We start from the raw sequence: 66,277 nt of genomic DNA, 5'->3' as shown, positions 1-66,277 counted from the left end.
CTCCTCTGTAATTGCCCCTACAGCCGCTGCTCTGATCCCCCTGCTGTCCGGGGGCCCCCTGTGTGCTGGGACCCCGTGGTACCCCCTGTTGGTTGCCATGGGGGTATTGGAGGGAGGAGGATTTGTGCTGGTAGGGGAATAAGATTTGTAATAGGAGGGGATGGGGATAATGGCACCCCAATCTCAAAGCGAAACTTCTTTTGGGTGACAGGCATCCCACGATTCTGTTAATGTGATTTTGTCGCATGACAAGCGTGGCAAAATCGTGCCGCGGTTAGGGTGCCATGCCATGCGCCACTAAAGTGTTCGGGTTTGGCTTCAAGAAAAGGTGGCAACCCTAGAATAGACCCATGACTGCCAGGGCACAGGGAAAGTGGGTTCAGAATAGGACTTTCTGCAGAAAGGGTGGACAGACATCATTGGATTAAAGTTCAGTAGTGCTGCAAAAGCTGAATTGATATTATTTTTCTTTAATTGGGCTGTCTTTTAACTGGCATTCAATTGGGATGCGCATTGGGAGTATTTTTGGTATGTCTTTGTTTCTGTTAAAAGGAGCTTTGTACGGTCTCTCTCTACTTACTGCTTTTAGAGAGGAATTGTTTTTTGGCCTCCTAACGTTGCAGACATTCCAGAGAACCTAGAGTCTGACTATGACTGTGGGAAAAATCATATTTGCGGGCATTCAGGGTGGGGCAGAGGTGCCTGCAGGCAAAGAATGTAAGCTTTGCTCTCTGTTTTCATAGACTAATCTGTCGTCAACACACTGGCAACCTTTTTGTGCTAGAATGGACTATCCCTAGTCAGCATACAAACATCCCAACCTGCAAAAACTAATTTCAGGGAGGTGGCAAACTCATTTCAGGGAGGTGGCGATTCGCGCCCGCAACCCGAACTCCACCCATACGAAACCCACGTCACTTAAACACGCCAAAATATATATATTTTTTTTATTTTTACAATTCAATTTGTTTTAATAAAAAACTTACAATGCTGTTTGGGGGAGGGGGTTGGAGCAGTGTACAGTGTTGGTAGGGCAGGGGAGAGTCCTGTCAGTAGTTTTATTTTTTTACACTTTTGTTTTTCATTTTTAATTATTTTTAAAATCCTTATTTATTTATTTATTTATTTTTGGGGCTTTGGTGAGATGTTAGGGGTCTAAACAGACCCCTGACATCTCACCTTTGAGACAGACAAATGGATTGAGGACAGAGTTTCCCCAGTCCCTTTATCAGCACTAAAGATGAATGAACAGGAGACATAGGCTCCCGTTCATTCATAAACTGAGCAGAGTAAACACAATTTACTCTGCTCGGTTATCACAGGCCACAGGAGCGATCTCGCTCACTGTGTCCAAGTCCTGAGAGGAGAGGAGTCTGCTGCGGGGGACAAGGGGGGGAGGCGGAGGAGGAGGACAGGGGTGGCAGAAGAGAAGACTGGGCCGGAGGAGAACAGGGGGGGGCGGAGAAGGACACAGAGGAGGCCCAGGGAGAACGGGGGCGGAGAAATACACGGAGGGGGCCGGGGAAGAATGGGGGGCGGAGAAGGACATGGAGGGGGCTGGAGGGGGAGCACACAGAACAGCAGGGAATGATCGGTGTGGTGGCAGAAAACAGCTGTGAACACCGATCTCCCTGTATAGCTTTTTAGCAGTTTAACATTATGTGCTGCAACACATGCTTTCACGTTCTTTGAGAGAAAGGGTACCCTTCCTGTACTTGCACTCCCTCACAGCCTATTACTTTGCAGCCAGTGACCTGGGGGTGGAATAATCTCACTTCCTGAGTCATTTAACAGTGCTTGGGCCTAATTATTGGATCCTAGGCCCCCGCACTGTGTCACATTGGAGCAGGTCAAAAGCTCCTCCATATCTAGAAATGCTAGATAGTGTCACTGGATCAATATATAGTGGGTGTAAATCACAAAAACAATTGTTTAACCACTTAAGACCCAGACCATTATGCAGGTTAAGGACCTGTCCCTTTTTGCGATTCGGCACTGTGTCGCTTTAACTGACAATTGCGCAGTCATGCGACGTGGCTTCCAAACAAAATTGACGTCCTTTTTTTACCACAAATAGAGCTTTCTTTTGGTGTTATTTGATCACCTCTGCGGTTTTTATTTTTTGCGCTATAAACAAAAATAAAGCGACAATTTTGAAAAGAAAATGCAATATTTTTTACTTTTTGCTATAATAAATATCCCCAAAAATATTAAAAAAAAAAAATGTTTCCTCAGTTTAGGTCCATACGTATTCTTCTACCTATTTTTGGTAAAAAAAATCGCAATAAGAGTTTATCGATTGGTTTGCGCAAAATTTATGGTGTTTACAAAATAGGGGATCGTTTTATTGCATTTTTATTAATATTTTTTTGTATTTTTACTTCTAATGACGGCGATCAGCGATTTTATTTATTTATTTATTTTTTTCGTGACTGCCACATTATGACGGACACATCGGACACTTTTGACACATTTTTGGGACCATTGTCATTTTCACAACAAAAAGTGCTATAAAAATGCACTAATTACTATGAAAATGACAATTGCAGTTTAGGAGTTAACCACTAGGGGGCGCTGTAGGGGTTAAGTGTGACCTCATATGTGTTTCTAACTATAGGGGGGCGAGGCTGGACTTGTGACGTCAGTGATCTGCCACAATGAAGAACGGGGAAACTGTGTTTACACACATCTCTCCCCGTTCTTCAGCTCTGGTGACTGATCACGGGACACCGGCGGCAATCGGGTCCCGCGGACGCGCTCACGGAGCTTCAAACCGGGTCGCGAGCGTGCCCCCACGGCTGGGCTTAAAGAGACACGTACAGGTACGTTATTGTGCCCAGCCGTGCCATTCTGGCGACGTATATCGTCGGTAGGGGGTCCTTAAGTGGTTAATCATCAATTAAAATATAGAGTGATGGAACACACGTGGTATTGTGTCACGCTTTGCTATTGATGTAAACAAAACTTATGATCAATCCGTCAAACATTGGAAACATTGCCTTTATATTCATCTGTCAGTGGGGAAGCCCGCTGACAGATAATAACTTGTGGTTGTTGACGCAGCCAATCCGAATTCTAATTGTTCTGAAAAGTTGGAATTCATTAGAAAATGAATAAACAAATTTTAACGTATTTCAATGAAATTCGTTGCGATTTCATTTGGAGATTCATATACCATTTATAAAGGCACATCCAGTGACCTCGCACGTTGGTGAGGGACATGGCTTGTTTGGGCCAATCTGTAAATTATATGTAGCGCCTGTGTACTTATCAGTACAGGTGCTATTGTTAAATCTAGTAGGATGAGAGACTTACTTGCTCTCATCTGTGTCGATTCATTTAAATTTGACTGTCGCCAGCCCTGAACTGTCCTGTGGGTCATTCTGTGTTTCAGAGATGCAGTTTCATCTCTGGGTGGCAGGTGGCGCCAGAGGGGTCCAGGCGGAGCCGCTTCTCCCCAGCAGCCAATCAGAGGATGTTTTCCCTTGCGGAGCATGCTGGGGAGGGGTATTTCTGTGGCGGAGGCCGTGGCTAGTGGTTCTTCGCGGGTTCCTGGTTCCAGGTGCGGCTCCCACCTTTAGGGTGTGCGCACATTGCTGACCCAGGCGAGATGGCCTACCAGGCCGGGGCGCACGTGCTACGCGGAGTTCCTTACTCTGGGCCCTCATGGCCCAGAGCACCTGTGACTTACTGGGGAACCCCATTCCTATGTAGAAGATCCCAAGCGAGTTGTGCTGTTTGGTGGGGGATCGGCTTGAGGAGAACCCGGAGGCAGGTGATCCAATAGGGCTTGAACGAACCATCGGGGATCTGGGTATCGGACACTGACAGGTTGTATGCAGCCAACTGTCAGTCGGTGGCCCCCAAACTACACACCGGGAGGATTCGCTCTACTATCTAACTTTTGAAGCCCTAGGCCTGTGACAGAGGTCTCATCTAGAAATCCTAATTCTATTAGAGCCAAGTCTTTAACCCTTTGATCACTGACCCTTTCCCAGACAGTGTCATTAGTACAGTGACAGTGCATATTTTTAGCAATGATCACTGTATTAGCGTCACTGGTTCCCAAAAAAGTGTCTGTCAGTGTCCGATTTGTCTGCCGCAATATCGCAGTTCCGCTATTAGTCGCTGATCTCTGCCATTACTATTTAAAATAAATAAATAAAAATTCCTTAAATATATCCCATAGTTTTCAGACTCTATGGGCCAGATCCACAAAGAACTTACGGCGGCGTATCTTTTGATACGCCGCGTAAGTTCTACAATGCGCCGTCGTATCTTTGTTTTGTATCCACAAAACAAGATACGCCTGAATGTGGGCTAGATCCGAATGTCGTACGTCTTAGTACGCCGTCGGATCTTAGGTGCATATTTACGCTGGCCGCTAGGTGGCGCTTCCGTTGATTTCCGCGTAGAGTATGCAAATTAGCTAGATATGCCGATTCTCAAACGTACGTCCGCCTGGCACATTTTTTTTACGTCATTTACGCAAGGCTTTTTTCGCCGTAATGTTACCCCTGCCTCTATGAGGTGTACGCAATGTTCGGTATGGACGTCGGGACAGCGTAAAATTTTCCATAGTTTACGTTGTTTTCATAAATCGTTTGCGAATAGGGCTTTGCGTAAGTTACGTTCCCGTCAAAAGCATTGACTATTTGTGACGTGATTTCGCGCATGCGCACTGGGATACGTCCACGGACGGCGCATGCGCCATTCGTAAAAAGCATCAATTACGTGGGGTCATACCAGATTGCCATACAACACGCCCACTCCAAGCCTATTTTGAATTACGCCGGCTTACGCGGCAGATTTAGGTTACGCCAGCGCACATATGGGAGCAAGTGCTTTGTGGATACCCTACTAGCCACTCTGAGTTACGGCGGCGTAGCGCATATGAGATGCGCTACGCCCGCCTAAATATATGCCCGTTTTTGTGGATCTGGCCCTATAACTTTTGTCCAAACCAATCAACATTGCTTACTGGGATTTTAAATGTTTTTACTAGATACGGTATGTATTTTTTTTTTTTTTTAATTGTCGGCCTTTTTTTTGTTTATAGCGCAAAAAATAAAAACTCCGTAGGTGATCAAATACCACCAAAAGAAAGCTCTATTTGTGGAAAAAAAAAGGACACGTGTTTTGTTTGGGTACAAAGTCACACGACTGCGCAATTGTCAGTTAAAACGACGCAGTGCCATTTTGCAAAAAATGGCCTGGTCAGCAAGGGGGGAAATCCGGACCGCCTGCCGTTGTTTTACGTCGCTACTTTGAAGAGGAATACTGTTCTTATGGTAGCAGCTAGCTGCCATAACCCCAGTATCCTCTTCAAGAGCGAGCGGTCCGTTTCAAGTTAAAAGTGTTCTCTGCGGCAGATTCACCACAAAATCACTTATCGGCGGCGGGAGAGGGGCCCCCTCTCTGCCACTTACTGGAGCCGTCGGTAGGTGGCAGAGGCGATTGCGTCCCATCCCTAGGCTAACATACTGTAGAGACGAGTGAGGGGAAGTTGGGGGCCCCCCCCCCATCTCCATGTCATTGTAGTGCGGAAGCAACATCAAAACTTCACTTCCGCCCAATGCTATTTTTTAAATGACATTAAATTATTATTATTATTCTTTTTATTGCATTTTAGTGTAAATATGAGATCTAAGGTCTTTTTGACCCCAGATCTCATATTTAAGAGGACCTGTCATGCTTTTTTTCTATTACAAGCGATGTTTACATTCCTTGTAAAAGGAATAAAAGTGACCCAATTTTGTTTTTTTAAAAGACAGTGTAAAAATTCTAAATAAAAGGTAAAACAAATAAGAAAAAAAAATTTAAACGTACCCCGTCCCACCGAGCTTGCGTGCAGAAGTGAACGCATTTGTGAGCAGCGCCCGCTTATGAAACCGCACATGTGAGGTATTGCTGCGATCGTTAGAGCGAGAGCAATAATTCTAGCCCTTATAGATTTTGGCATATTTCAAACCTTTGCCCTGATGAATAGATCTAGTAGTTCAAACACTGTACATGTCTACATTCTGCACACTGTAAATAACACATGTCTACATTTAACCTGAAGTTTCCGAGTGACACTCTGTCTGCTAGGCTGGTGAGAGAGTCCTATCCGGGTGCACTATACCCACTCTGGCTAGAGTGGTGAAGAAGTTTATCATTTGGAAGCAGGACTGTTTCCCCACCAATTAACCCTGAATCTGCCATTTCCGTTTCTTCTATCCCTTCACCTACTCCTATTTCTATCGGTTTTACTGGCTGGGTAATAAAAGCACAAAAAAGACAAGAGTCTTTCTTCACACCAGGGAACAGGCCTCCCATTACTGTGTGGAGTTACAGACAGAAGAACAGGAAGTGAGGATTTCTCAGAAGAAATAAGGACATTTAAAAGCAAAATGGAAGGATGAGGTAAGTGAAGGAGGACTGCACTAAGGTAGAGGAAGCTATTTAGGGAAAAAAAATTCCCTTTACAACCCCTTTAACTTTTGTATATATTGGGCCAGATTCAGAAAGAATGGCTTAAGTTTAGGCGGGCGTAGCGCATCTCATATACGCTACGCCACCGTAACTTAGAGAGGCGAGTACCGTATTCACAAAGAACTTGCGCCCTAAGTTACGGCATAGCGTAAATGGGCCGGCGTAAGCCAGCGTAATTCAAAGTAGGCTGGTAGGGGGCGTGTTGTATGGAAATGAACCGTGACCCCACGTAAATGACGTGCCTAACCAACGGCGCATGTGCGCGCATGCTCAGTATCACGTTGAATTTTCTCCCTAAGTTACGCCGGCTCAATGCTTAGTCGACGTGAACGTAACCTACGCCCATCCCCATTCACATACCATTTACACAAACGATGTAAAATACGACGCTGTTCCGACGTTCTCGACGTCCATACCTTAACATGACTTACCCCTGCTTTATGAGGGGTAAAGTTATGCCGGACGACGCCTTACGTAAACGGCGTAGCTAAATCCGACGGGCGCAAGTACGTTTCTGAATATACGGAAGCACCCCTAGCGGCCAGCGTAAATATACGACGGCGTAGGAGACTTACGTCAGTTGTATCTTGGCCGAATTCAAGCGCAACTGATTCTAAGAATCAGTCGCATAGATACAACGGCGCTCATTCGGACATACGACGGCGTATCTGGAGATACGCCGTCGTATGTCCTTTCTGAATCCGGCCCATTGCATCTAGATTTGATTTTTTTTTTTTTCTGTTGATAGTCCCCTGCAATTCCTATTTTGGCCACTAGATAGCGCTATTATATAACGCAGGAAACTGTGAGGTATTACTCGTCCTTTGTAATGTAGCTGTTTCATGTTTCCACCAGATGATACTCTGTTATACCAGTTTGCATTTTTAATTAACAGTATTAGTCATGTTATTGTTCAGTGTTGGCTCTGATCACCTTGAAATGACCTACATAAATGCGTATTGTTTATGTAGGTGTAGCGCTAACCTCGTGAGGGCCACTGATAGAACATGTACCCCACTGGTTGCCCCGACTCTGCACACCTCTGACACCCTGGGTTCAGTCATTATTACCCGTTGACACCAATAATAAGAAAACTTACACAATGCTGATGAAACAGATGCGTTCTTGTTTACTGTGGCAAAAATGACACAAAGGAATGAATAACGTAAAATTGTACGTCATGTGAATATCTTATCTTATCTTAAGGAAACAAATCTCTAGTAATCAGTGCAATTATACCATAAGGATTTCCATTAATAAGGCACAAATGCAATGAAACACAATGTGGCTAACAATCAAACCCTGGTTCAGTCATTGAAACCTATGTGAACAGGCAGCAGAAAGGTAGGGGACTGGCACTTTGACTACAGTATGTCAGCCCACAGGCACTAAAAGCGGAGGTTCACCCTAAAAACTATTTTCTAACATTACATTGACATGACCCTTGACAATGACAGTATGCCATTTTTTTTTTGCTTAACATACCTTTTGTACAGCTATTTTCTTCCCTGGCTTCTGGGTAGGGCCTCCCACGGGAGTGGGCGTTCCTATCCAGCAGGTGATTGACGTGATGACAAACACTAGCTCCCCTCGTCGCATAAACTTCTTGCAGATGAGTATTTCTCTCACAGCACTTACACCCTAGGACTCCGCGGGACGGAGGGAAGTTTTGCGCTTGGGCCCGAGTGTACAGCTTCACTCCTGACTCTGGAGGTTGTACATACATAAGAAATTATTTGATAATGCATATTGTATATTTGTATGCTTCTTCTTTTCCTTTTATACAGGGTTTTTTTTTTTTTTTTTGGACCTACCTACTATCGAGCACTGCGGAGAATGGGCAGCTAGATAGATAGGGTTGTGTATGCTGTATGTCTTTAGCCATTTTTGAGTATTGTAATACAATGTGTGAATTCTGTCCTTTCTTCTTTTCCTCCTTTTTTTTCTGTCTGGTTAGCAGGTATCAGGCCAGCATTCGGGCTCGAATGCTTTAGGACACTGGGGACAGTGTCAATTCAAGTGGGGGGAGTATGTAGCGCCCCCTTACTTTCAGTATGGGCACTACGCTAAAGTTAGTGGGGAATGGGAGAGTTACTTTGCTCCCATTCAAAATCTAGTTAAATTAGAACTCCTGTCATTTCAGAAATGTCCACTGGGTCAGTCTGTACTTCAGGGATGCAATATCATCCTTGGCCAGCAGTTGGCGCTAGTGGGGTTCTGACGGAGCAAGTTTTTCCCCAGCAGCCAATTAGAGGAGTTTTTCCCTTGCGGGGCATGCTGGGGAGGAGTATATCTGGGACAGGTGTCATGTGTTCTAAAATCTTCACGGGGTCCCCGTTCCAGGTGCGGCATCCACCTTCAGGGTGCGCGCATCCATGGACCCCGCTGTCCCACCTGGCCAAAATTGCAGACTACTTGGAACCTCACCCGGAGGTACAAGAGGACCCCAGTGGCTGGGTTCCCGGTTCTATTGAAAGGATCCCAGGCTGGGTGCCATTCGATTGGGGAGTCGGTTTGAGGAGGACTCGGAGGCAGGTCGTCCAACCAGTGGCGGCTGGTACTCAAAATTTTTGGGGGGGCGCAAACGAAAAAAAAAAAAAAAAACAATTGCAGCCTCACTGTACCTATCAATTGTCACCACTGTGCCATGCCATCAAATGCAGTCACTGTGCCATCAAAACGCAACCACTGTGCCATCAAAACGCAGCCACCGTGCCATCAAAACAGCCACTGTGCCATGCCATCAAAACACAGCCACTGTGCCATGCCATCAAAATGCAACCACTGTGCCATGCCATCAAAACGCAGCCACCGTGCCATGCCATCAAAACGCAGCCACCGTGCCATCAAAACGCAGCCACTGTGCCATGCCATCAAAACGCAACCACTGTGCCATGCCATCAAAACGCAGCCACCGTGCCATCAAAACGCAGCCACTGTGCCATGCCATCAAAACGCAGCCACCGTGCCATGCCATCAAAACACAGCCACTGTGCCATACCATCAAACGCAGCTACTGTGCCATCAATTATCACCACTATGCCATCAAACACAGCCCCCAATTGTCGCCACTGTTCCCCCAATTGTTGCCACTGTGCCCCCAATTGGCGCCACTGTGCCCCCAATTGTTACTGTGCCCCCAATTGTAGCCCCTGGGCACCCAATTGTTGACACTGTGCCCCCACTTGTAGCCACTATGCCCCCACTTGTAGCCACTGTGCCCAGTACCCCCCCCCCCCCCCGGCACTTACCTTTATGGCTTCTACGTCCCTCGATGTCCCTCGTCCCGCCCTCGATGACGCTTCAGCCAATCAGGTTACCTGATTGGCTGAGACGCCTGTCAGTCTTATCCTCGGACGTACGGCCGGTACGCCCCGAGGATGAGCTTCAGGAAGCCGACCCTGATAGGCACTTCCACACAGCCAGTCAGCTGCCGCTATTCAGCTGACCGGCGCTCAACTTCCGGCCAGCTGAATAGTGGACGGCAGCGGCGAAAATATACAGATTCATACAGTGTATGAATCTGTATATTTTACTGGCTGTGAGCGAGCCAGAGGGGGCGGCGCTCCTGCGTCCCTATGGACGCACCGCCACTGCGTCCAACAGAGCCTGAACAAACCAATTGGGGATCTGGTGACCAGAGTACTGACAGGTATGTTTGCTGTCATCTGGTGACCAATGCAAAAATCCTAAGTGACATCTCGGCTGCCAGGCCTGTCAGAGGGGTCTGTCCGGGGGCACTTTACCCACTCTAGAGGAGTGGGGACGAGTTGAAAATTGGTACTTCATAGAGCAGGACTGACTTCTCCAATAATATCCAGGCCTGATACTGCAAGGTTTACTCTCTCTCTTTCTTCATCAACCTTGTCCTTCCCAATTGATGTTGATGTTGGCCGTGTTGGTCTGGAAAATAAAGCATTGGAAAAACTGTCTGGACCTTCGCTCACTGTTTGTTTCTACAACTACACCCCCTGGGCCATATCAAGGTAACTCAATATGCCGATCCCAAAAACAAACCAGCGGCTCCTGCGGGGGTAGCGATACACGCGCATTCGTCCAAACGCCAAACTTTCAGCCTGTGTTACCAGAGACAACTGTCATCTATAGTGTTTTTTCTACCACTACTATATATGACAGGTTACTTCATCCTTTGTCAATGGTTGTTAAGGAAACGGCAGAAGGCAGCACACACCATTCTTTTTTTGCATGTTGAGAATCCCCAGCCATGAAAATAAAGAAACAGGGATAATGGCTAACATTGCCCAAATATGGCCACATTTAAGCAGTTGGATTGACCAAATATGTCAATGGCTATATTTATCCACCTGCCATCTGGGCCATTTTTTTTTTACATATTAAAATCATAATATTTGTATTTCTTTTTTGCTTTAAAATTACATAGAACCCCTAAACAGTATACATTTATTGAAAGCAAAGGCCCCAGAGAATAAAATGGTGGTTGTCACACAAAATATGCACAGCTGTTTTTAAAATGCATTTTTTTTTAAAAAAAATACACTTAAATTAATGTTGGTGCACACAAACACAATATAATAGCCTTATATTTTGATTATAATAATAAATATATTTAATAATTTTGATAAAGTAAAAAAGGTGATGTTGTGTCAAGTAACTAGATACCAAACATGGCACCCACATGAGACATACACAATCGTTTAAAAAATAACAATCTATATTTACAGTCAATAGTAAAAGATGCCACTGTGTATACAAATCATTAAAATCATGCAGCCCTCAAGACAAATAAGATAAACATACCCTAATTGCACCACAACAAAGAACAACTATATCATGCAATATGACCAATTAATGATGGTAAATAGGTCCTCATCCAACAGTCAATGCATTTCGCTCACTGCATAGCTTCTTCAGGACCTTAGTAAATGGGGTGTCTTTTTCTAAAAAATGAATAGAACATATATGACTTATTACTAATCATAAACATGTACCACATTATATTTGCAAAATATAAGATAATGTCTATATAGCACTCACAACATGGCAGCATGTCCACATGCAGTTTAAAGTATAACTAACGGCAAAACTTTAATTTTTTCATTTTTTCACCATCTGTGTCTCATTGCGGAGATTTCCCTTCACTTCCTGTCCCATGACCAAACAGGAGCGTCTTTTACTATTGACTGTAAATAAAGATTTAGATTTTTTTTTTAATAATTGTGTACGTCTCATGTGGCTGCTATTAGGTCCATACCATGGCGGGATACGTTTCTGTTAGAATATGTGTTGACTACCTAGTTTAGGATGTGGCACGGTGGAGGTCACACACTATGAAATGGCATCAGACTATGGCAACACTTTTAACTGCTTCAATACTGGGCACTTTCACCCTCTTCCTGCCCAGGCAAATTTTCCGCTTTCAGTGCAAACTTTTGCTGCCTCTGAACACACAGCCAGAGCTGAGAACTTCTATCTGTCCAGATTCATGTGCCAAAGGCACCCTCCAACAGGATCTTTCCACAACTATTCTTACTAGCAGGCCTGATGAAGGGGGAGTCGCTAGTCCCCCGAAAAGCTTTGTCCCCTTTTTATTGCTGAAACTTCAAATAAAATACTCATTAATCACCTCTTTGATCACCGGGTGCTCCTTTATCCTCATTTATTGTAATAGCTTGGGCAGTGACAGATACTCTTTATGGAAAGATCAGGTGTCTATTAGACCCCTGATCCCTCCTCTGCCCGCCAAGGCAACTGATCTAACACAGATCGTTTGGATCAGCTGCTTTCCTGGACAGTAACAACCAAAAGCGGAAGTGACAAAATCCTTGACGGCTTCTTTTGTCACAGAGGAGAGGGGCGAATGGATGTTCCTCCCTCTCCTCTGTAGGCAGCCAGCCTGACCACTTGCAGCTGTCCTCTGGAATTGAAGAGCCCAGGAATGTAAAAGTGATCGGGTGGCTATAGAGCTGTGCAATCACTTTTTTACATGAAAGCTGATCAGTGGCACAACATTTTTTACACCAGGACCATGGCTGCATCCAAGGGGACAGATCCACATATATCTGCGTTGGCGCAGCGTATGTGAGATACGCTACGCCGCTGTAACTTACTTTGCTATTCTTTGAATCCTTAAAGAATTTGCGCCGTAAGTTACGGCGGCGTAGTGTATCTCTCGCGGCGTAAGGGCACGGAATTCAAATACGGCGAGTAGGGGGCCTGTTTCATTTAAATGAAGCGCGATCCCGCGCCGAACGAACTGCGCATGCCCCGTCCGTCAAAACTCCCAGGGTGCATTGCTCCAAATGACGTCGCAAGGACGTCATTGTTTTCGACGTGAACTTAAATGGCGTCCATTTCCATTCACGGACGACTTACGCAAACGACGTAAAATTTTCAAAATTATACGCGGGAACGACGGCCATACTTAACATTGAGTACGCCACCAGATAGCAGCTTTAACAATACGCCGGAAAAAGCCGAACGGAAATGACGTAAAAAAATGCGACGGCCGCTCGTACGTTCGCAGATCGTCGGAAATAGCTAATTTGCATACTCGAGGCGAATTACGACGAGAACGCCACCTAGCGGACGTCGAAAAATTGCATCTAAGATCCGAAGGCGTAAGAAGACGTATGCCTGTCGGATCTAACCCAGATGCCGTCGTATCTTGTTTTGAGGATTCAAAACAAAGATACGACGCGGGAATTTTGAAATTACGCCGGCGTATCAATAGATACGCCGGCGTACTTTCTTTGTGGATCTACCCCAAGGTGTTTATTTAACCACTTTCTGTCCTGCATTTGTATGTAAAGTTTTTGGCCTATATCCCCGCCCCTTTGTGTAAATGTAAAATGACAGCTCGAGTGGGTGCAGACAGGCATGTTTTTGTTTTCTTGGGTTGCCAGGCGTTGTTCATCAGATGCACCAATGGACAACATGATTGATGCTGGATATACATTGTGGGACTTTTTATTTTATTTACTTTACTATTGACTTTTTTTGTGAATGAATAGGAGAACTTAAGGAGGAGGATGTAAAATTGGACTGTTTAGCTTCTTTTAGCTGTCTCTCATTTAGTTCCTTCTTTTTCGGGATGAAACTGGAGCTACATTCAACACCCACATTTTTAAAAAATTTTACAATTTTTTGTCACAACTCAGATCTTTAGCGTCACTTACAACATTTGAAAAATTGTGTAAGCATACCTTGGTTACCACTTTTTTTGTTTCAATTGTTTTTATTAATTGTTTTAAAAAAACATACAAAGAAAAAAGGGAGGGGAGGAATGAAAGAAAGCTGTAATGCCGCGTACACACGACCGTTTTTAATGGTCTTGAAAAAACTACGCTTTTTTAGACGTGATTCTTGTCAAGCCTGCCTTGCATACACACAATCGTGAAAAAAAAATGCTCGAGCAAAGCGCGGTGACGAACAACACGTACAACGGCACTATAAAGGGGAAGTTCCATTCAGATGGCGCCACCCTTGGGGCTGCTTTTGCTGATTTCGTGTTAGTAAAAGTTTGATGAGAGATGGTTCGCGCTTTTCAGTCTGTTACAGCGTGACGAATGTGCCATCTCCATTACTCTAGTTTTACCAGAATGAGCGCTCCCGTCTCATAACTTGCTTCTGAGCGTGAAAAACGACGCAAAATAATTTTTAATGCCCATTTTTCATGTCATGAAAAATGCTCTGGAGCCTACACACGATCATTTTTAATGACCATTTTAAAAAAAATAAATTTTTCACGTCATGAAAAACGGTCGTGTGTACGCGGCATAACAGTCAGCTTGGGATTTCTATGATGCTCCCTGGAAAATAGATAAACTTGTATGGAAGGGAAGAGCAAACGACTGGCCATAAACCTCAAATAAAGTGCAAAGACATCATGACCTCTGTGACAGACTCACCCGGGACATCCCCTAACCGTCTTATGTCTAAAATCATCCTATGTCCACTAGGGGCATAGGATGACTGAGAAATTATATCTTGGACTACCTGAGATGGGATTATTATGTAATTATTATCCACAATATATTCCAGGATATCTGTAAATAACTATTTACTGTTGATTCTGAACTCAACGGGTTAATTGTAAGAGAGACTCATTCATCATGTTGGGACACATACTGTTAGATGCTAATTGACCCTGCTATTGTGTGAAGATGTCCTGTGTTTACACTTATGATAATGTGTATTGTATAGCAGGTGAGCTGAGACGGGATGTCTACTCTGAAATGTCATATCTGAGTCGCCTAGTCTGGGTAAATGATTAGTTAATTAGCTCATGTTAATTTATGTTATGGTTACCTCCTCTTTAAACTGTATATAAGGTTGCATTCTTGGTTCTATTAAACACTCCATGTTTAGCACACAAACAAGTCTCGTCTCGTTGTGTGTTGAGGGCAGCTGGAATATCTGATATCTATATCCAGACTGATAGGAAGCGGTATATGACGGAAGCACTCAAGCGGAGTGTGGGACGTTCCGTTACAACCTCTAAAGAAAGTTACCACTTATATTTTATCCTCTCAGGTTCACCCTCACCAAAAAAAAAAAAGAAAAGAACAATCTTATGGGTGTTTTAACTTTTTTCTTTTAAAATTCCAGGGTCATTGATGGAGAAATGTTATATTTCCTTATTATTATTATTATTATTGAATACTAATGCATTCTAAGCCTGGTTACCTTAGATGAATTCATACTATAGGAATGTCATTACAAGCTGATCTAGTGACCAAACCCACAAGCTCCTTTTGGAATGTGTGCTATCTATTTTAAAAGGTACTATCACTTTCCAAGGGGTTATAATTAGTTGTTGTGTACCCACTAGCACTGAATATACCACAGTCAAAATTTGGAATAGTTAATCAGTACCAGAGCTGCTTATTATACGCGCCTGGGTCAATTTTGAAAAAAACACAATGGCCCGGATTCAGATAGGAGTGACTGATTCGTAGAATCAGTTCCTCATAGATTTCCCTGAGATCCGACCGGCGTAAGTCTCTTAAACCGTCGTATCTTAGGCTGCATATTTACGCTGGTCGCTAGGTGGCGCTTCCGTATGCGGGCCGGCGTAACGCAAATCTGCCGGCGTAAGCCCCGCGTAATTCAAAGCAGGCTTGGAGTGGGCGTGTTGTATGGTAATCTGGTATAACCCCACATAATTGACGCTTTTTACAAACAGCACTTGCGCCGTCCGTGGACGTATCCCAGTGCGCATGCGCAAAATCACGTCACAAATAGTCAATGGTCAATGCTTTCGACGTGAACGTAACTTACGCAAAGCCCTATTCGCGAACGATTTACGCAAACGACCTAAATTCGACGCTGTCCCGACGTCCATACCTAACATTGCGTACACTTCATAGAGGCAGGGGTAATGTTACGCTGAAAAAAGCCTTACGTAAACAACGTAAAAAAAATGCGCCGGGCGGACGTACGTTTGAGAATCGGCGTATCTAGCTAATTTGCATACTCTACGCGGAAATCAAGGGAAGCGCCACCTAGCGGCCAGCGTAAATATGCACCTAAGATCCGACGGCGTACTAAGACGTACATCAGTCGGATCTTGCCCACATTCAGTCGTATCTTGTTTTGTGGATACAAAACAAAGATACGACGGCGCATCGTAGAACTTACGCGGCGTATCAATAGATACGCCGCCGTAAGTTCTTTGTGGATCTGGCCCATTGTGTTTTTTTCAAAATTGCCGCTCTTTTTTTGTTTATAGCGCAAAACAAACAAAAAAACACAGAGATTATCAAATACCACCAAAAGAAAGCTCTATTTGTGGGGAAAAAAAGGATGCTAATTTTGTTTGGATACAGCGTCGCATGACCGCGCAATTGTCAGTTAAAGCGACGCAGTGCCGTATTGCAAAAAATGCCCTTGTCATTGAGCAGCCAAATCTTCCGAGGCTGCAGTGGTTAATTGAAGTAGATAATGTTTTGGCTATACATGCACCTAAAAATGTGAAAATGGTAGGCCAAGTTTCCTCATTGACTAACGAGGAAATAGAGAACATGGGCCAGATTCACAGAGCAGATACGACGGCGTATACCTCCTGATACGCCGTCGTATCTGTTGTTCTATCTATGCGACTGATTCATAGAATCAGTTACACATAGATAGCCAGAAGATCCGACAGGTGTAATTGTTTTACACTGTCGGATCTTAGGATGCAATACCGCGGCCGCCGCTGGGGGGAGTTTGCGTCGTAATACAGCGTCGGGTATGCAAATTAGGAGTTACGGCGATCCACGAAGATTTTTCCCGTCGTTGCGTCGTCACGAGTGTTAGATTTCCGTCGCAAAGCTAGGGCACCTTTAACATTGTGTAAAAGTACTCCACCATGTTAAAGTATGCCCGTCTTTCCCGCATCGCTTTTGAATTTTTTTTAAATTTCTTTTTCCCGGCGCAAGTCTTTTTTTCACGTCGCGATTCACAAAACGTCGGCGCGTTGTAATTTTGCGCAAAGCACGTCGGGAAATTTGCGTCGGGAGCATGCGCAGTACGTCTGGCGCGGGAGCGCGCCTAATTTAAATGGTACCCGCCCCATTTTAATTGGGCCGCCTTGCGCCGGACCTGTTTACAATACACCGCCGCAAATTTCCAGGTAAGTGCTTTGTGGATCGGGCACTAAATCGTGAAATTTGCGGCGGTGTAACGTAAACGGGTTACGTTACGCTGCGCCGCCGGACTGTGAATCTGGCCCCATGTTCTCTATTTGGCCCGACGAGATCCTCGTCGGTTTCCTCGGCCGAAAGTGTACAGACGACCGGGTTTCTCGGCAGAATACAACTCCGATCGAGTTTCTGGCTGAATTCTGCCGAGAAACTTGGTCGTGTGTACGGGGCCTCAGTGTGCGGGGTCGTAACTATGCGACTGATTCGTAGAATCAGTTCCGCATAGATTTCCCTAAGATCCGACCGGCGTAAGTCTCTTACACCGTCGTATTTTAGGCTGCATATTTACGCTGGCCGCTAGGTGGCGCTTCCGTAGATTTACACGATGAATATGCAAATTAGGTAGATACGCCGATTCAGAAACATACGTCCGCCCGGCGCATTTTTTTACGTCGTTTACGTTAGGCTTTTTCCGGTGTAAAGTTACCCCTGCTATATGAGGCGTATCCTATGTTAAGTATAGACGTCGGGCCAGCGTCGAATTTTCCGTCGATTACGTCGTTTGCGTAAGTACGTTCACGTCGAAAGCATTGGCTTTTTGCGGGTTAATTTGGAGCATGCGCACTGGGATACGTTCACGGACGGCGCATTGCGCCGTTAGCCAAAAACGTCATTTACGTGGGGTCAGCCTTCATTACCATACAACACGCCCACTGCATGGAGAATTTGAATTCCGCGGGCTTACGGTGGACCACATACGCTACGCCGCCTTAACTTAGGGCGCAAGTTCTTTCTGAATACGGAACTTGCGCCCTAAGTTAAGGCGGCGTAAAGTATCTGAGATACGTTACGCCCGCCGATAGATACACAATTGTATCTGAATCCGGGCCAATATTTTTTACTTTTTGCTATATTTAAATTTCTCATTTAAAAAAAAAAATCTCAGTTTAGGCCGTATTCTTTTACATATTTTTGGTAAAAAATAAATCGCAATAAGCATATAGTGACTGGTTTGCCCAAAAGTTATAGTGCCTACAAAATAGGGGACATAATTATGATTTTTTTTTTTTTTTTACTAGGAATGGCGGCGATCTGCGATTTTTATTGGGACTGCGACATTATAGCGGACACATCGGACACTTGACACATTTTTGGGACCATTCACATTTATACAGTGAACAGCGCTATAAATATGCACTGATTACTGTATAAATGTGACTGGCAGGGAAGGGGTTAACACTAGGGGGCGAGGAAGGGGTTATATGTGTAGTTTAGTGAGTGATTCTAACTGTAGGGGAGGGGGACTGACTGGGGAGGTAACCGATCTGTGTCCCTATGTACAAGGGACACAGCATCAGTCTCCTCTCCCTGACAGGATGTGGATCTCTGTGTTTATACACAGAGATCCACGGTCCTGCTCAGTTTTTTTTTTTTTTAAAGTGTAAATTTTATTGTACATGTTCACAGCATAACACAGGAGCTTAATACAGTACACATTTTCACATCTCATGGATCATAAGGAGTCACAGCGTCATTACCGTACATCATGTACACAGTATTCGCCAAGGATATTCCTTGTACCCATTTCTTTTTTTCATAACCTATCCCTGTCAACCTTAACAAGGGGTAAACTAAAACTGATACCGACAACACAAAAAAAGAAAAAGAAAAGAAAAAAAAAAAAAAACCCCTCCTTTTATTATTATTCTAGTATTAGTAATGAGGGGGAGGGGAGAAGGGCTATCCCCCCCTGTATCCCCTAGGCCCTTGTTCTATTTAATCCGGCCTCCAGTCAGTTAGCTAGTACCCACATCATATGTTTTGGCCTACCAATCACATCACACTCTTAAACTTCTACATCTCCCGAGACCTTCTCAATCCATCCCGCCCACACCTTCTCAAATTTTTTCGGGCAACCTCTAGCCGCGTATGTCAGCTTGTACATTGGCAGTGCGTTATTCACTATTTTCCTCCAACTCTGCAGAGACGGAGGGGATGGTTTACGCCAGTTCATGGCCAGAGCCTTTTTAGCGTAGCAGAACAGTATTCTTAACAGTGTTTTCTTTGATACAGATAATTCCTCCTCCTCCAGGTCCCCTAACAGGCACCTAGCTGGGGAGTATATATTAGGTAGTTCCAGGGTAGCCTCCAGGAATGTCAATACATCCTTCCAGAACTCCACCACTCGGGGGCACGTCCAGACCATATGGAAGAAATCTCCCTCCGCTGCCTGGCAGCGGGGGCACTCAGGTGAATCCCCTCTACCCATCTTGTGTAGCCGCTTGGGGGTGTAATACACTCTGTGTAGATAGTTAAATTGTGTAATTTTGTCCCTGGCCGAGATCATCGAGGGCACCAGCGACTCAAGGGCTTCAGCCCACGACTCGTCAGTGATCGAAGGTATGTCCGCTTGCCATTGCGCCCTAACTCTCTCCATTCTAGGAGAGGAGGATGTCAATAGCATAAAATAGTATCTAGAGATCAACTGGGAGTGATCTCCATCTGTAAGCAATTTCTCCATTTTGGAAGGGGAGAGCGCCACCACCCCCCCCCCCCGTATTGTGCCGTCACGGCATGCCTCAGCTGCAAGTATCGGAAAAAGAAAGTGTTAGGGAGCCCGTACTCTGTTTTTAGGTCTATAAAACTCCTAAATACCCCGTTCCTGAACAGTTGATGAGCATATTTGACCCCGTACTTCGCCCAGCAGGATCCGTCCGGTACCTTGGCTATTTCTTTAAGTCGGGGATTATGCCACAAGGGGGCGTTGGGGGAGGCTTCCAGACTAGTACCCCCTACCCTAGCGTTACAGGCGTGAAATATTTTATATGACATCTTCAGTATATCCCCTCCCTTCGCTGGGTATGGGCCGTTTCTATATAGAACATTAATCAGCCCCTCAAACGAATGAACCATGGCCGCCTGAGTGGCCACCGATGCATTATATAGGTTCGGGAACCCCCACCAGTGCACGTGTGTTAGCTGAGCTGCAAGATAATAACAATGCAGATTTGGCATGGCCAATCCTCCCTCCCTTATTGGCAGATAAAGTGTGTCCAGGGATACCCTTGCGGGTTTAAGTCCCCATAGAAAGGAGGTTAGCATTGTATTTATTTCTGTAAACCATCTTTTAGGGATATAGATCGGGGCATGCCAGAACAGATACAGAAACCTAGGCAAATAAATCATTTTAACTATATTAATTTTCCCCAGGAGGCCCAACGGTAGTGTAGCCCACGTTTTTAGGCTTTCCTTCAGGCGTAGCTTCATAGGGGTCAGATTATTACTCATATAAGTACTGCATGGCAGCTGGACCTCCACTCCCAGGTAGCGGAATTTGGACACCACTTTTAGTGGGACATCTGGGGGTAACCTCAGGGTGTCATCAGAGTTGAAGGGGAACACAATAGATTTGTTCCAGTTCACCTTGAAACCTGAAAAGTTCCCAAAGTCTGAGATTAATTTTAGCGCGCTGGTCAGTGATCCCTCTGCCTCCGCCAGATAAAGGAGCATATCGTCTGCGTAAAGGGAAGTCTTTTCCTCCAGCTCATTAACCATACATCCCCTAACATTTACATCTGCTCTTATCTGTGCTGCCAACGGTTCTATCGCCAGAGCGAACAACAGGGGTGACAATGGGCACCCCTGCCGCGTGCCCCTGGCGATCGGGAACGAGTCCGTGATGGCGTTGTTAACTCTAAGCCTAGCTCGTGGGTCGGCATACAGAATTTGGACCCACTTCGTGAACCTGGGGCCGAACCCCAGCCGCCCAAGGACTGCTATCAGGTAAGACCATTCAATGGAATCGAACGCTTTATGCGTATCCAAGGATACCACTACCCTATTATCCGGTGTGGGTCCCTCCGCCTGCAGGATAGTGAAAAGACGGCGCAGGTTAATTGCGGTCGACCTCTCAGGTATGAAACCTGTCTGGTCTTGATGGATAATGGTTGCAATTTTGGGATTTAGACGTTTATTGGTCTATAGGATTCGCATAGATCATGGTCCTTGTGCGGCTTAGGGATCAATACTATAAGTGCCTCCCTCATGGATTCAGGGAGTACCCCCCCCCGATATGCGTCCATATACATTTTGAGCAATTGCGGTGCCAGGGTGTCAGCGTATGTACTATACCACTCAGCCGGAAATCCATCCATTCCCGGAGTCTTATTCGAGTTCAGGGAATGTATGGCTGACACTACCTCCTCCACCGTAATGGGGAGATCAAGCTCCGACGCCGCCTCCCCAGAGAGTTCCAGGAGGGGTATCGGAGCCAGGAATGCCTGTACCTCCTCCCCACCATAGTCCACCTTTGAGGCGTATAAATCTGAATAGAAATCAACAAATGCTTTAGCTATATCCTCCTGTGACGTGCACATCTGCATCCGGGCATTATATATACGAGGGATAGATGTTGGTGCCTGTTGCGAATGGGCCAGGTAGGCCAGCAACCTGCTGTTTTTATCTCCGAATTCGAAGATGCGTTGTGCTTGGTATAGCAATTTTTTCTGCGTCTTTTCCACAAGCACCAAGTCTAACTGTCGTATACTCTCTCTCCACTTCATTTGCATATCCGGGGTAGGATTATCTATGTATGCCACTTCGGCTTCTGTAGCCAACTGTTCTGATTCTCTAACTCTCCACTCCCTGTCGGATTGGAACCGTTTGACCTCCCCCTTAATTACTCCTCTAAGTGTGGCCTTGAACGCATCCCATGTAACCCCTACTGGGGCCTCCTCTCTATTTTCCACCCAGAAATTATTAATGGACGTGGCAGTGGACCGTTCAAAGCACTCCTCCTTGAGCCACAAAGGGCTCAGCCTCCATATTGTGTACCCCCGGGGCCTCTCCATATCTAGGGTGAGCATTAGTGGGGAGTGGTCCGAAATAGCCCTTGGCAAGTACTGTACATCTACCACTCTTGGGAGAAGTGCCTTAGATACAAAGCACATATCTATTCTGGATAGGGTATTAAACGTGGCAGAGAAGCAAGAGTAGGTTCGGGCATCAGGGTGCTTCCATCTCCAGGCCTCCTCTAGGTCATACTGTGCCACACAAGCTTCTAGAGGTGAACTCCTCATTGCCGCCATCCCAAATCTATCCCTATCCGGGGACATAACTGCGTTTAAGTCCCCTGCTAAAATAATAGGCCCTTCCGCCACCTGCAGCACTTCCTTCATCACAGCTTCCCATACCTCCCCCTTAAACGGGGGTGGAATATATACTGCTACGAGCGTGTAGGGTTGGTTATTGATAGCCACTACTAGGATCACATATCTCCCAAAAGGGTCCAGTTTAACCGTTTTAGTTACACACAGGAGGGACTTAGCTACGAGGACCGAGACCCCCCTGGCGTAAGAGGAGTATGTTGCATGAAATGCTTTACCAATGAAGGCTCTATGTAACGCCAGCGTCTTGGAACCCACCAGATGGGATTCCTGCAAAAATATGATCTGCGGTTTATGTCTCATAATGTATTTAAATACCAGGGATCGTTTGATTTTTGAGTTGAGCCCCCTCACATTCCAAGACAACAACTTAAGTGACTGCGTCATGGGTTTTACTGGTAATTTGGCGCAGAGTGTTGTGTATCTTAGAGTGAAGGACCCCCCCTCCCCCCTCCACATCCCAGCATACATTTCCCTGCAGTGCCAACCTCAGGCTCAGTAGAGTATGGTAAGAGACATAACCGAGGCATGTATATACAGTCCACATAGTAATTTTAGATCCCTCCAAGAACCTTGTAGAACCCGGATTCTTATACAGTGGAGGCATGAAGGAGAGAAAAATCAAAAACAAGAAAAACAAAAAGTGGTCGGTTAAAAAAAGGAAAGAAAAAAAACCCCAAACTGTTCCAGATCCACAACCTAGGATTCCTGGATCCATACCCCCCTCCCTGCCTGTAGCCCCGAACATCCCACAGGCTTTTCCCCCAAACAACATGTCACAAAAGGTTGTCCCTAAATGGGGGTCAGCTTCCCTCACCAGCCGGTTCGGAAAGTCTAGGGACAAGTACGTGGTTTCTCACAGAGCGTTAATCCGGGCCGTGGGTATCTTTGGGTATACAGGAGTCTTTCAACAGTACTTGTATCTTGAAGGACCCAGGGAACCAGAGACGGCCATTCAGCATCCAGCAGTAACAGGGGTGTTGAGAGTGTATCTTTGCAAATTACTACGGTCATTAGCCCCTGGGGGGTCCCCCCCAGGTTCTCCATATATGGTGTCAACTAAGCAGCGCGGTACATATCTACCTTAACCGTGTCCCAAGGATTCCAGCCAGCGATTTGCTTCCCTAGGGGACAGGAAGAACTGCGTCTGCCCCTTGTGCGCCACTCTAAGCTTGGCTGGGTAAAGCATACTGTACGGCAGGTTGCGTTCTCTCAGGCGTTGCTTCACGCTTTGAAATGCCGCTCGCTGCTTCTGCGTTGCTGCTGAAAAATCCGGGAAAATAGTAATACGGTTGCCATTAAACATTAGCTCAGGCATATTGCGGGCCTTGCGCAGGATAAGTTCCTTATCTCTAAAATATAGAAATCGAGCCAGCATGGGCCTAGGAAACCTGCCCGGCGGGGGCGCCCTCAGAGGGATCCTATGTGCCCTTTCAATGGCAAATAAGTGGGAGAAGTCTGTTTCTCCAAAGGTCTGTTTAAGCCAGGTTAGCAGGAATTCCTCTGTATTTTTCCCCTCCGACCCCTCCGGGAAGCCTAGGAACCTGAGGTTATTCCTTCTCAGTCTGTCTTCAATGTCCCCCAACTTGGCTTCCTGGGACTTGTGGTCCGCCGCCATATCTCTCACCTGCACCACGAGGGGGTTAACCAGATCCTCCACCGATCCTATACGCTGCTCCGCATGTGTAACCCTCTGCCTGACCTTCTGCACATCATCTTTCAGTATGGCGAAGTCCACTCTGATAGCGTCCACCTGGGAGGACAGGGCGGCATGGCAGCTTTTAATGGTGTCCATTATTTCCATCAGCGTCGGTTGTCCAGACTGCACGCCGGAGCCCCCCTCCTCCCCGTCCGGGTGAGGAGACGCCGCAGGTGAAGCCAGAGGATCAGGTAGGCTCGGCCACTCACTATCTTCCTCCGCTCCCCCCCGGGCCGAGGGTACAGATAGGGCCCTGCGATCCGTGCGGGCGCCATTTTGAGCCGCCGCGTGAGGGAACTTCATGGGCCTCCCGGCCGGGTTAGGGTCCATGCTGGATCCGTGTTTCACCATCCTCGGGGTCCCGGGTCTCTCCCTCACCGTTTTAGGCAGTTTGGCAGGATTTTTTCCAAGTCTGGAGCTCTACAGGATGAGTCAGGATATTTCCACGGCCGGAGCTCTGAGGAGAAGCGTCTTCACATCCCGGAAGTCGGCCACGCCCCTATAAGTATCTCTAATGGGTGGCTACGGTCCTGCTCAGTTACTGGGCAATCGCGGGTGCCCGGCGGCCATCGCGGCCGCCGGCCACGCGCATCGTCTTCCCAGTAACGCGCCGGCTTTAAAAGACGAGGACGTCATATGATGTCCTGTCAGAACAATTGAGCTACTGTGCCACCGTCAATTGACGGCGGCCGGTAGTTGAGTGGTTAAAGTCAGGGCACCCATGCATTAATGACCTCTAGCTAAAGAAGGATAATCTATAATAAAAATGTATGGTGTCTATTTTATGTTACAGATCAGGTTCAGACTTCCAAAGCAGGTTTCAGTTTTTATGCATTTCTCTATGGGTAAGAAACTAAAGATCCTACAGTGGGTGTTTGGTAGGGATGAGCCGAACACCCCCCGTTCGGTTCGCACCAGAACCTTCGAACGGACCAAACGTTCGCACGAACATTTAGAACCCCATTGAAGTCTATGGGATTCGAACGTTTGAATTCAAAAGTGCTCATTTTAAAGCCTAATATGCAAGTTATTGTCGTAAAACGGGTTTAAGAACTCGGGTCTTACCCCAAGGAACATGTATCAATGTAAAAAAAAGTTTTTCCTGGAGCAGTGATTTTATTGATGCTTAAAGTGAAAAAAAATAAAATAAAAAAATTCCTTTTAATATCGTACCTACTGGGTGTCTATAGTATGCCTGTGAAGTGGCACGTGTTTAGAACTGTCCCTCCACAAAATGAAATTACTATAAGAAAAAAGTAATTTAAAACTGCTTGCGGCTTTAATGTAATGTCTGGTCCCTGCAATATTGATGAAAATCATTGAGAACAATAGCATAGGTTTCCCCGCGCCCCTCCCCCCAGGTCATTACCAGCCCCTTTGACCCTATATTCTTTGAACAGCAGTATACAGGCGGTGCAAACAAGACAGGGACTGTAGGTTTGTTGTTAAGTAGAATCTGTTTGTAATTTTGAACTGGTACTTCTTTAAACTGTAGCTCCAGCCATAAAATATATTTTTAAGCTTTTCTGAAAACATAGAGAAGGGTTATCACCCCTGTAACATTTGTTTTGCTGTCTGTGTGCATCTGTTCAGAAGATTGCAATTCACTTTCTGTCCCAACAAAAACAGACAGTACACACACCACGTAGCTTTAGGTGCACACTGCAGAGGACACAGACAGTACACCACGTGAAAGTACTTGCAGCAATATACCCTGCCTGTAGTATTAATATGAGCAGATCCCTGTTTCTAGGAGTAAATATGAGAAACACCAGCTTTACGTTAGGTGCACAATGTGCAGAGGACACGGACAGTACACACACCACATAGCTTTAGGTGCACACTGCAGAGGACACAGGCAGTACACCACGTGAGAATACTGCAGCTACACAATCACATGTCTGCCTGTCAGTAAATTAGGAAGAGCGGATCTAGCTAAACTATACAGTGTATAAATGTATAGACAACATCTGGGATCAGTGCCGGCCCAAGACATTGTGCTGCCTGGTACCAAGAATTAAATGCTGCCCCCCCCCCCCCCCCAAAAAATATAAAAAATCACGCCCAACAAAATGCACCCATATCCATTATTTTATATTATGGTAACTAAAGTGGCCCTGTCATGGCTCTATACATGTATATAGGAGTATAACGAGGACCTGTTATAGTTGTTTATGTGTATAGGAGTATAAAGAGGACCTGTCAGGGCTCTATTCATGTATATAGGAGCATAAAGAGGACCTGCCATGGCTCTATACATGTATATAGAAGTATAAACGGACCTGTGCAGGGTCGGCGGCTGCAATGTCAGCTGGCCACCTGCGATCGCTCCACAGAGAGCCAGAAAGGGGATCTGTCCATGTAAACAGACAGATCCTCATTCTGACAGGGTAGGAGAGACAGATGTGCTTTTCCTAGTGATTAGGAACAGAGATCTCTCTCCTCCAGTCAATCCCACCCCCCCCAGTTAGAAACACCACCCAGGGAACACATTTAAACCCTTCCCTGACAGCGACATTTACACAGTAATCAGTACAATTTTATTGCACAGATCGCTGTATAGATGTCACTGGTCCCAAAAATGTGTCAGAAGTGTCCGATCTGTCCACCGCAATGTCGCAGTCTCACTAAAAATTGCAGATCACTGCCATTACTAGTAAAAATAATAATAATAAAAATGCTTGAAGCGCATTATTTCTATTATTACATTGTTATATCAAAAAAGTTCAACTCACTGTAATGCAGAATCAGTGGGAGCCCCAAGCTTGTCACTTGCCACGTCACCTGCCTTCAGATGTGGATTGTCACTTGCCGCGTCACCTGCCACACATTACGAATTGTCACTTGCCACATATTGTCACTTGCCACATATTGTCACCTGCCACAGGTAGTGGATTGCCACTTCCTGAGTAAAGACAGGCAGCAGAGAGATAATGTAATCTCTCTGCTGCCCGCACAGTGGGGGCGGAACTGCAGTGATGCAGGGTGGGCAGTGAGAGATGATCTCACCTCTCTGCTCCCCCGCCCGCTGATTGGCCAGGTGGTGGATCTTGTTTTTTTACACATCTAAGGCCGGGGTGCTTGCGACGATAGCCGCCTACCCCGTCTGTCTCCTAGGGGGGGTGTGTGTGTTTTCGGCGATCGCCAGCTTCGTATGCATTGACTGACGGCCCTTCTTCTAGGGAGCAGAACGGACGGGCGGCAATTAGGGCTGGTGCAAGGATTTTTGACACCCTAGGCAAAACCTAATTTTGCCGCCCCCCCCCCCCCCATTGGATCACCCCTGACTCCACCCCCTTTGACCTGTCCATGTAAACGGTGGGCTAGGGTACTATACGAACAGGCTAACTATGCAACTGCCTGTCTGTATGAGCAGACAAATACACTGACAATGCTTTACGGGCTCCTAGTAAAAATAATAATAAATGCACATTTTTTTACCTGCAAAAATATCTGCATTTTTTTACAAAGCTGAACCTCCACACCTCAAATACCCCCCAATCAGTTTACCTCTGTACCCCCCCCCCCCCCCCCCACACACACATATCAGCTCCCCTCTGTACCCCCACACACATTAGTTCCCCTCTGTACCCCCACACACATTAGTTCCCCTCTGTACCCCCCAAATCAGTTCCTCTCTGTACCCCCCCAAATCAGTTCCTCTCTGTACCCCCACACACATGCATACATTAGTACACCTCTGTACCCCCCAGATCAGTTCCTCTCTGTACCCCCCCCCCACACACACATTAGTTCACCTCTGTACCCCCCCAAATCAGTTCCCCTCTGTACCCCCCCCCAAATCAGTTTCTCTCTGTACCCCCCCAACACACACACACACACACACACTAGTTCACCTCTGTACCCCCCAAATTAGTTCCCCTCTGTACCCCCCCAAATCAGTTCCTCTCTGTACCCACCCCCCCACATTAATTCATTAGTTCACCTCTGTCCCGCCCAAATCAGTTCCCCCTCCCAAATCAGTTTATATCTGTACCCCCTCACTCACACATTAGTTCCCCTCTGTACCCCGGGCCGTACACAATACAATGATGCACTTGACAATGGCGGTGGGGCGGTGGCCTCACCTCGAGGAGAGCGGCACTGCTGCCTGTCCTCCCACCACAGTCCACAGATCACCGACAGTTCGGAAGAGCGAGGGGAAAGCCCGGACCTAACATGCAGGGCTTCCATCCTTCCTAACATGACACGGCTTCTCCGGCTACTACCGAGAGACACGTACGGCGAGTCCATTGACGGCACGGCCGTCCCCCTTCTCCACACCGCCGTTCATTGAGAGCGGCTGCAGCCGTGTGTGTGTGTGTGTGTGTGAATGTAGAAGGGGGCGTGACAGTGACACCCAGCACCGCTCAATGCCGCTTGGGCGGCATTACAGGTTAGGGACATGACAGAGCTATAAAAAACAGGCAGGCAAAGCGATGGAAGGAGAGGTGGCCGGCAATTAGCTGCACACAGTGGAGTGTGACGGCTGGCGGCAATTTGACAGTGGAGTGGGAAGCGGAGCTGGCGGGCGGGCGGCAATTTGCCGCCGCCTTGAAAGTGCCGCCTGGTACCAATGGTACCAGTGGGTCCCATGGAAGGGCCGGCCCTGCCTGGGATGCATATACTGTATATCCTCTACACACTGTAATTCTAACTGACTAGCCTGCCTGCTCTTTCTACCTGCAAAAAATGACACTCTCTCTCTGTCTCTCTCTGTCCTCTCTTAACCACCGCAACACACTACACAAGGTCGACCTGCAGGCAGCCTTTTATAGTGTGGGGCGTGTACTAAACCCCCTGAGCCGTAATTGGCCAAAGCCACCCTGTCTTTGGCCAATTATGGCTCTCAGTCCTTTGCAAACTGTGATTGGCCAAGCATGCGGGTCATAGTGCATGCTTGGCCAATCATCAGCCAGCAATGCACTGTGATGCTGCAGTGAATTATGGGCCGTGACACTCCACTCGAATTTGACGTTAACGGCCTGTAACGTTCGTATTTCGATGAACTGTCGAACATACGATGTTCGAGACAAACGTGAGTTCGACACGAACACGAAGCTCATCTCTAGTGTTTGCCAATTACTGTCTGGCATCGCAAGTAGGGGTTCTCAGATCACCAGATTACCAACAAGAGATTAGGGAGGCCCGGCCGGGGCACTACAGCAATGCACAAATGAAGAAAAACAAACTGGCTGTACCTCTTATATTCATGGCAATATTTATTTTCAGGTGTTTGTTGTTTTTTCTACATGCTAATAAAAATGTATGGTGTGAAGGCAGCCTTATACGTATTGCGGTAAAATAAGCAATAGAAGTTTGAAATCTAGGCCACAAAGTTCTAGGTGTGCCCATTTCAGCAATTAAAACATTAATATACTGTCATCAGCATTAAAAGTTTTATTTGAATTAGCATACAATAGAATCTTTGTCACCGTGTTTGGCTGGTATGCGGTATCTAATGCTGTGCCAGGTGCGGATGCCATTGTCAGGTTGTATCTGCTATGTCACCTTCTATTTTAACCTTAGACACGTGTTTGAATCTATGGTGATCCCTATAATAACCATTATTATAATACTATTTTGTTATGAAGTAACTGGAAAAACTATAAATGCTCTCCCGGAACTGTCATAGCCTGTGCTATTTTAAGAAAGGGCATACAGGGAGTATTATTTGTCCATTATTTAATTGGAGTAATTTTACATGCATATTGTACGTCACTATAGTAGAAACTGTGCATGATGCATCTGAACTGCGTATTTCTTTCATGACTAAAATCTATGGTATGTGACCATATACTAATGTAGATAAACTGCAACTTCATTGATGATGGTATTTGGGATAAAGGATCACATTACAGGAGAATTGGTTACAAGGAGTTGTACAGTTGAAGGGGCAGATCCACAAAGATATTACGCCGGCGTATCTCTTGATACGCCGCGTAATTTCAAATTTTGCACGTCGTATCTTTGTTTTGTATCCTCAAAACAAGATACGACGGCATCTCGGCTAGATCCGACAGGCGGCTAGATCCGACAGGCGTACGTCTTAGTATGCCGTCGGATCTAAGCTGCAATTTTTCGGCGGCCGCTAGGTGGCGTTTCCGTAGAATTCCGCGTTGAGTATGCAAATTAGCTATTTACGGCGATCCACGAACCTACGACCGGCCGGCGCATTTGGTTGACGTCGTTTGCGTTCGGCTTTTTCCGGCGTATAGTTAAAGCTGCTGTTATGAGGCGTACTCAATGTTAAGTATGGCCGTCGTTCCCGCGTACAATTCTGAATTTTTTACGTCGTTTGCGTAAGTCGTTCGCGAATCGGGATTTGCGTAGAATGACGTCACCGTCGTGAGCATTGGCTTGTTCCGGGTTAATTTCAAACATGCGCACTGGGATACCCCCACGGACGGCACATGCGCAGTTAAAAAAAAACTTTGTTTCTGTCGGGTCACGACGTATTAACATAAAACACACCCCCATCACAGATATTTGAATGGCACGCCATTACGCCGCCAAAGATACACTACGCCGCCGTAACTTATGGCGCAAATTCTTTCAGGATTCGAAAAAAAAGCACAAAGTTACAGCGGCGTAGTTTATCTTAGATACGCTGCGCCCGGCACATAGGTACGTGGATCTGCACCGAAATGTTTTTCCTTCGTTTTGGATATCGCAGAGAAGGGTTGGAGCCCTTGTGTTTTTAACTGCAATCAGGGGCTTTTTAGAAGGGTTTCCCCTAATGTCATGTACTGCTATCAATGTTTTAGCCGTTAGTAAGTAAAGGGGACTCTCCAAAAATAAAACAGAAAGAAATTAAAATGTTGAGTTCAGTAGCAGAAAATAAATACAAATCTTTCAAACAAATCCTGGATGGCGGTAAAAATGAACCCTTCTACAATTTGTCCAAACATTTGGCTTGACATATGCTTTTTGCTTACATTATGTTTGGATTGTTGTTGGGTTTGGTTACATTGTTGGGTTGGGTCACAGGAGGGTTGTGTAAGTGTTGAGGATACAGGGAAGGATTGTGTTAGATCGGCAGGGAAGGTAGTGATAGCAATACATGAAAGGTAAATGTAGGGTTGGGGTTACAAGGATGGTAGTGTTAGGGTTAGGATTACAGGAAGGGATTGTGCTAGGGTTATAGGGAGCTAAGTGTTAAGCCCTGTACACACGATTAGTCCATCCGATGAGAACGGTCCTTTGGACCGTTCTCATCGGTTAACCGATGAAGCTGACCGATGGTCTGATGTGCCTACACACCATAGGTTAAATAACCGATCGGGTCAGAACGCGGTGACGTAAAACACAACGACGTGCTGAAAAAAACGAAGTTCAATGCTTCCAAGCATGCGTCGACTTGATTCTGAGCATGCGTGGATTTTTAACCGATGCTTTTGCATACTAACCGTCGGTTTTGACCTATCGGTTAGGCGTCCATCAGTTCAATTTTAAAGCAAGTTCTAAATTTTTTGACCAAAGTATAACTGACCAATGGGGCCCACACATGGTTGGTTTGGTCCGATGAAAAGGTCCTTCAGTCCGTTTTCATCGGTTTTGACCGACCGTGTGTATGCGGCCTTAGTGTTAAGGTTACAGGCAAGGTAGAGGTAGAGTTACAATGAGGGTAGTGTAATGGCTGGGTTAACATGGAAGACAGTGGTAAAGTTACAGCAAGGGTATGGTTAGAGGGAGTGTTGTGTTAGGATTACAGTAAAGACTAGGGTCAGTGTTAGGTTACAAGGAGACTTCAGAAGGCCATACACTATAGAATCTGAATATCTGTACAATGAGCTTTAGATTTACCAAAACTACAGTAGGTAATAGGAGGACACACCCCAACAATTAATTTAATTTGTATGAAATAAAGCAGGCCCTTGCACTACATAATTGATCATAGGGAAAGGAGATAGAATAATCAGATTGTACAGTGTATGGCCATCTAGTGTTAGGGCGACCACACAGAAAGGGTAATGTGTGTGGGCCCCATCGGTTATTTATCCATCGGTTAAAAAAAAGCAATCTTGTTTTAAATTTAACCGATGGATACCTAACCGATAGAACAAAACCAATTGTTTGAAGGCACGTCCATCGGTTAAAAATCCAGGCATGCTCAGAATCAAGTCGACGCATGCTTCGAAGCATTGAACTTCGTTTTTTTCAGCACGTTGTCGTGTTTTACGTCACCGCATTCTGACACGATCGTTTTTTTAACCGCACGACTGACCATCAGTCAGCTTCATCAGTTAACCGATGAAAACAGTCCATCAGACCGTTCTCATCGGTTTGACCGATCATGTGTACGTGCCATGTGTTAAGGTTACAGGGGAAGTTAGTGTTAGACTCCTGTGTACCTATGCTCCCTGGAATTCTAAGATTCTGGAAATCACTATAGTTGTAGACCCTTCTACCCCAGTGGTCTCCATTAAATTCTGGAACCTATGAAGAACAGTTTCTCTGCTAGATTGTGAATACAGGTGATCGCCCACTCAGCACAGGCCCCATTCAGAGATTGCTTTGCATTTTTCCAATGGATACAAAGCGTTCTCTGATTGGAGAGGCAGAGAGGTGATGTCTTGTTTTGCACTTCATGCAATCAAAGAATGCTTTGCATTCAGAAAATGCAAAGCGATCTCTGAATGGCGCTGAGCAGCTGACCTCCTGTGTTCTCAATGCAGCTGGGCAGCCACTCTGCCCAGGATCCTGAAACTAGTGGAGATCACTGGAGTAGAGGTGTCTACATATCTACGTCATCGATTTCCAGCTTCCAGGGAGATCCCACAGGTATGGTATATACTCTACATAGATATTGTTCCAAACTAGATGTAACTATAAAAATATTGGGGGTAATCCACAAAAGAGATACGACGGCGTATCTACTGATACGCCGTCGTATCCCTGTTTCTATCTTTGGAACTGATCCACAGAATCAGTTTCCAAGAGATAGACAGAAGATCCGACATGTGTAATTGAATTACACTGTCGGATCTTAAGGATGCAATTCTAGGCTGGCCGCTAGGTGGCGAGGCCATTGCGGCCAGCCTAGAATATGCAAATGAACACTTACGGCGATCCACGAACGTTCCGACGGGCCCGTCGCGCTAATTCTACGTCGTTTACGTCGAGTTACGCCGTGTAAAAATAGGGCTGAGTCCTATTTGACTAAGCCCTATTAAGTATGGCCGTCGTTCCCGCGTTGAAAATTCAAACTCTACGTCGTTTACGTAAGACGTCCGTGAATGGCGCTGGACGCCATTTACGTTACCGTCTAAGAAAATGACGTCGGAGCGACGTCTGTTAGCGCAATGCACGTCGGGTAATTTACCCGACCGAGCATGCGCAGTACGTCCAGCGCGGGAGCGCGCCTAATTTAAATGGGAATCGCCCATTTGTATTAGGAACGCCTTGCGCCGGACGGAGTTAAGTTACACAGCCGAAAATTTCCAGGTAAGTGCTTTGTGGATCGGCACCTAACTTGGGAGATTTGCGGCAGTGTAACTTAACTCTGAAAAGTTGCGCTCGGCGGCTGTGGATCTGGCCCATTCTTCTTTAGGCTGCTGAGAACTCACACATTGCCCCCACGGACGGCACATGCGCAGTTAAAAAAAAACTTTGTTTCTGTCGGGTCACGACGTATTAACATAAAACACACCCCCATCACAGATATTTGAATGGCACGCCATTACGCCGCCAAAGATACACTACGCCGCCGTAACTTATGGCGCAAATTCTTTCAGGATTCGAAAAAAAAGCACAAAGTTACAGCGGCGTAGTTTATCTTAGATACGCTGCGCCCGGCACATAGGTACGTGGATCTGCACCGAAATGTTTTTCCTTCGTTTTGGATATCGCAGAGAAGGGTTGGAGCCCTTGTGTTTTTAACTGCAATCAGGGGCTTTTTAGAAGGGTTTCCCCTAATGTCATGTACTGCTATCAATGTTTTAGCCGTTAGTAAGTAAAGGGGACTCTCCAAAAATAAAACAGAAAGAAATTAAAATGTTGAGTTCAGTAGCAGAAAATAAATACAAATCTTTCAAACAAATCCTGGATGGCGGTAAAAATGAACCCTTCTACAATTTGTCCAAACATTTGGCTTGACATATGCTTTTTGCTTACATTATGTTTGGATTGTTGTTGGGTTTGGTTACATTGTTGGGTTGGGTCACAGGAGGGTTGTGTAAGTGTTGAGGATACAGGGAAGGATTGTGTTAGATCGGCAGGGAAGGTAGTGATAGCAATACATGAAAGGTAAATGTAGGGTTGGGGTTACAAGGATGGTAGTGTTAGGGTTAGGATTACAGGAAGGGATTGTGCTAGGGTTATAGGGAGCTAAGTGTTAAGCCCTGTACACACGATTAGTCCATCCGATGAGAACGGTCCTTTGGACCGTTCTCATCGGTTAACCGATGAAGCTGACCGATGGTCTGATGTGCCTACACACCATAGGTTAAATAACCGATCGGGTCAGAACGCGGTGACGTAAAACACAACGACGTGCTGAAAAAAACGAAGTTCAATGCTTCCAAGCATGCGTCGACTTGATTCTGAGCATGCGTGGATTTTTAACCGATGCTTTTGCATACTAACCGTCGGTTTTGACCTATCGGTTAGGCGTCCATCAGTTCAATTTTAAAGCAAGTTCTAAATTTTTTGACCAAAGTATAACTGACCAATGGGGCCCACACATGGTTGGTTTGGTCCGATGAAAAGGTCCTTCAGTCCGTTTTCATCGGTTTTGACCGACCGTGTGTATGCGGCCTTAGTGTTAAGGTTACAGGCAAGGTAGAGGTAGAGTTACAATGAGGGTAGTGTAATGGCTGGGTTAACATGGAAGACAGTGGTAAAGTTACAGCAAGGGTATGGTTAGAGGGAGTGTTGTGTTAGGATTACAGTAAAGACTAGGGTCAGTGTTAGGTTACAAGGAGACTTCAGAAGGCCATACACTATAGAATCTGAATATCTGTACAATGAGCTTTAGATTTACCAAAACTACAGTAGGTAATAGGAGGACACACCCCAACAATTAATTTAATTTGTATGAAATAAAGCAGGCCCTTGCACTACATAATTGATCATAGGGAAAGGAGATAGAATAATCAGATTGTACAGTGTATGGCCATCTAGTGTTAGGGCGACCACACAGAAAGGGTAATGTGTGTGGGCCCCATCGGTTATTTATCCATCGGTTAAAAAAAAGCAATCTTGTTTTAAATTTAACCGATGGATACCTAACCGATAGAACAAAACCAATTGTTTGAAGGCACGTCCATCGGTTAAAAATCCAGGCATGCTCAGAATCAAGTCGACGCATGCTTCGAAGCATTGAACTTCGTTTTTTTCAGCACGTTGTCGTGTTTTACGTCACCGCATTCTGACACGATCGTTTTTTTAACCGCACGACTGACCATCAGTCAGCTTCATCAGTTAACCGATGAAAACAGTCCATCAGACCGTTCTCATCGGTTTGACCGATCATGTGTACGTGCCATGTGTTAAGGTTACAGGGGAAGTTAGTGTTAGACTCCTGTGTACCTATGCTCCCTGGAATTCTAAGATTCTGGAAATCACTATAGTTGTAGACCCTTCTACCCCAGTGGTCTCCATTAAATTCTGGAACCTATGAAGAACAGTTTCTCTGCTAGATTGTGAATACAGGTGATCGCCCACTCAGCACAGGCCCCATTCAGAGATTGCTTTGCATTTTTCCAATGGATACAAAGCGTTCTCTGATTGGAGAGGCAGAGAGGTGATGTCTTGTTTTGCACTTCATGCAATCAAAGAATGCTTTGCATTCAGAAAATGCAAAGCGATCTCTGAATGGCGCTGAGCAGCTGACCTCCTGTGTTCTCAATGCAGCTGGGCAGCCACTCTGCCCAGGATCCTGAAACTAGTGGAGATCACTGGAGTAGAGGTGTCTACATATCTACGTCATCGATTTCCAGCTTCCAGGGAGATCCCACAGGTATGGTATATACTCTACATAGATATTGTTCCAAACTAGATGTAACTATAAAAATATTGGGGGTAATCCACAAAAGAGATACGACGGCGTATCTACTGATACGCCGTCGTATCCCTGTTTCTATCTTTGGAACTGATCCACAGAATCAGTTTCCAAGAGATAGACAGAAGATCCGACATGTGTAATTGAATTACACTGTCGGATCTTAAGGATGCAATTCTAGGCTGGCCGCTAGGTGGCGAGGCCATTGCGGCCAGCCTAGAATATGCAAATGAACACTTACGGCGATCCACGAACGTTCCGACGGGCCCGTCGCGCTAATTCTACGTCGTTTACGTCGAGTTACGCCGTGTAAAAATAGGGCTGAGTCCTATTTGACTAAGCCCTATTAAGTATGGCCGTCGTTCCCGCGTTGAAAATTCAAACTCTACGTCGTTTACGTAAGACGTCCGTGAATGGCGCTGGACGCCATTTACGTTACCGTCTAAGAAAATGACGTCGGAGCGACGTCTGTTAGCGCAATGCACGTCGGGTAATTTACCCGACCGAGCATGCGCAGTACGTCCAGCGCGGGAGCGCGCCTAATTTAAATGGGAATCGCCCATTTGTATTAGGAACGCCTTGCGCCGGACGGAGTTAAGTTACACAGCCGAAAATTTCCAGGTAAGTGCTTTGTGGATCGGCACCTAACTTGGGAGATTTGCGGCAGTGTAACTTAACTCTGAAAAGTTGCGCTCGGCGGCTGTGGATCTGGCCCATTCTTCTTTAGGCTGCTGAGAACTCACACATTGCACTGTTTTTACTCTAAACACATTTTACCATATTATTAGTCTATCATAATAGAAACAAAAATCATTTCCATTGTCTGAGGGCTCTGAATAAAACTCTTATAAATATTCATCCCCTTTTCAGGCTTCCACACCCTGCCGAATACGTGTCATCTGTGTGATCATATTAACAGCTCATTGTTATTTTTTTAAACACAATGAAACAAAATAAATGAATGTTGATGATCCATAAACATTCTCTAATTCGGGTTAGTGAGGTTCTACAGTAAATCACAAACCATCACAAATCTGTCCAAATACATATTATTTTAAATATTGCACAACCTTTTTTTTTTTTATAGTGATGTAAAGGAAAACTTTGTCTGCTTGTGCCTAGGGTGGTGCGAATAACACTGTAAATACAACTTTGAAAGCGTGGCAAGTAATGGTGTTTTTACAATATTTTATAGCTTGTTTTAAATCGTGTTATATGCAATTATCTGTAATCTTTATTTAATATAAAACCACAGTTATCCATCTTGCACAACCACAGAGATGTGATGGGCAGCTGACTGTGGGGATATCTGCACTTGCTGATGGAATACCTTAAAAGAGAAGGTGAAAAGTAGGAATGAGCAACATGTCAATAAATAAAATATATTTAGGAAATGCATGAAACATAGATAAAATGGAACTTCAAATTAAAGAACAATTGTACTTTTAGTACCCATTGTCCTTGAATATGATTCAGGAAATGTGCAGTTTGGACTAGAGCTGAGCTTAAAGCACATGTTCAAGGGATCTTCACCCTACCCTATACCCCCTACCCCCCTCTTATCTAAAAAAAAAACTAAAACAAAAAAAAATACTACTACTTACCATTTCCGTGTTTTCAAAAAAGGTAATCAGTGGTCGGACTTTGGAGGCAAAACAGACAGGAATATCAAAAAAATATAATTTTATTACAAAAATAGAAAATATACAAAACAACTCAATATATGAAAATAAAAACCATATACACTGGCTATCCCCCGGGGCAAACACTGCGGCATTAATTGCCATATTTTTCTGGCTTGATTGCTTCAGAGGGCTTTCCAGTATATAATTGTCTGGATTCAGGATCAAAACACTTATTTTTAGCACATTGGGCGCTTATGAGCCTCCTCTGCTTTCTCCTTGGATCCCCCGGAATAAATGTCTCTCCATTTCTGAGCCAAACCAGCTTGGCTTGCCTAATGTATGGCACCTTCCCGCAATTAATACTCTATATAGAGGGAGTTTTCTCTCTGGAGCTTTTGGAGATGTTTGGCCACCTTTTACTATGAATGGAATTTCTCTATTAGCTTCCCGACATATGTTTATATGGTTCGGATTATTTCAAGATAGTAAAATGTATTTTTCTACTATTACCTTCTGCTCATCCTGAAGAAGCCTCAAGGCGAAACGCATAGACGCATAGGGGATATTTCCCATACTCTACATCCTGTATGGTTTTAATTTTCATATATTGAGTTGTTTTGTATATTTTCTATTTTTGTAATAAAATTATATTTTTTTGATATTCCTGTCTGTTTTGCCTCCAAAGTCTGACCATTGATTACCTTTTTTGAGTAATTCCTTTTTTTCGTCTTCCAAATTTACGGATGTGGCAGTGTGAGTGCTTTCCCCCTTTTCCCTACATTGTAAGTTCCGTGTTTTCTCGCTTCTGGACTGCAAAGTGCAAACTTCATGATTGTGCCTGCCATGTTGCTGACTGAGTGACGTAGACATGTCCCATTGGCTGTCCAGCAGCAGGGTCCTCACAAGTCCCACAAAACCGAGGTGTGATGACATCAAGACAAGGAGTAGCAACAGGACTACTCAGCAGTGGGCTTGGACTTGAGTGCTGGATCACCAGTTTCCACTCCTGGTAGAGAAGCCATGGAGGGTCACGTGATGGAGAATTCAGCTGAATAAAAAATGTGTCAGGCCCTGTACACACGATCAGTCCAAACTGATGAAAACGGACTGAAGTTCAGTTTCATCGGTCCAAACCGACCGTGTGTGGGCCCCATCGGTCAGTTGTCCTTCAGTCCAAAAACAGAGAACTTGCTTTAAAATTGGACCGATGGACGCCTGACCAATAAGTCAAAACCGATGGTTAGTAAGCAAAAGCATCGGTTCCAAACCCGGGCATGCTCAGAATCAAGTCGACGCATGCTTGGAAGCATTGAACTTCATTTTTCTCTGCACGTCGTTGTGTTTTACGTCACCGCGTTGGACTCGATCGGTTTTTGAACTGATGGTGTGTAGGCACATCAGACCATCAGTCAGCTTCATCAGTTAACCGATGAAACTGAACTTCAGTCCGTTTTCATCAGTTTGGACTGATCCTGTGTACAGGGCCTAAGGGTTTTCTTATTTTTGAATAATGGAAACCTGAGGTGGCATACCCTAATACTCATCTGAATTCTCTTTATCTCAGGGCCAGGTCAGGTTATAAATCAGGAGATCCTCAACTCATATTAGCTTTGTATCCTCTCTGAGAAACATCCTGTACTCTGCCTACAATCTTTGTTTGAGCCTGACTGAAGATGTATTTCTCTGGCAGGCAGCTCTAGGCATAAATTAATGGAACAATCTTTAGGAGCGTATTTTATATGCCCTAAATTTATTGTCTCATCCACCTTGGCCACGAGCTGGTTGTCTGGCAAATAATAGTATGTCCAATTAGGCTTAAACATAGCTGGGACACTGGAGGCAGCTATGAGATTAGCCTTGATTCGCAGGTATCTCTACTTTTCATTCGTTAGAAGTTGTCACGGCAGCTTGGAACCACCATTGAAAACCTTTGGGTGGACAACAGTGAACTGTGAAGGGGCAGCATTACAACTCTACCTCATGAGCCATCTTGTGACTTAAATATCACTCTACAGTCACTCTTAACATCACTGTTGAGGGCCATAGCCAAGCCATTGATTGAAACATGAATGAAAGTGCAATATTTCTTTGGTTTTAGATGGAGCGAGGGGGGTTAAGTTTTAATTGCTGTCTATTTGCCCCTCACTTCCTGTCCTGATGATGCAACAAGAAGGTGAAGATGCCACTTTTAACAGTCGGAACAGGTATCCCGATTGGGAGGTTTTAATTTATGTTCATTATAGTTCCATCTACAATTTGCGCATGAATGGGTTTTTGGGAAAATTATATTAAAGGATGAGGTGCTAGTGATGTTCAGTGAATCAAAAATGCAAATACAAATAAATAGCAAGCTAAAAGTTCATATGTGATAAATCCCATAAAGCCGCCATTCCACATCCTATCTAGGCTTGGCCTTAAGAGAGACACGGACTTCACCCTATCCCATTAGGACTAGCTGGCTTGCACATGCTGATTACACCTGGTGCACAGATCGGCACTGTAACATGTGCGTGTAATCGCCATTTGTTGTTGTCATTTGCCTTTATCTATTAAAAAGGCTACAGTATGAGACCTCCCTCTATGGCCCGGATTCACATAGCACTTACGCCGACGTAGCCATCACATCGTTTATATGCACTTTATTTTTACATTTAATCTTTTACAGTTCAGGTTGAATCTTAAGTGATCCTAAATACAAAATGCATGAGTCACTTCTCAGACGAAATATCAGCTCTAGGCAAGACTTCAATCGAAACACTTTCTAGACAAGAAACTAAATTAGATCCCAATGGATGCTCACACCCCAACATGTCACCACCCCCTGTAAAATTGATTGCCTGTGTACATATATAGAGCAGAAAGCTTGATGCAGAACAAACTGCCATCATGATGAGGACAACACAGATCTTCTTTATCTTGGGTCTCCTACTTCCACTCTGTGTAGTGGTCACCAGCTTTTCAATTAAGAAGCCTGGATATGGTAAGTTACAGAATGCAAACATTCCACCTTTAGTCAATTTAAGGGTCAGTCCACTCAAGTTTTTTTTTTATTATTATTATAGGTGAAAGCCTGGTGGGTTAAATTGCCAGTTGGCTTGTTAGATTTCTTAGGGATTCTAGTGGGGCTCCAGTGGCCTCCCTACCATAGTTTTCATTTCTGTTCCTGCACACCTTGGAGTTTTACTCTTCTCGGTAAAACAGGAATATTCTAGGGTGTTCCCACTCTTTTGGTTACTTTTGTATCATATATAAAAATTGTAAAATCTAGGAGACATTTATAAGAATATTTGTGTGAAGTTTTATCATTCATACGTATATATATACACTGTAGAGTTCTTACAAAATTATGGAATACCATATCTGTGTTGTGTATATAATTCTGACATTGAAATATTTACTTCTGTAATACCATTTCTGGACATCTTTGAGAGACCATTTGACTATATTGTTAATTCCTTAACGGATTAGTCTTCCTAAACATAAATGATAATTGAATTGTTGGTTTGTTATAGGTCTTGGGTAGTTTATTGGTGAACTGCTTCTGGGTTCTTGGTTTGGCACACCTGATGTGGTGATTTGGAGGCAGTCCACCCTTATATTTAGATCTTTAACATTTATATTATTTTATAAAGAATTTACCAGGTATAGCTAGAACATATAAAAGTGGATAGGAACACTCAAAACTCCAAGGTTGACAGGAGCAGAATAAGGAATTAAAGTAGAACTATAGGCAAAACCTTTTCTTTTTTTTTCCTTTTGTATAGAGCAAAGGAGGGATATAACCCGTCTGATTTTTTTTTTCACCATCTGTGTCTAATTGCAGAGATTTCCCTTCACTTCCTGTCCTATAACCAAACAGGAAGTGAGAGGAAATCCATACAAATGAAGGGAATTCATGGGAAACCCCAGTTCAGCATTTGGAAGATTTTCCTTTTATTACTTTTCTGGGGACAACCCAAAATCTGGGAATATCTTTTACTTTCAATGATAATGGTAAATATAAATAGGACAAATAGAGAGGGTGAATCTCCTTAATGGAGTCACAGACAGCGATAAATCCCTTCTAATCTCTCTCCAAAACAAAGAAAAAAAAGGTTTTGCCTATTTTAAGGAAGGGTGATTTCATTGGTGGACTGTTCAAAACATATGTCATTGGCTGACCCAGTCCACATGCTCCACTTTTGCATGGACTGGTCTCCTGCTGTTTTGGTGTTCAGATTTCTATCTTAAAGCGGGAGTTCACCCATTTATTTAATTTTTGCCCTTTTCCCCTTAGATTCCTGCTCGTTTGGTCTAGGGGAATCGGCTATTTGTTTTAAAATATGATCCGTACTTACCCGTTTTCGAGATGCATCTTCTTCCATCGCTTCCGGGTATGGGTCTTCGGGAGCGGGCAATCCTTCTTGATTGACAGTCTTCCGAGAGGCTTCCGACGGTCGAATCCATCGCGTCACTCGTAGCCGAAAGAAGCCGAACGTCGGTGCGGCTCTATACTGCGCCTGCGCACTGACGTTCGGCTTCTTTCGGAAAATCGTGACGCGATGGATGCGACCGTCGGAAGCCTCTCGGAAGACTGTCAATCAAGAAGGAACGCCCATTCCCGCAGCCCATACCCGGAAGCGACGGAGAGGATGCATCTCGTAAACGGTAAGTACGGATCATATTTTAAAACAACTAGCCGATTCCCCTAGACAAAACGAGCAGGAAGCTAAGGGGAAAATGTGCTCTCTAAGGGTGAACCTCCGCTTTAAACTACACATCGGTGTGTCAGGCAGTGTAAAGATTGGATTTAATCTATTTACAGACTTGGTACTCATGATGGATACATCTGCAAAATTCCTATTGTGTTAATTTTTTATTTGCCTGAATATTTTCGTTTTTACAGAAGGCTATGGGGTCAGACATGTAAGCGTACTCCTGAGGATGGGCTGTGTGTGTCTATAGACACTGTCGTCACTCCTTCCTCTAATGTATTAAGATAAAAAAAAACTTGTGAATTTAGAACCACTTTACGTGGTTGAAAAAGCCAATTTTTCAATGTACACCCCCTTTAAAGAGGTTCTGAATAGGCAAGTGACACGTTCTATTAGAAGTGCAATCCCCTAGTCGCTGATACTCACCTTTGCCAAGCTTACCCACTGTTTTGTTGCAGCCCTTGGGAGATATCCAGTACTTCTACTCATGTGACCTTCCTCCCAGAATACAGTGCTGGGACCTCAGCAGTCCCTTGCTAGCCCCTGAACACTGAAGGGAGGAAGAAGTTATGTATCCTTTGTGTAAGCTCCCATTCCAACTGACACAGAGCTTACAGGGGGTCTGAATAAAGTTGCAGGGAGCCCAGGGAAATTAAAATGAGTGGGTAGGGTTGGAGGTGGTTGCTCTTTCAAGAGAAGTTGTCACTGTGCTAGATAGGCAATCTGAGAGTCTCTAATAAAATGACAGAGCAGGGGGTGCAACATATAGAAACTACAGCAATACTAATAGGACATTACAATTTACACAACACAAGTTGTAGGTAACCAATTTTGTTTGTTCAAGTATAATAAGATCACTCTGCAATGTGTTTCGTTTTAGCTCAGAAACCAGGAACCTGTCCCCCTGAACGCTATTATATCAAAGCTAGTAATCCGGATATAATCCACAACTTCTGCCACAGCGATGACTATCAATGCAAAAATAACATGAAGTGTTGCTCAGACAACCTCCACATGATATGCAAGCCTCCTGCCCAAGGTAAGACAATGTTACCCAGGAATACTACAAGTACTACATGTAGTGATATTGTATAGTGGTTAAATAATTAATTAGTAGTTATTATAATGATGTAAGTAATGTTCCAGCAGCAACCCGATTCTTCCAGAGAGATGCACTTTATTGACTTCCAACACAGAACAAAGTCTTGCAACAGATGACAAAATCCAACAGAGTGAATGTAACTCAGTCATCACTACACTACATAATAAGCCTGGCCAAAATCCTGATAGCTTTACATTTTCATAGTCATGGTGGGTTGGCAGTGTGAGCTCCGCACCAGGGTCCCAGAAGACAGGGTAGAATAGGATGGAGATGACACAGAGTCAGCTGCCTGTAATGCAGGAAGCATGAGGTCACCATGAAAAAAAAGTTTTTATTTAAAATATCAGTGTGTGGTTGAAATTTAAATTCAGAATTACTGAGTTATTTTTATTATATTTTTAAGGCCCCGTACACACGAGGAGACATGTCCGATGAAAACGGTCCGCGGACCGTTTTCATCGGACATGTCTCCTGGGAGCTTTTGGTCTGATATGTGTACACACCATCAGACCAAAATCCCAGCGGACAGAGAACGCGGTGATGTAGAAGACACCGACGTTCTCAAACACGGAAGTGCAATGCTTCCACGCATGCGTCGAATCAATTTGACGCATGCGCGGGATTTCGGGACGCTGGTTACACGTCATAACCAGCGGACATGTCCGATTAGGTGTACTGACCATCGGACATGTCTGACGGACATGTTTCCAGCGGACATGTTTCTTAGCTTGCTAAGAAACTTTTGTCCGCTGGAAACCTGTCCGCTAGGCGGTACACGCGGTCAGACATGTCCGCGGAAACTGGTCCGCGGACCAGTTTCAGCAGACATGTTCGACCGTGTGTACGGGGCCTTACAGTATTTTCACCCTGTTTAGTAATATGCCAACAATGGGGCAGTTTAGTCAGCACTATTCTCAGTAAAAGATACCTTTTGCATGTATTTTATTTTGTCAAGAGCATTGCAGCCTGTATACCTAGCAGGGAGCATTCCCCCACTTCCTGACATAATGGGAAGTAATGGCAAATATCTCCATTAAATAGACCAATAAGGAAGCATTAGAAATTCTGACTGATTTTTATTGCCATATTTTCTGTCCTAGTCACAACCACACCCCCAAGGAGCGAAGTGATAGAAAATGTACCCAATAGGGATATGGACAGAATTAAAAACCTAACAGGATTTTTTTTTTACCTGGCAAACCTCCAGTAACACACTTCCTATCCTAGTGTAAGAACATACACTCATTGTACTGTATCTATGAAGGAATCTAAAACAGGAAGTATGTTAGGGCTACAGAAAACCTCCCCCTCTCATCTTCCTCATAACATAGAAGGTCTTCTGTAGTCCCAAGGTAGAGCTGGGAACAATGTTAAAGAGTATGTACACTCAAAATTTCATATTCCTGATATGTGCCTGCTGTACAATGTGCCTGTTAGAAAAAATATTGTGTTCTTTTTGTATTGCTTCCTTTGTGTAAAATCCCTGGAGTTCCTGCCAGTCCCTCTGCTTTCCTATTAAAAACTGACCACACTAGGCAGGAGAGCACACCATTGTCGGTTCTCTTCTCTAGCTATGCTTGGAACTCAGTCAAATCTGCTCCAATGTTTAAACTTGTCCTGACACCTCCCTTCATGCACAGCCATTCACTGCAAAGATCAGTGTGCTGTTGCTTCTCCTCCCCCAGCTCATATGCAGCTGAGAACAGAGGGAATAAAATCACTTTTCCCAGCATTCACTTTGTATAAGTGTGAACCCAGCCTTACATTGTATTATGTAAATCCAGCTGGAGAACTGAGTAGGGAGGGATAAAAGAGGAAGGTCTTAAACTCTCTGTAGCTCAAGAAACAATGCAGACGGCTTTTTTTTCACTGCAGGTTTTTTATCGGTGGTTGTCTAATGGCATCTCCAAAATGAACAGCTTGCAGCCTTTTTCCCTGTGGTTTTCAATTTTCTGTACAAATAATTAGTGTTGCTCACGAATATTCGTATTGCAAATATTCGGCTCGAATATGGCATATTCGAGTATTCGCGAATATCTCGAATTTCGCGGCCAATATTTGCTATTCCGAATATAAAAAAAAAAATTGCGAAATTTCGCTAATGCGAATTTATTGCGAACATTTTGCGAATTTTTTTTTTTTTTTGATTGGCTCTGATGCAAAAGAAGGGCGGAGAAAGTATTCTCGAACATTCGGAAATCGAATATTTGGAATATTTTATCCAAAAAAAAATGTTGTGAAATATTTTGACAACTGTGGTAGGAGAACTCTGATTGGCTCTGATGCAAAAGAAGGGCGGAGAAAGTATTCGCGAATATTCGGAAATCGAATATTGGTGATATTTTATCGAAATTTCGCTAATGCGAAATTGATTGCGAGATTTTGACAACTCTGATTGGCTCTGATGCAAAAAAAGGGTGGAGAAAGTATTCGCGAATATTCGATTTCCGAATATTCGCAAATACTTTCTCCACCCTTCTTTTGCATCAGAGCCAATCAGAGTTCTCCTACCACAGTTGTTAAAATATTTCACAACATTTTTTTTTTTGGATAAAATATTCCGAATATTCGATTTCTGAATATTCGAGAATACTTTCTCCGCCCTTCTTTTGCATCAGAGCCAATCAGAAAAAAAAAAAAAATTCGCAAAATGTTCGCAATAAATTCGCATTAGCGAAATTTCGCAAATTTTTTTTTTTTTTTTAAATATCACCAATATTCGATTTTAGCGAATATTTCACAAATATTCGGCTATATATTCGTGATATATCGCAAAATCGAATATGGCGTATTCCGCTCAACACTACAAATAATAACAACATACCACAGTTCGTTTTAGCTGTGATTACAATGCTGGATCACATAAAGGGTGTCACCATCATCTAAATATATCCCAGCTAACTAAAGCTCTGCCCATATACTATTTCTAGTAACTTACGTAATTTTATATGTTTCTATATCTGGCCTCATTTATCAGAAAGGAGAAGCTAGTACAGTAAGTGCTGGACTTTCTCATTAGATGCAGTCTGCCTTAAACATTCTTATTTGTAAAAAGATATCAAGTAAATGATGGAAAATATATAAATGGTTCTATATTTTTTAATTATATATTTATTACTTTTAATTTTATAAATGTGTAAATGTAAAAAAAAACACATATTTGTATTTCCTTTTCAAAGTTGCTGTATGTTAAAATGTATCCTAATACCTTCACAGCAAAGCCAGGCCAATGCCCTACATTTGATTCTTCTTTAACTTCCGCCACAAAATGTAACGACAACTGCACATCTGACAGCGAGTGCCCTGGAAGTTACAAGTGCTGCACAAAGTTTTGCGGAAAGACTTGTGTCCCTACTCTAAGTGACATGGGCAAGCCTGCGATTGCAACAAGTAAGTTAAACCACAGTATGATAAAAATTGGTTTTAATGTCAGCTGTAGGGCCACTAAGTAGATTGCATTTCAGAAATGTGCTTTGAAATATACATATGATTGGCAAAGCACATGTCAGTTCACTATTTATTCTAAATGGCACGTGACGCAACACACGCTATAGTATAGCATGTGTTGCGTCACGTGCCATTCTGAATAAATCTGAATGGCAGAATAAATCAGGGGTCCTCAAACTACGGCCCGTGGGCCGCATCTGGCCCGCCAGTGTCATTTACCCGGCCCGCGGACTGCCCTTTTAACATTGCAGCCATCCCCCTCCCCTCTGCTACCTTTATCACACAAGACGAGAAACATGACAGGTCCGGACAAAGGGCGGGACCTTTTGAGTTAAGAAGCGGGTGATTGGTTACTAGGCAGCGGGATGGTCCCAGCAATAAATCACTTGCCTTTCACTTGCAAAGTCCTGGCCTTTGTCCGGACCTGCCCTGCTTCAAATCTTGTGTGATTAAGGTAGCAGCAGGGAGGGGGGGTGCTGTGATATTATAGAAGGAGCGGCAGTGTAATATTGATGGGGGGGTCTGTTATTGGGAAGTCTGTTATGAGGGGTTTTATTATATGGGGAGTCCTTTATGTTATGGAAGGAGTCTGTGATGGGGGGGGTCTGTGATGGAGGGGGGTCTGTTATGGGGGGAATCTTTTGGGGGGGTCTGTTAGGGGGGGCTCTGTGATGGTGGTATCTGTTATGGGGGGCTTTGTGATGGAGAGGAGTTTGTGTTGGGGGGCTTTGAGATGGGGAGATTTGTGATGGGGGGTCTGTGATGGGGGATCTTTTATGGGGGGCTTTGTGTTGGATGACCTGATATTGGGGCTTTTTGATGTGGGGGAATCTGTGATGGGGGGGATCTGTGATGGGAAGGGGATCTGTGATGAGGGGAGTCTGTGAAATATTAAAGGTTATGTTGATTAAAATTGTTTTTTATTTTAAATATTAAATGTTTTTTTCCTGTTTTTTTGCACTACAAATAAGATGTGTGTATAGGAAATTAATAATTATTCATTTTTTTTAAACTATAGTCCGGCCCCCCAACAGTCTGAGGGACTGTGAACTGGCCCCCTGTTTAAAAAGTTTGAGGACCCTTGCGCTATACAATAGCTGCCATTACATGGCCCACAACATTAACCACTTACCCCCCGGACCATATTGCTGCCCAAAGACCAGAGTACTTTTTGCGATTCGGGACTGCGTCGCTTTAACAGACAATTGCGCGGTCGTGCGACGTGGCTCCCAAACAAAATTGGCGTCTTTTTTTCCCCACAAATAGAGCTTTATTTTGGTGGTATTTGATCACCTCTGCGGTTTTTATTTTTTGCGCTATGAACAAAAATAGAGCGAAAATTTTGAAAAAAATGAATATTTTTTACTTTTTGCCATAATAAATATCCCCCAAAAATATATAAAAAAATATTTTTTTTCCTCAGTTTAGGCCGATACGTATTCTTCTACCTATTTTTCGTTAAAAAAAATCGCAATAAGCGTTTATTGATTGGTTTGCGCAAAAGTTATAGCGTTTACAAAATAGGGGGTATTTTTATGTCATTTTTATTAATATATTTTTTTTACTAGTAATGGCGGCGATCAGCGATTTTTTTTCGGTACTGCGACGTTATGGCGGACACTTCGGACACTTTTGACACATTTTTGGGACCATTGGCATTTTTATAGCGATCAGTGCTATAAAAATGCATTGGAATACTATAAAAATGCCACTGGCAGTGAAGGGGTTAACACTAGGGGGTGGGGAAGATGTTAAGTATGTCCCTGGGTGTGTTCTAACTGTGGGGGGGGGGATGGCCTCACTAGGGGAAACACTGATCCTCTGTTCATACATTGTATGAACAGAAGATCAGCGTTTCCCCCGCTGACAGGACCGGGAGCTGTGTGTTTACACTTACAGCTCCCGGTCCCCGCTCTGTAACGAGCGATCGCGTGTGCCCGGCGGCGATCGCGCCCGCCGGGCACACGCACAGGAGTCAGGGGGCCAGCGCGCGCGCCCCTAGTGGCGGCTCAAAGAGCCGACGTAGAATGACGTGGTCTCGCCCAGGAGAGCCGACCTGCCGCCGTAGAATGACGGCGGCTGGTCGGCTAGTGGTTAAGAGTCCAGGGATGATCATCTCTCTCTAACTGCGGGCCATAGATGGTACGGATCTCGGCCCTTTCAGCACGGACCAGCTGAGATTCGATCAATGTATGAGTAGGCTGATTGTACCCGAGTCGATCCATCGATCGACTTGGGTACAACCAGCATGTCAGATTTCTAGCAATGATCCCTGTGTTCTCTCGACACAGCAAGGGTGGCTCCCCTAATCCCCCCAAACAAAAGCTCCATGGGAGGGATCCCCCCCCTCCAAACCGTGGTTGCAGGAAAGAAAATCGCATCATCTATGGCGTGCCACTTACTGGCTGTGTGATTGCTTACAAACACTGGCAGACAGATCAGCCTGTCATTGCTTTGGAAAAATTTTCCGGACCCATCAATTTATGAATTGACTTACTTAGGGCAAATAGGCTGTTCACTTTGCAGGGAAGTTGCACATTGCAAGGTGCAAAAATTACCCAAATCATAGAAAGGAAACAAATAAATAAAACTGCATTTTTGCTTGCACATGATTTGATTATGGAATTGCGGAAAGTTCACCTCATTCAGAAAGCACTTAAGGAAAATTCCCTTGCAAAGTGCAACATCCCTTAAAAAGTGAACAGTCTATTTGCCTTTAATGCAGGGATATCCAAACTAAGGCCCTCCAGCTGTTGCGGAACTACACGTCCCAATGGGGAATTGTAAAACTTTGACATTTAAAGGGGTTGTAAAGGTACAATTTTTTTTTCCTAAATAGCTTCCTTTACCTTAGTGCAGTCCTCCTTCACTTACCTCATCCTTCCATTTTGCTTTCAAATGTCCTTATTTCTTCTGAGAAATCCTCACTTCCTGTTCTTCTGTCTGTAACTCCACACAGTAATGGGAGGCTTTCCCCCTGGTGTGAAGTGTCGTGCTAGCCAACTCCCTTGGACTACAGGAGAGTCAGGACGCTCTCTACGTTGCAGATAGAGAAAGGAGCTGTGTGTTAGTGGGCGTCCTGACTCCACACCAGGGAGAAAGCCTCGCATTACTGTGTGGAGTTACAGACAGAAGAACAGGAATTGAGGATTTCTCAGAAGAAATAAGGACATTTAAAAGCAAAATGGAAGGATGAGGTAAGTGAAGGAGGACTGCACTAAGGTAAAGGAAGCTATTTAGGAAAAAAAAATTGTACCTTTACAAACACTTTAACCACTTAAGGACCGCCTAACGCCGATATACATTGGCAGAATTGCACGGCTGGGCACAGGCACGTACAGTGGGTCACTCGTGCCAGCATGCTCGCGACCTGCTCGCAACCCGGTCCAAAGCTCCGTGACCGTGCCTGCGGGACCCGATGGCCGCCGGTGTCCAGCGATCAGGTCACAGGAGCTGAAGAACGGGGAGAGGTGAGTGTAAACACACCTTCCCCATTCTTCTCTGTGGCAGTGTCACTGATCGTTTGTTCCCTGTTATAGGGAACGATGATCAGTGACGTCACACGTCCAGCTACGGCCCCCTACAGTAAGAATCACTCCCTTAGGGCACACTTAACCCCTTAGCACCCCCTAGTGGTTAACCCCTTCACTGCCATTGTCATTTTCATAGTAATCAGTGCATTTTTATAGCACTTTTCGCTGTAAAAATTACAATGGTCCCAAAAAAGTGTCCGATGTGTCTGCCATAATGTCGCAGTCACGAAAAAAATCGCTGATCACCGCCATTACTAGTAAAAAACAATTATTAATAAAAATGCCATAAAACTATCCCCTATTTTGTAAACGCTATAACTTTTGCGCAAACCAATCAATAAACGCTTATTGCATATTTTTTTTTTACCAAAAATAAGTAGAAGAATACGTATCGGCCTAAACTGAGGAATTTTTTGGGGATATTTATTATAGCAAAAAGTAAAAAATATTGAATTATTTTCAAAATTGTCGCTCTATTTTTGTTTATAGCGCAAAAAATAAAAACAGCAGATAGAAAGCTCTATTTGTGGGGTAAAAAAGACGCCAATTTTGTTTGGGAGCCACGTCGCACGACCGCACAATTGTCAGTTAAAGCAACACAGTGCCGAATCGCAAAAAGGGGCCAGGTCCTTAACCTGCATATTGGTCCGGGTCTTAAGTGGTTAAAGACATGACTAGGCGTGATGGGAATTGTTGTTCCTGAACAACTGAAGTGTCATAGTTTGGAGACCCCTGCATTCATGAATAAACTCCTAGTCCTCTCAATTCAGCTATGTTTTATCTAAGTTTGATATGTTTGCCCTTTTATTTTGTTCTTTTAACTGTTCTATTATTATAATTGTTTCCTAGGCCAAGGATTCTGCCCACAAGAGGCCCTTTACAAATGTGCACAGAATGAAAGGAAATACTGCGATGAATCTTCCTGCCTGGATGGTTATAAATGCTGCCCTTTAATCTGCCGTGTAGAATGTCGGCAACCTGTTAAAGGTAAAAACTCTAATAAAACTACTGCAGATAAGTAAAATCGATGCTCATTTACAATGGAGTTTGGGAAATTGCAGTCCACTCTCCACTACAAACTGCTAAGTTTCTTCATTCCCTGATAATACAAAACCAAACAAAGAAAACACTAAAATAGATATACCTCACTCAAAATAAAAGAATATATATAACAAAAATAATAAATCTTGGTCTTCATACTTAAAGCGGATGTGCCACGGGAAACTAATATTAAAAGCCAGCAGCTACAAATACTGCAGCTGCTGACTTTTAATATTAGGACACTTACCTGTCCTGGAGTCCAGCGCCGATCGCAGCAGAGGACGAGCGATCGCTCGTCTCTCTGCTGCTCCCCCCGCCATCCACGCTGAGGGAACCAGGAAGTGAAGCGCTGCGGCTTCACTGCCCGGTTCCCTGAAAGGTGTCAAATGTGACACCGGAGGGGGAGAGGGTTCCGATCAGCGGGACTCCACTTTAGGGTGGAGAACCGCTTTAACCACTTTAGCCCCGAGCCTGTTTTTCAGATTCGGTGTTTACGAGACTAAAACATTTTTTTTGCTATAAAATTACTTAAAACCCCCAAACATTATATATTTTTTTTTTCTAACACCCTAGAGCAGGGATCCTCAAACTACGGCCCTCCAGCTGTTGTAGAACTACACATCCCATGAGGCATTGTAACACACTGACATTCACAGACATGACTAGGCATGATGGGAATTGTAGTTCCTGAACAACTGGAGGGCCGTAGTTTGAAGACCCATGCCCTAGAGAATAAAATGGCAGTCATTGCAATACTTTTTGTCACACCGTATTTGCGCAGCTGTCTTGCAAGCACACTTTTTTGGGAAAAAAATCACTTTTTTAAATTAAAAAATAAGACAACAATAAATTTGGCCCAATTTTTTTACATATTGTGAAAGATAATGTTACGCTGAGTAAAATGATACCCAACATGTCACGCTTACAAATTGCGCACGCTCGTGGCATGGCGTCAAACTTTTACCCTTAAAAATCTCAATAGGCGACGTTTAAAAAATTCTACAGGTTGCATTTTTTGAGTTACAGAGTAGGCCTAGGGCTAGAATTATTGCTCTCGCTCTAACGATCGCGGCGATACCTCACTTGTGTGGTTTGAACACCGTTTTCATATGCGGGCGCTACTCGCGTATGCGTTCGCTTCTGCGTGCGAGCTCGTCGGGACGGGGCGCTCGTCGGGACAGACATCTCCCCCCACTGTAATATCCACAGACATCTCCCCCCACTGTAATATCCACAGACATCTCCCCCCACTGTAAGCAACAGACATCTCCCCCCACTGTAATATCCACAGACATCTCCCCCACTGTAATATCCACAGACATCTCCCCCACTGTAATATCCACAGACATCTCCCCACTGTAATATCCACAGATATCTCCCCCACTGTAATATCCACAGACATCTCCCCCCACTGTAATATCCACAGACATCTCCCCCACTGTAATATCCACAGACATCTCCCCCACTGTAATATCCACAGACATCTCCCCACTGTAATATCCACAGATATCTCCCCCACTGTAATATCCACAGACATCTCCCCCCACTGTAAGAAACAGACATCTCCCCACTGTAATCCACAGACATCTCCCCCCCACTGTAATATCCACAGACATCTCCCCCACTGTAATATCCACAGACATCTCCCCCACTGTAATATCCACAGACATCTCCCCCCCACTGTAATATCCACAGACATCTCCCCACTGTAATATCCACAGACATCTCCCCACTGTAATATCCACAGACATCTCCCCACTGTAATATCCACAGGCATCTCCCCACTGTAATATCCATAGACATCCCCCCACTGTAATATGGTCCACATCTCCCCCACTGTATAGGAAGATTAGTGCTTGCTTAGTCTTACCACGAGCAGTAGAGGCCGGGTGATGACGTCAGTGCGCCGCTCTAGGCTCACCTAGGCCGCTGCCGGGTGGACCAAGATGGCTCCCGCTCCAGAAGATAGACCGAAGCCGTGGCCTTACCTATGGCCGAGGCAGCAGCGGAGCTCCGCGGATCACGTGGTGTGCCGATCCGCATATGGTGACCCGTTCGGATCACGGATCATTTACGATCCGTTGCACCACTAGTACCAATCAAAAGAATTTTGATCGATCAAAAAAATTAACGATTAATCGAGGAATTAATCTTTCATTTCCACAGCCCTAATAAAAAGTGAATAACATTCACTGGGTTTCATACACCTTTCATCTTTTTGCTATTAAAACTGTCTGGCAGAATGTTTAATATTTTGTTGTGTTTCTTTTGTGTTTCAGAAAGGAACGGTGCGTGTCCTGCAAATGCTGCCTGTCCTGCAGGTGAAAACAAGAGTTGCTTATCAGATAATGACTGCAAGACTTTCCACAAGTGTTGCTCTACAAGTTGTGGTCAGAGATGCCTACATGCAGTTAATGGTAAACACATAACTCTCTAGTTTTTGTTACCCCAAAACTTCATATTTCTGATATGTGTCTGTAAACATGTATGTTAAATATCTGGTGATCCTGCCAGTCTCCTTTGCTTTCCTATTTCAAAACTGACCATACTAGACATGAGAGCACATCTATCTCAGTGTGGTCAGTTTTCTGGAAGTGCTGGGAGCACAGCCTGTCTGTCCTTCAATGACTGAAGTCACTGCAGGGGAAAACTTTTTTTAGCCTAGAGTTGAGTCTCCTAGTGGTTGAAAGCAATGCTCAAAGTAAGGCATTGCTTGTAATGCCTTGTACACACGATCGTTTTTGCCGTCGGAATAAACTAGGATGGGTTTTTCTGACGGAATTCTGCTCAGGCTGTCTTGCATACACACGGTCACACCAAATTCCAACCGTCAAAAACGCGGTGACGTACCACACTGCCACAAGCCTAGAAAACGTAAGTTCAATGCTTCCGAGCATGCATTAAATTGTTTCCGAGCATACGTGTTTTTTTCTCCCTCGGAGTTCCATACAGACAAATGGAATTTCCAATAGAAAATTTCTCTTTCTAAGTCCGTCGGAATTTCCAAAGGAAAAAGTCCGATGGGGCATACACACGGTCGGATTATCCGATGAAAATATTCCGCCTGACTTTTTCCATAGGAAATTACGACCGTGTGTACGCGGCATTAGGGTCATACTGGGTAATAAGAGGTGCACCAGTCACAGCTGAGACCTCCAAGATATGCCACCTACATCCTCCAATGTGCCTTGGTAACACAACAAAGCAGAGTTGCCGATTTGTCTCCCACGGCAGAGTTGCCGATGACCGGCAGCAGAGTGTAGAGATACTTCCTACTGATCCTCTGTTCTTGGTCATGGGAATGGATTTGTGATGTCACATGACCAAGCAAAATAGGGACACTTGGGAAGGCGTTCCTGCTAATGTTATTAGCCACTTTCCTGCATAGCTCTGCTTTGGAGTATGTTCATGTTACAAACTGGCGAGCTCTGCTTTATAGTGAGTGGTACCAAGGAGTAGCAAAAGTGGACATATAATGGGGGTGGCAACATATGAGAACACGATCCAAATTTACAGGCCCCCCCTCAAAGCATAGCTTCATCACTGAGAACATATAAACAGCATCAGTATATAAAAAATGCATAGGTGTGAACCAGGCCTTAGGCCCCATACACACGATAGAATCTATCCGCAGATAAATCCCATCGAATGGGTTTCAGCGGATAGATTCTATGGTGTGTACACTCCGGCGGATATTTATCCGTGGATATTTCCGAATTCCAGCAGATAAATATTTGTCGACATGCACAGAATATCTATCTGCTGGAATCGGATCCCACGGATGGATCCGCTCGTCTGTACAGACTCACCGGATCCATCCGTCCAAAGGGATTCCCCGCACGCGTCGTAATGATTTGACGCATGCGTGGAATTCCTTATATGACAGCGTCGTGCCCGTCGCCGCGTCATAATCGCGGCGACGCCGCGACACGTCATCGCCAGAGGATTTCGGCGCGGATTTCAATGCGATGGTGTGTACACGCCATCGCATAGAAATATGCTGAAATCCTCGAGAGGATTTATCCGCGGATACGGTCCAGCGGATAAATCCTCTCGTGTATGGGGCCTTATTGTTAACGCTTATTCAGTTTTGCAGAACATGGTTTCCTACGGGTCATGTTCACATCTGTGCATTTTATGGAAAGGGCCAGGGACCTTTTCTGGTGTTTGGTTCCATAGACTTCAATGGATCATAAAAGTGTATTGAAAAACGCAATATGCACTTGGAATATGCAACCTGCACAGGTGTGAACCGGGCCTTAACCCCCTTGGCGGTAAACCCGAGCGTGACTCGGGGTTGGTTTTTCATGTTAAGATCGGTATCCCCGAGTCACGCTCGGGGTGGACGTGCAGAATGTGCAGCGGCGCAGCTTACCTTCTCGCTGGATCCACAGGCAAGTTACTTACCTTGTCCCTGGATCCAGCGATGCCACCCCGCTGTGTGAGCGAGCGGGACCTCCTCGCTCGATTCACAGTGTCCCCGTGTGCCGCCGATCTCCGTTCCCTGCGACGTTACGACGCACGGGAGCGGAGAACGGCGCCAAATTCAAAAAAGTAAACAAACATATTACATACAGTATACTGTAATCTTATAGATTACAGTACTGTATGTAAAAAATACACACCCCCCTTGTCCCTAGTGGTTTGCCCAGTGCCCTACATGTACTTTTATATAATAAAAACTGTTCTTTCTGCCTGAAAACTGTAGATTGTCCAAAAGTGTCGCTTTATGTCAAAAATGGTTTTAGATCAGCTAGAAAACAGCGATAATAAATTATAATCACTTGCAGAATTGTGCGATAGCGATTTGTGGGGAAATTCGTCATAAAAATAAATAAATAATGACAGCGACAATTCTGCAACTGAGCAAATTTCAGTGATTTTGAGTTGATTACATTATTGAATAATTTTTATTATAATTATATTATTATTTGTTATAATTATGTATAATTATTTATTATATTATAATTTATAATTTTGTTTTAACAAAAAAAAATCATACCCGGGATGCCTACTAGATTCTTGTTTGGTCAGATTTAAGTGAGTTATTTCTAAAAATTACAGGCCTACAGTATAAAACTCCAAATTTCCTTGCAAAATAATTGTACCGCTTTTGGTACGTAATTCCAGACAGAATCATACCGCCAGGGAGGTTAATAACTGATGTTAATAGAAGCTGCTCCAATGTACAAATATCTATAGGGATCGGTGTCCTTGTGCTATATAACAGAAACAAACCCAGAGAAAACCAACAGTATGGACTCACACGATTCACTATTCTAAAGACTGATCTACAGAATAAACCAAACCATGAACTGCATAACTAAAAAGTCAAAATGAACAACAATTCTGTCCCTCATGATTTGTTATTTTATGTAGATAGGTTTTTGAATATAGTGGGTGGTGTGAGTCCGAACTGTTGGTTATTTTCTTTGGTTTTGTATGACTATAAATTATGACTTCTGTTAACTTGTTTCTGGTCTCTTTTCTTGCAGGCACCTTCAACGTATTTGACCCTACAAATACCCACTTGTTTGATCTTGCGGGATGAAGAGGATGAAGAGCATAAACAAAGTGTACCGGGCACATGTTCTTATTTTTCTACTAGCATGCTGTAGCCAATGTATTTATGGGTTGTATGCATATGTGTACTTGGTGATTGAGCCAGGCCTATAGATCAGTCGTTATATGTAGATAGATGTGCGATTTTCATTTTCCCTTGCTTGAAGTGTATACAGAGGCAAAACTTGTGTTCTTTATAGATTGGGTAGTGTAAAGCCTCGTACACACGGTCGGACATCAAACAAACTTTCCCTTGGATTTTTGTCTGAAGGGAGTTGTCCGGTCACACCCATAGCATACACACGCTCTGACTTTTTCGGCAACAAACACGAGTGTAGTGACGTTTCAACGTACTGACGAGAGTTTAACCACTTCCAAACCTTAGGTGTTTTTCAGATTTGGTGTTTGCAAGACTAAAACAGTTTTTTCTGCTAGAAAATTACTTAAAACCCCCAAACATTATATATTTTTTTTTCTAACACCCTAGAGAATACAATAGTGGTCATTGCAATACTTTTTCTCACACCGTATTCGCGCAGCGGTCTTACAAGCGCACTTTTTTTGGAAAAAATTCACTTTTTTGAATTAAAAAATAAGACAACAATAAATTTGGTCCAATTTTTATATATTGTGAAAGATAATGTTACGCCGAGTAAAATGATACCCAACATGTCACGCTTAAAAATTGCGCCCGCTCGTGGCATGGCGTCAAACTTTTACCCTTAAAAATCTCGATAGGCGATGTTTAAAAAATTCTAGAGGTTGCATTTTTTGAGCTACAGAGTACAGGCTAGAATTATTGCTCTCGCTCTAACGATCGCGGCGATACCTCACTTGTGTGATTTGAACACCGTTTTCATATGCGGGCGCTACTCGCGTATGCGTTCGCTTCTGCGCGCGAGCTCGTCGGGACGGGGCGCTTTAAAAAATTTTTTTGGGGGTTTTCTTATTTATTTTTATTTATTTTATTACTTTTTACACTGAAAAAAAAAAAATTGATCACTTTTATTCCTATTACAAGGAATGTAAACATCCCTTGTAATAGAAAAAAGCATGACAGGTCCTCTTAAATATGAGATCTGGGGTCAAAAAGACCTCAGATCTCATATTTAGGCTTAAATGCAAAAAAAAATAAAAAAATTTGGAAATGTCATTTTTTCAAATGACAAAAAAAGAGGCTGGGCGGGACTGACGTTTTGACATCACTTCCGCCCAGCCGAGCTATGGGGACGGGCGAAGGAGATTTTTCCTTCAGTCTCGTCCCCGCTCAGCTGCCGAACGGTCCCGATCGCCTCCGCCGCTACCGACGGCTCCGGTAAGCGGCGGAGGGCGCGGGAGAGCGGCGGGAGGGGGGGCCCTCTCCCGCCACCGATAACGGCGATCTCGCGGCGAATCCGCCGCGGAGACCGCCGTTATCGTTTACCAGACCGCGCACACTAAAGATTGATACCTCGGTTGTGGCAGCAACTGCTGCCGTTACCGAGATATCAATCTTTAAAAAATGGACGTACATCGTCGTGCGCAGGTCTGGAAGTGGTTAAAAGAGGAAGTTCAATTCTCCGGCGTCGCCCTTTGGACTCCTTCTGCTAATCGAGAGTTAGTAGAGGTTTCGTCTGTGTGCATTCGCGATTTTCAGTTTCCTTCAATTTTGTTTGTTTCTGAACGTCCGTACGTCAAGCAGACTTTGCGCAATGGGGTTGTGCTAACTTGACCCACAAAAAAATATAGAAATATGTTTGATTCATCTAACCAAAATACACTAATCCAAAGTAAAGACATTTGTTTTTGCTCTGTCAGTATCACCAGCAAAGCAGCTTTTAGTATTATCACATTATAAAGAAGAAGAGAATGCACTGCTTTTCTTGATTTCAGAACTTGCCGCGTCTTGTGCTCTTTCAAATACGAACGCTAGTTTTACCAGACAGAACGCTTCCAGCTGGTCTTTGCTTCTGAGCATGCGCGTTTTGTACTTTGTACAAAAGTCTGATTGCTTACTGTACACACGGTCAGACTAGGCACCATCGGACTGTTGTTGACGTAGTTTGTCCGTTTGCAGACCGAACTTTTTGTCCGATGAAACACGAAAAAGTTTGTCCGATGGAGCGTACACACGGTCGGACTAATTTGAAAACGTGCTCATTTTGAAGTTTGTTGGCAAAAAGTCTGACCGTGTGTACGGTCTCTGTCCCATTTGGCAAATCCCCATTCACTTGCTGTCCTGTAAACCTAATAGGAAGTGAGAGGATATCTATACAAAGTGAGTGGAATTCTCTGACAGTTTTCATCAGAACAATTATCCCCAATGGAAGATTTCCCCTCATCCCTTGTTCTGGTGACAAGACATGCTGGTAGGTTAATCGGCTTGTGTTTAAATTGGCCTTAGTACTGTATGTGTATGAACATGAGTTGGGGACCTCAGATTGTATGCTCCTTGAGGGCAGGGACTGAAGTTTATATATATATAAAGCTGTGTAAAATGTCAGAACTATATAGGTACCTTTAAAAAAATTAAATAAGCAACCAAATAATAAAACATATTTAAAAACAAAACACGTTTTGTCTGTGTTTAATGCAGCATTGTACTGATTTGTGATGAGTGACTAACGACGAGTTAAAGCCCCAAATAAATAAAGATGAAAATGAATAATCTATTAAAACCAACTTTTGCTGCAATATTAATTTAATCCAGAGATGTCCCCTGCAGTACTCTTTTTTTCTTCCACAAGACATCTTCGGGTTTGATGGCCAGCATCGTTCAACTGACTTCCTTTGAGCCCAGGTTATTCGAAAATCCTCCTAAACCTGTGACTGGATAGTGAAAGGAACAGCAGCACAATGATGAGCTCATCTCTCTGTCACTCTGTTACCTTCCTATCAGCATGGTTCTTATCAACACATAGACACATTGGCCCGGATTCACGTAGAATAGCGTATCTTTGTGCGGGCGTAACGTATCCTATTTATGTTACGCCTCCGCAACTTTTACAGGCAAGTGCCGTATTCTCAAACGAAAGTTGCAGTAGCGTAGCGTAAATAGGCCGGCGTAAGCCCGCCTAATTAAAATTGTGAAGAGGTGGGCGTGTGTTATGTAAAATAACCATGACCCGACGTGATTGACGTTTTTAACGAACGGCGCATGCGCCGTCCGTGGAAATATCCCAGTGTGCATTGCACCAAATTACACCGCAAAGACGTATTGGTTTCGACGTGAACGTAAATTACGTCCAGCCCCATTCACGGACGACTTAAGCAAACAACGTAAAATTTTCAAATTTCGTCACGGGAACGACGTCCATACGCAACATGTACGCCTCATATAGCAGGGGTAACTTTACGCCGGGAAAAGCCGAACGTAAATGGCGTATCTGTACTGCGTCGGCCGGGCGTACGTTCGTGAATTCGCGTATCTAGCTGATTTACATATTTCTAGGTGTAAATCAGCGTACACGCCCCTAGCGGCCAGCGTAAATATGCAGTTAAGATCCGACGGCGTAAGAGACTTAGGCCGGTTGGATCTAATACAAATCTATGCGTAACTGATTCTAAGAATCAGGCGCATAGATACGACGGCTCAGACTCAGAGATACGACGGCGTATCTGGAGATACGCCGTCGTATCTCCTTTGAGAATCTGGGCCATTGGCTCCTTGTGCTGCTTCCTCCTCTCACACTACAGCTCTGCTATACATGGACTGCAAGAGGCTGATAGCAGGTCAAATTCATGTATTTACACTGCTTGCATTTAAAATACATTGATGATGTATTGTTGCTTACAGAGATGCATTAGTATGTGCGTGCAAATATATATATTCAAAAACAGAAGACCAATTTCCTTCTTTTTTTTCCCCCCTTTCTCTTTTTATTGGACATGGATTGGCAAACACTCATCCCACTCTTCTTTTTCCCCTTCTTTTTTACATTTGGCATGTTTGCTATATAAGAATTATAGATCTATTTTTACTACCGTGTTTCCCCGAAAATAAGACCTACTCTGATATTCGGGGAGGGCTGCAATATAAGCCCTACCCCTAAAATAAGCCCTTGTTTAACCACTTCAGCCCTGGAAGAATTTACCCCCTTCCTTACCAGAGCACTTTTTGTGATTCGGCACTGCGTCACTTTAACTGACAATTGCGCGGCCGCACGACGTGGCTCCCAAACAAAATTGACGTCCTTTTTTCCCCACAAATAGAGCTTTCTTTTGGTGGTATTTGATCACCTCTGCGGTTTTTTGTTTTTTGCGCTATAAACAAAAATAGAGCGACAATTTTAAAAAAAAAACAATATTTTTTACTTTTTGCTATAATAAATATCCCCCAAAAATATATAACATTTTTTTCTTAGTTTAGGCCGATACGTATTCTTCTACATATTTTTATTTAAAAAATCGCAATAAGCGTATATTGATTGGTTTGCGCAAAAGTTATAGCATCTACAAAATAGGGGATAGATTTATTGCATTTTTATTTTTTTTACTAGTAATGGCGGCGATCTTTTTATTGTGACCGTGACATTGCGACGGACAAATTGGACACTTTTGACACATTTTTGGGACCATTCACATTTATACAGCAAGCAGTGCTATAAAAATGCACTGATTACTGTATAAATGTGACTGGCAGGGAAGAGGTTAACACTAGGGGGCGCTGAAGTGGTTATTATGTTTCCTAGTGTGTGTAATTCTAACTGTAGGGGGAGGGGACACAAAAGGGGAGGAGACCGATGTGTGTTCCTCTGTACAATTGCTGACTTTGCGGCCGGCTGGCACACGCACCGGGACCCGTGTGCGATGCTGCGTGCCCTAGATGGCCGGGAAGCCCAGGACGTCATATGACGCCCACCCAGGATCTGAGAGCCCATCTGTGGACGTCATTTGAAGCTGGGCGGGAGGGAAATGGTTAAATTGGTTGTAAACTGCTAGAATCCTCACTTTTATGGCACTACACAATGCAAACCGTGTGTGTCTCTGTAATCGAATCTGTAGTCAAACACCCACGAACAATGCTGAGCAGTGCTCAGCTGATCTCCTCCTCTTCTTCTGCCTGTCAGCAGGGGATCTCAGCCCACCTCCCTCTGCAATGCTTGGATCACGGTGGGCTATGGAAGCCCTGAGCGGCACTCAGCTGATCTCTGGCCTGTCAGTGGGGGATCTCGGCCCCCCTACCTCTGCAATGCTTGGATCACGGTGGGCTATGGAAGCCCCGAGCGGCACTCGGCTGATCTCCGGCCTGTCAGTGGGGGATCTCGGCCCCCCTACCTCTGCAATTCTTGGATCGCAGCGGGCTATGGAAGCCCCGAGCGGCACTCAGCTGATCTCCTGCCTGTCAGTGGGGGATCTCGGCCTCCCTACCTCTGCAATGATCGGATCATGGAAGAGAGCTTAAGCGGGCTATGGAAGTGCGGAGCGGCGCTATAAGTAGGTATCTGACACAATATTTTACAGAAACACACAGCTTTCCCACCATATACTGTACTACTTTAATAGAGAGGACTCTAGCAGCCCACAATTACTTTTACCTCACTTTACACTGGTGATTCCTGCCAGGCAGGGAGGGAAAGGGGGAGAGAAGAGAGCAGATTGCATGGCATGCCCTACCCCGAAAATAAGCACAACTGTGTTTTTGGTGGCCAAAATTAATATAAGACCCGGGCTTATTTTCAGGGAAATAAATATAAATTTAAAAATATAAAATTTCTTAATGGTTTTTAATATGATCATATTACAGACCCAGGTGGCATTTTTATTGTAGTTCATTTGTATGGTATAGACTTTTAGCAACCATTTTATAATAATCCATATGGTACAGACCTTAAAAGGTCACTAAAGGAAAAATTATTTTTTGCTGAAATGACTGTTTACAGGGTATAGAGACATAATAGTTAACTGATTCCTTTTAAAAAATGATTAAAAATAGATAAAAACCAATCATATAATGTACCTGCAGTTTAGTTTCGTTTTTGCTGTTGTTTCCTGGTTCTCTGATGTACAGAGACAAAGAACCAATAGAGGGCAGCGATGCTTTGTCTAAAACCCCTCAGCACCAATCCAGTTTCGTTTTACACACAGTAATCACACCTCCTTGATTAGTCACCACAGTGAGAAATCTCCCAGTACTGTGGTGATCAGGAAACAGACAACCAGGAAGTGTCCAGAACAGAGAGGAATTACAGCCACATCAAAGCAAAAATGAACAATGAGGACATGAAACCAGGACTGCAGTAAGGTAAAAGAAGCTATTTAGCTAAAAAAAAAAATCCTTTGGTGACCCTTTAAGCAGCCATATTAGTGTGGTCTCAACTAATTATCCTGTATGGACCTCCCCCAGCTTTGGTATATATATACACATGTGCACCCATGAGCATATGGCTTGAAAAAGGAGCAGTTACACCTCAAAACATGTAACCATGCTCCCCACACTGTGGCCCACCCAGGTGTGACATCACAGTCTACACACTCCAGGGTTTCTTCAGGATCTCCAGTTTAGTTTCTGGTGTGCTACACAGCTCCTAACAGTGGCATCTACTCCCTGGCTTCTGAAGACACACCAAGCAAGGCCCAACAACAAACCACAGTAGATGCATGATCGTTATGCATCTTGTAAGTTGCCACTTGTGACTTTTTAATTAAGTATTTTCTTATATACTGCACATAGTTGGTGCCCTCTTCTGTTTCCTTTACAATTAACACTTGTAGATGTTTCCTATAACCAGGGCCGATCCTCCCTATAGGCTCACTATGCAAGCCGCTTAGGGCCCCGCAAAGCTGCGAAGGGCCCCCCAAATTACTAGAGGCCCCGCCTGGTGAGAAGTAATTTTCGCCCCCCTCACCCCGCTTCTAAATTCGCTGGCTGAGTCATTTCCGACAGCAGAACACCCCCTCCCCCCGCTTCTCAACTTTCTTTAATGTGACATGTCACTGTCGTCAGCGCCCCCCGCTTGTCATTTAATGTGCCATGTCATTTTGCTTAGGGCCCCAGGGAGGTCAGGATCGGCACTGCCTATAACATAAGGTGACCAGATTTTTTAAATGAAATCCGGGGACATATTTTTAGTTTACTAGTAGTGGCAGCAATCAGCGACTCTCTGCCCGTCGCCGCCGCAGCCTGCCTCACAGCCTGTCAAGTCTTGGGCCCCTTTCACACAGGACGGATCAGTAATGATCCGCCCCGTGAACCTCTGCTTGCTCAGCGGGGATCGCTCCGTTGATCCCCGCTGAGCCGGCGGATGACAGGGCGGTCCCCGCACACTGTGCAGGGACCGCCCTGTCTTTTCTCCGCTCTCCCCTATGGGAGGATCGGATGAACACGGACCGTCTGTCCGTGTTCACCCGATCCGATCCGCCAGACGGATGGAAAAGTAGGTTTTTCCTCCGTCACACTTTTGGCGGGTCGGATGTCAGCGGGCATGTCACTGCTGACATCCGCGGCTCCATAGAGGAGCACGGAGCGCCCGTTCAGGTCCGCCTAAAAAACTGGCAGGCGGACCTGAATGGGCCGGCCGTGTGAAAAAGCCCTTACTCTCTGGGCCCCGGCTACTACTGGGTGGGGAGCGGAGGAAGATCACTCCGCCTGGGAAGGCAAGGAGATAAACAGGCAGGCGGCTGGCCGGGACTTGAGCCAAGGCAGAAGAACAGAGAGCGGAGCTTAATGGGCATGCACCCGAAACTGAAGGAATATTCCCTTCGCTCCGACCAGCACATGATCATCAGAAAGGGGGATAATGTAAAAAAATTAAAAAAAATACACCCCCTAAGCTAGTAGGAGCTTTTTATTCTGCACTGTCTTTGAAATTGCCCGAGCCCCTGTTCAAATCCAATCCGGGGACAAAACCGGGGACAGACTTGGTCCAGGGACAGTGTCCCCAATCCGGGCACTGTCCCCAGAAATTGGGGATGTCTGGTCACTCTACTATAACATAAAAATAAAAGTTTTTGAGTTCAATCCCACTTCAAGCCCACATACCAAACTAAATTAAGAACTGTTAGTAACCAAATTTTATGTAAAGTTAATTACTAAAGATATGCTGGTAGGTAAATTGGATCTTGTCCAAATTGGCCCAGTATATATATGTATATCTGTGTGTATGACTGTGTGTCCCAAGCGTGTCGAGATCCTACGGGGTAAAATGACCGCACCAGCCAAGCAGACACTGGCTGGAAAAAGCGCCTAGAGGCGATTCAGTTCGCATGTGTAGCGCTATACAATTCATTCACTAAAATCTAATGTAAGCTTTAACATCTTAACCCTTTTATGCCTAAAGGCTCATACACACAGTCAGACATCCAACAAAATTTCCCTTGGATTTTTTTCCTAATTAATTTGTCCGGCCACACCCATAGCATACACACAGTCAAACTTTTCTAAAACTTTCCTAACATCACGTGTGTTTTTTTGCTATTTTCTGCTCTTTACCGCCACCCTTTGGTTAACTTCTGCTATTGTTTGTTGCTTTTAACATTGGTTCTGAGCATGCGTCATTGCACTTTGTCCAAAAGTTGGTTGGATTGCTGTACACACAGTCAGACAAGGCACCATCGGACTTTTGTTGCCGAAAAGTTGGTCCGTTTGCAGACCCAACTTTTTGTTGGATGAAACCCGAAAAAGTTGGTCCGATGGAGTGTACACACGGTCAGACAAATTAGAAAACTTGCAGATTTTGAAGTTGGTTGGCAAAAAGTGTGACCGTGTGTATGGGGCTTTAGCCTATTTCTGACATTTGTTGCTTACAAGTAAAAATCCATATTTTTTGCAAGAAAATTACTTAGAACCCCCAAACATATATTAGCCGCGACACTAGAGAATAAAATAGCGATCGTTCCAATATTTTATGTCACACTGTATTTGTGCAGCTGTCTTTCAAACTAAATTTTTGGGGAAAAAATACAGTTTTTGTATAATGTGAAAGCTGATGTTACGTTGAGTAGATACATACCTAACATTTCATGCTTTGAAACTGCACACACTCGTGGAATGGCGACAATCTACGGTACCTAAAAATCTCCATAGGTGGCGCTTAAAAAAAATGTAACGGTTACCAGGTTAGAGTTGTGGGAGTTCACCACTCCAGGGTAATTACCTCTCCTAAGGTCAGCTGTCTCCACAGTCAAGCAGGGTGCTGGCTCTGTTTGCAACAGAGATAATAGAAAAAGAAATAGCTGGATAGCCGCACTCCAAATATTCACCTTTATTGAAAAATTTAAATCAAGGCATCAAAGGTAGGTACAGATATATATATATATATATACAACTAGATGATTAAACAAATAGACAAAACATGTATGCCATTAGTGGTATAACGGAAAGCACTTGTGAACACCTAAAATCCA

At 44.4% G+C, this 66,277-nt stretch overlaps 1 protein-coding gene across 1 annotated transcript; it reads left to right on the top strand.

Annotated features, from left to right (window-relative positions):
* Positions 1–40,438: 40,438 nt before the first annotated feature.
* Positions 40,439–57,237, top strand: LOC120918600 (whey acidic protein-like). Its single transcript, XM_040330272.1, has 6 exons — positions 40,439–40,554; positions 43,149–43,307; positions 46,587–46,760; positions 51,200–51,337; positions 53,671–53,808; positions 56,887–57,237. The coding sequence occupies exons 1-6, from the start codon at positions 40,461–40,463 to the stop codon at positions 56,940–56,942; spliced, it is 759 nt and encodes a 252-aa protein (XP_040186206.1). The 5' UTR covers positions 40,439–40,460; the 3' UTR covers positions 56,943–57,237.
* Positions 57,238–66,277: the final 9,040 nt, after the last annotated feature.

The sequence above is a fragment of the Rana temporaria genome, chromosome 12 (genome assembly GCF_905171775.1).
Source record: "Rana temporaria chromosome 12, aRanTem1.1, whole genome shotgun sequence".
NCBI classification, from domain to species: Eukaryota; Metazoa; Chordata; class Amphibia; order Anura; family Ranidae; genus Rana; species Rana temporaria.
Note: the sequence above shows the minus strand (reverse complement) of the source record. Positions and strands in the feature narration are given on the sequence as shown.

Excerpts from the sequence above, each read along its gene's own strand:
- LOC120918600 (XM_040330272.1), top strand. The coding sequence starts at position 40,461 with ATGATGAGGACAACACAGATCTTCTTTATCTTGGGTCTCCTACTTCCA. Across the intron at positions 43,308-46,586 it reads ATGCAAGCCTCCTGCCCAAG|CAAAGCCAGGCCAATGCCCT; the intron begins GTAAGACAATGT and ends ATACCTTCACAG. Across the intron at positions 46,761-51,199 it reads CAAGCCTGCGATTGCAACAA|GCCAAGGATTCTGCCCACAA; the intron begins GTAAGTTAAACC and ends ATTGTTTCCTAG.